Consider the following 68,242-nt stretch of genomic DNA (forward strand, 5'->3'; position numbering starts at 1 on the left):
CACACCCCCGCAGTGGAAGCGGAAGGTCGCCGAATGTTAAGATTGTCTCAAAAATCTCAAATAACACCAACGTAAGGCCTTTAGTGAAGATATCTGCAATCTGATAACGAGAGAAGACATGTAACACTCGAACCTGACCACGAGCCATCTTTTCCCGTACAAAATGTATATCCATCTCAATGTGCTTAGTGGGTTGATGCTGAACAGGATTACCAACCAGATATATGGCACTAACATTATCACAGTAAACCAAAGTAGCCCGTGGAATAGGACAATGAAGTTCCAAAAGCAAGTTTCGCAATCAATATGACTCAGAAACCACATTGGCAACCCCTTGGTATTCTGCCTCTACACTCGAATGGGAAAAAGTAGCTTGACGTTTGGCGGACCATGAGATCAAGTTATCACCCATAAAGACACAATAACCCGACGTCGAACTCCGTGTATCGGGACACCCACCCCAATCAACATCAGTATACGAGACAAAAGTGAAGACCATAATTCAAAGTATCCTGTAGGTAGCGCACAATGCATTTGAGAGCATGCATGTGCTCATCCCGTGGGTCATGCATGAATAAGCATACCTGTTGCACAAAATAACTAATATTCGATCTCGTGAATGTGAGGTATTGCAGTGCCCTTGCAAGACTCCAATAAAGAGATGGGTCCTCAAACGGTATGCTCATAGTAGCTCCGAGCTTCGATTTTAGAGCAACCAGGGTAGGAGATGGCTTACATGATGACATGCTAGCTCGATCAATGATCTCAGCCGCATACTTTTTTTGAAATAAAAATAAACCGCCTGTATGATGAGTGATAGCAATGCCCAAGAAATAGCTCAACTGACCCAAATCCTTTATAACAAATTTGGAGCTAAGAAGCAATATGATAGACCGATGGAGTGCATTTGTTAAAATAATATCATCGACATACAATAAAAGATAAGCCATAGAAGTATCTCGACGATAAAAAAACAAGGAATGATCGGTCTTACTATGAGAAAACCCAAGGGTATGGGCATAATCAGCAAATCGCTTATACCAAGCCTGCAGAGCTTGTTTCAGCCCATAAAGAGATTTCTTCAATAAACACACATGATTGGGTCTATCAGGATCCCGATAGCACAAAGGTTGATACATGTAAACAGTCTCCTTGAGTTCGCCATGTAAGAAAGTATTTTTGACGTCGAGTTGATAAATCGGCCAGGCCTTGGAGAGAGTCATACTAAGAACCGTACGAATAGTCGCTGGTTTGACAACTGGACTAAATGCCTCACTACAATCCACGCCTACTTGTTGGGTTTCACCATCACCTACAAGATGAGCTTTATGTCGCTCAAACGAACTATCCAAATTTTTTATGAGCAAAAATCCACATACATCGAATAACATTAACATTTGGAGGATGGGGCACCAACTCCCACGCCTTATTTTGAATAAGAATATTATGTTCATCATCTATAGCCATTTTTCAATTTGGGTCACGAAGAACAGACACAGGATTACGGAATAAATGAGACTTTAAGACAGATGTAAAAAGGTTGTTTGACCTCTTAGGCTTATAGATCCCATGCTAACTCCTTGTAAATGATTCGATGGGTAGACTAGAGGGAGAGACGGGAGTGGTGGAGGAGGAGAGCTAGGTGGGAGAGCGGAAGAAGACGCTGGGATCGGCCCAGCAGGTAGCAAAGAAGCGATCTGCCCAGGTGAGGGGGCATAATCCATTGGCTGGGCACGGTGGGATGGGCAGTGATGTGGGAGGAAGGTGGTGATCTGGTGGATTTGTAGAGGTAGTGAGATGACGAACCACATAGGGAAAGGGTCCATCGTCTAAAAATTAGTACGCGTGATTTTGAGGAGTATGTAACTTGGCAAAATAAAATTGCGTCTCATCGAATATTACGTAATGGCTAATGATAATTTTTTGAGATGATAAATTAAAACATTTATACCCATGATGATGTGACGGATATCCCAAAAAAACATACGGCATTGACCAGGGTTGAAGTTTGTTTATGAGTGTGGAGGGAATGAAAGGATAACATAAACACCCAAATACACGAAGATGGAAATAAAAGGGATCCTTCTGATAAAGAATGAGAAGAGGGGATTGATAGTTTACCAGTTTATGAGAAAGGATGTTGAGAAGGTAAGTTGCCATTTTCAAAGCATGATGCCAAAAGTAAGGAGGAAGGGAAGCATGGACCAATAAGGTACGAACAATGTTATTAATTGTACAGATTTGTCTTTCGACTTTTCCATTTTGAGGAGATGTATGAGGACATGACAATCGAAACGACAGACCATTGGCTTTACAAAATTCTCAAAATGGGCCATTATCAAATTTCGTGTCATTATCACATTAAATATTCTTGATGTCCCACTCAAAGTGAGTTCGATTAGATGTCTTGAAAGTTAAAAATATGGAAAAGGTTTGTGATTTTTGCGATAAAGAAAACATCCACAAGAATTTATAATAATCATCCATAAACAAGACATAATATAAATGACCTGAGGAACTCAAAATAGATAATGTCCAAAGATCACTATGTATAATATCAAATGTCATAAGAGTGCTAGAATTTGAAGCATAAAATGGCAAATTAACATGTTTTCCAAGAGGACAAGAATGACAAATACGAACATCTCTACTTTTATTACAATCAATCAATTTATTCTTTCTAAAGAAATTCAATACAGGTGCTCCCGGGTGACCCAAATGAACATGCCAAAGAGATGGTGCCAAAGCAGCAAAAGTAGATGGTGAAGTGACTGAATTGGTGATTGGATAAAGCTCTTTCCGACTGTTACACCTTATTACCAGCCTCCCCATCTGAAAATCCTTCATAGAAAACCCAAAGGGATCAAAATTAACAGAAACAGAGTTAGCAGTGGTAAATGTGCAGACGGACACCAAATTTTTAACTAGGTGAGGGGCATGAAGAACATTGTTTAAGTGCAATGGAGGACATGTGGAAGACAAAGTTATGTGACCATAGCCATGAATTGGAATTGATTGACCATTACTAACAATTATACCACATTTATTGCTCTTATTAAAATAATACGTGAAGTTACCTTATATGGATGTCATGTGAGAAGTTGCACTAGTGTCCATGTACCAATTTGCATCCGGAGGAGTGATCCCAAGAGTATGCATGGCGGCTTCAATGTCCGTAGGAGTAGGGGCAACCGTGTAGACCTGTTGAGGTCATGGGCCAAGAACACCCGTTGTTGCTGTCCATAATTGGGTCGGGACCAAGAAGTTGAAGGATATGGATGCGGTGGTATAGCCCAAGGACCCCATGATACCATCCACGACCATTTCTTCCCTCCAGCCCATGGAGAATAAGGCGGAGGGTTCTGCCCCGCTTACTGTTGCCCATTGTCGTGGCTGTTGTCGCCTCCCAACTGACCACCATGACCTGCATTACAGCCGATGCTGACAGTTCTTTTTTTTCCTCCACGACCACCAGTATTGCCGCGATACTTTCTGTCATATTTCTTCAGTTGTGGTTCCTCTTCCCAATATTGGTATTGAGGTTGGAAGAGAAATTATCAGGAACATCAGGAGGACCCTCAGATGAGCGAGCAACTAAGGCAACGGAGGAGCTTTGGGCCACTTTCTTAGCACGGCCAGTCTCCGCAAGAGTGATCATCGAACGGGCTTGATAAAATTGAGGCAAAGGTTCACGTTGGCGAATAAGAGTGGCCACATCTTGATAGGGCTCGGTAAGTCCAAAGACCAGATGAAGAACTAGTCGATCGCTAGCGACTAAGGAGCCGACATTCTTGAGTTAATACGCTAGAGATTTGAGATGTTGACAATAGGCAGAGACATTTGGAAAATATGTTATGTCTACATGAGTGAAGTCGTACTCAAGGGTGACAGCACGAGAGTGTTTGTTATCCTGAAATATGACACACAAGAGATTTCAAGCCTCCATCGTCGTGGTGTCGGGTCAAGAATTGTATGCAAAAGATTATGAGAGATAGTAGCGTAGAGCCATTGAAGAACGGTGGCATCAAGGGTGGACCACAGTCCTTTGTCCTCTTTTTATTGAGGCCGTTTCTCCATGCCCGCTGTCGGAGGAATAATATGATCAATTACTCGATGGGATCTTGCATAAATCTTAAAGAGTTTCGCCCATGTGAAATATTGTACGTTCTCCATCTCAAGGGTGATGTGAACATTGTTCTTGATGTTGGATACAACAAGAACAAGATGAAAGGAAGATTTGGAGTTAGACATGGTGATTGAGAAGAGAGGAAGAGGGAGAGGAGAGGGGTGGAGGTAGCGGAAATCCGAGAAGAATGAAAGTCAGATCGGGCCCTAGATAGCTTATACCATGAAAGAGATTAATCCCTTGATTTATTTTATTCACCTCATCAGTTTATATACATAAAATACAAGAGTATAATTAGGTTATAATTAAGGAAACTAAATATTTATGTATTAGGAACTAAATTTATACAATCTGTGAGAATATATTTTCATATATTCTAACAAAAACACATCTAATCTAATAATATGTTGTTTTAAAAAATATTTAAACTTTTAGATGAGATAATTTATGTGTTTTTAACATTTATTGCATGCTCTTTTAACCAAAGAACCTTCATTGCCATAACTAGTACCTCCTTCGTTTCAATTTATAAGTCGTACTTATTAAAAATAAATATTTTTTAATATTTTTCATTTCACAAAATAAATATATAAATAACACTTTTTTTCTTCTTATTTTGTCCTTGAGAGTTATTAGTCTTGAAAGTATGAATTTGATCAACATAGGAAAACTAAATGATTAATTCATGTTCATTGGCCAGTTTCATTAATTAAAATAAACCAATTTATCTTCATTTATTGAAAATTAACTTCAAGAAAACATTAAATAAGGACACAATGGTAAATTTATCTAGTTTCTTAAGGAACATAAAAACTAAAATGGTAACATATAAATAGGAACATAAAGAGTAGTAGAAAGGAACCAACGAAATAGCTTCACTTTTAAGGGGATGATTTTAATTCAGTTGTTGTTATGTATTTATTTTTTTCATTTGGTGTTCGATACTTACCACTCTATCACAATTTTTGTTGGTGTTGTTAGGTACTCTCTCTCTGTTCGCCATTATTTGTTTATTATTCTTAAAATGAAATTTTATTTTTAATTTTTGTTTTCCATGTATCAAGAAAAAATATTATTTTTTATATTTTATTTAAGTATTAATTACTTATGGATGGTTCGTCTTTTGCCTTCTTGAAACTAGTCAGTTGTAGTAAATATTTTTGTTCCATTTTCGGGACTTGTACTCGTCTTTTACTTTGTAGTAGTTCTGTACTTGTGACTTTCAGGTTCTGGGAGGGATTATGTTTTGATTTTGCTTCCGCTTATGTATTCTGTGTAGGTTAGAATTTTTCATTCATGGTTAGTTTTTGCCCTCAAACTCATTACTTATCATTTCGAATTTACGGATTGGCTTACCTACTAGCGGGTTATAATAGGTACCATCATGATCTGAGAAATCGGATTATGACAGTTACGTGGTGAGAAGCCCCAGAGTCTACTATCCAATCTTGTGTAAAAGTATGAGACATTAAACAAGTAGTGATACCTGACATATTGACTTGTTTGCTCTCCTTCACGTCCTTATTCAACATGCCTAGAATTTGCTTATATTCTTCTTCAATAAATGTCTTCCCCTTTGCGAAACTAGCATTATTTGCTTCATGACTAGTTGATGCCATCTGAGTGTGATCAGGTCCACCAGAGATATTATTTGCAGCAAGTTGTTCTCCATATCCACTTTGTCCTATATTAACATGATTTTCATATCCATGTCCTGCATTATGACCAGAGTTAGAAGGACCTGTTGTGCCTCTAGGATTACCATTCCCATTACCAGATTTCTTCCTCAGCTTCCAATCTGCTGGATAGCCAATTAGCCTGTAGTAGTTTTCTTTGGTATGACCAGTAAAATGGCAAAATTCACATCCCCTTCCTTTGTGATGCTCTCTTTCTTGATTTCTATTTACTTTCATTGCAATACGATCTGGTTTATCAACCACAGCAGCCATTTATGATGAGTGTTGTATCTCATCCTCTATGATCATAGCGTATGCTTGATTCAAGGATGGAGTTATTCCTTTCAGCAAAATTTGTCTTCGTGACTGATCATAAGACTCATTCAAGCCACTCAAAAATTGAATTAAACTCATTTGAGATAAATGATCTGCACACTCCTTTGATTTAGGGCAGGTACAGCAAGATACTGGTATAACAAGATTATACTCACTCCATAATATTTTCAGCTTTGTGAAGTATTGAGAGACAAAATCAATACCTTGTGTAAGTGTGGTGATTTCTCGATGTAATTGGTAGACATCCATTCGATTTACCTTATCGAACCTCTCCTTTAGATCTTCCCATACTGCAAAAGCACTCATAGTATATATAACTTCACTGAGAAGCTCTTTGCTGATTGTGTTCATCAACTATGACAACACAATTGCATTACATGTTTCTCATTATTTATGTAGATCATTATTTTACAGATCCTTGGTGCATGCTCCTGTAACAAAATCATATTTCCTTTTTCCTAATAGGGCAATCCTCATCAATCTACTCCATATCCCATAGTTCTCAGGCCCAGTTAACTTGATAGGAATCAAAACTGTTCCTGTTACATCGGAGGGACCAATGAATAGAGGATCATTTGGATCGATTTTGGGCGCCATTGTTGTATTTTTTGGAAGCAAAATTTAACCAGATAGAAGATGTAACATCCCCTACAAACGTTGTATACGATGTTTCAATTCTCTCCTAAAAATGATACAACCTCTGTATTTTGGGCATAACTTTGTATAGGATTGTCCAAATTGGGTGATTCAAATTTTTGAGTAACCACACGATCATTACCTACAACTTTTGTGAAGACCATAATTTAAGTTTTGGAGGTTAAGTAGGTCAAATAAATTAATTATTGTAAGACAGTGTGTTGTGATGAAATAGAGTATTTGTAGAAGAAAATTTATATCTCACTGTAGGATGCTCTAAATTGGTTGATTCTTGAACGACTAGACTTCTATATCTACAATTCTTATGACACCAAATCCTAATAAAGAATTTATCTTGTTCAAAAGCAGATCCGAAAAGGAGTATTCTGTCAAAGATAACTCATTTCACCTATCATGGAAAGATCTAGATGCATTTGACATCACTCATGAAATAAATTGTCCTCCAATTAACATCATCCATGGCATCATAATTTTCCACTAAATTTTCAGATTTTTTTTTATAATTATTTTATTTATTGTTAGGTCCCTCTTTCCCACCTATAAATACCAACATTATTTCCTCATTTTATTCATCAAGCTTTCTCAAGCAAATCTTCTCTCTATACACTTTTTTACACTTTATCAAATATAGTTTTAGTTCTTAGTAGTGAAGAAATACTATTCCGGTGATTCATATACTCCGGGTAGTACACAAAACGTTCCGGCGAGGAGAAAAACTAGGACTCAAGAGTGTTCATTAAGTCTTTTGGTTCCGACTAAAGCTTTGGATTCCAGGTATGTAAGGCTTCAATGAGAGTATTTCTTCCACTCTCATGTCTAAATTATTTTGATTATATGATAAATTATATTTATTTTCTTTAAGATCTACTCTAAGTTATGTGGGTATTTATTCATGGGTTCTTCCACCCATATAGTCCAAAAATTCTTTCAATTAAGTCTCTTGATTTCAAGTAATATTTTCTTATGGTAATTCTTAATTTTACTTAATAGTATGAATCATGGTTAAACTAATGATTATTGCTCTATTTTGATACAACATAATTTCATATGTATGAATTAATGGTTTACAAGTAATTCATCTATTTATCTATTTAAAGGTTCTTGAAATTCATGGTGGGTTGTTTAAAGCATGATTTTTAATTAATGGATTTCAAAGTATTTATGTATATTTATTTACATACATATTTGCAAGTTGAAGTGATTTGAACCCACCTAGTTTTACTATATTTTTAATAAAGTTTGACTTGAAAGCTTTGACTCCAAATAAATGTTTATGAAAGCAATATCTATGATAAAAAAGGGAGTCTTATGAAATGAAAGAATGATGAAATGATATGAATGATGAATTCTTTATGCAATAAAGACAATTCTTGCATATTTGAATTATCAAATGTTTTAATGAGCTATTCTACCGAATATGATGTTTGAATCCTCAAGTTATATGCTATGAATATTTTGAAGTATTAAACTATTCCGTGAGATTGACTTAGCACCGAATGAGGCATTGAGGTGGGATTCGGTAAGGGAATCCTAGTAGCAACCCCTTGTCTCATTAACTATGTGCCAACATAGGAACCCTTTTAGGCTTAGGCTAATGGATCCATGAAAGCCCTTAAAGTTAAAGCTAAAGAAATGAATGAAATTGACGGAGTTCTACCTGACAAGTAGTCTCCCCGGCCAACGTAGAGGGTTATGTTGGATTTCATGTAATAGCCCGCATGGTTTTAAATGTCGGTTATGGTTATTTTCCCACAAAATGAATGTTTTAAAGGATATCTATATGATTTATTATGCATGCATTACATTATGTTCCATATTATAAAATTGTTATAATGTTTCCTCAATGTTCATGCATCCTTACATACTTAGTACATTCAAAGTACTAACGCATACTCTTTTGCCTACATGATATCACCATGTATGGACCAGTGCTCCGCCTCGTTCTCCTCCACGTGGCTAGTTGAGATTTCATTGAAGACTACTTTTGGTGAGTTCCTATGTTCCGGGAACAATACTCCTTTATCTTTCTAGCTTATGATATGTTAAGATATTTTACGATGGCATTTCTTGTATTATGATTGAGGGTGAGCTAGGGACTTGTCTTAGCCCCGTTAAATGGGTGAGCTAGGGACTTGTCTTAGCCCCGTTAAATCTAATAGTTAGAGGTATTGTTGGACATATGTAAGTTGAAGATTTACTATTATGATTTCCGCTTGTTTATTTATCATCATTACCTATGAAAGGCTAAAAGAATGCTAAGAGGCTTGTTTGAGGTACTTTCGGGTTCCTCATTCGCCATGTCACGTCTAGGTCCTAGGCTTGGATCGTGACAGAAGAGATCTAAACTCCACTTTAATTTTCCTCTAAACAGCCAGCATCGACTTCTCTGATTCCATGATGACATTCTAGACTATGCATTTTAAGAACTCCATTGATGAACCTTGAAGAAAAGTGCAGAAGAAGAAGAAGAATATTATTGATAACTGTCTATTTGAATCTGTTACAATGAGGCCTGTACATTGGCTTTTATAGCCTGAGATGCAAAATATCTAACTAACTGATTCAAGAAGCTTCTTGACAGCTCACTTTAGTTACTAACTATCAACTAGTAGTTAACTAGCTTCATTAACTAACATATTGACAGTTAAGTAATGGAATAGTAACAAGGTAATTGAGAGCTAATTTTAACATATTGCTTTTTCCAAATTAAATTTTTTTTGCATGAACATCATGTTGAAGTGGATCACAATTATTAGGCCAAAATTAACCCCATTCTAGTCGAGAACTTTATGTTACATTTCTACTTGTGAACTCACCATGCAAAAAGTATTTAGTTTTTGAAAAATATTGTTTATTTCAAAAAATTGAGGTGTTTGATTGAATATTTAGAAGGAAAAAAAAGTATTTTTGAGTACTCTTCAAATTGACTAGTCGAGTATAAATTACTTCCTCTATTCCATATTAACTAAATTTGTGAGACAATGCACACTTATTAAGAAAAACACTCTTCAAGGACATAAATTAAATCAATATACTTTTCGCTATTGTTTTTTATGAAATCATAAATGTAACTTTGTAAGTAGTGCAATCTGCCTCCTAAAAAATATCAAACTTCGTTAAATGAAAGGGCAAATATAAAAAAAAAAATCAAACGTCCATCTTAAACTTTGAACAATTCAATTATTTTGAACAATGAAAAAAGCTTCAAAAAATCAGTTCATATGGAATAAAGAGGGGTATTATTCTTTAAAAGTAGATTTTAAAAATTTGGTCAAACATGCTAGATTGACTAATAGTCTGGTTTTATCATACTAACATCCATTATCATCCATTTCACATCTCCATCATTTTCGTGCTAACGAAATGGTTGACATTTGGCTGCTTGATCGAGATGTAATCCTTTCTTAACTGTAAGGGGCCTACAAAATGTATACCCCAGGTTAAAATTTCATAGCAACATACACAGTGAATAAATATCTGGGCAGGGAGCACTTTACTCTTAATAAGATTTTTAGGTGTGAAAACATATACACATCTAAAGTATACTAGAATCATACAGTTTACAAGAATAATAGATAACACATACGTTTATGCATAGAATACATACGCTCATGCTAGAGCACATAAACTTTCTGAAATTTAATTCAATAAATACCTCTTGAACCGTAAACAAATACCTTCAAGCGAATCCACACGTTAGACTACAGTTATGTGCAGTCTTCTTCAGTGATCCTGAGTTCACAGCCCAACTCTCTCTATACTTGGGTGGGAAAGCATCGTATAGAAAACTTCTTATTTTATCTAAGCTAGAAGAACCCCTACTTATAAAGATTTCTTTCAAGTTCAAAAGGGAGAAGGAAAACCCACGTCTCTTTTCTTGAACAAGAAACATATGTGTTTTCCTCCCTTAGAATTAGGATTTTGAGTTCTATTTAAATATGTGCACTGTAAGAACCACAAAATTAATTACTGAGGCTTTCTCTTATGGAAATAATTTCAAATGATTAATTTATATTATCCTCACCATAAAAAATTATAAATTATTCCACTAGAAATTCGTAATTGCACTTCTCCATTTATAAATTAAATTACTAATGAATTCATTTCAATGATTAATTTTCTTTAGAGCAACGTTTAACTTATTCCATGTATCGGATTCATAAATCCACTTACAAAATTTGACACAATGAAAACTTATAAGCTTCTCAAAAAGTTGTATCATCAATCTCTATATTGAGACATGGATTTCATCAACTAACTTTTTATTTCACCAATATATATATTATTATCATCCAATCTACTGGGCATATTGACTTATCTCAGAATCTCACCTTTTAATAAATCAAAAAACCAATTAATACATATAACTCATAATAGTTTTATTAAAATTGAAAATATAAATATATTTAACAATCTAGAAAATATATTTTTACCAGTCAGTCTAAAACATCTATCTTTGTTCAATCCTGTTCAATAATGTAATGTCTCAATTTTTGAAAAATTATTTTTCTGTGAGAAATGAACATTTTGCCCTTTCCCATAGCGTTTTCATACTCTTTTGTGCTATGGGGATGGTTGGCATGGTTTCCGATGCAATCAGATTTGATTTTAGCGATTTGAGGTCTTGACTGAGAAGTTTTATTAAGATAGTTAACTTTGGTCAACATATTGAAATTCGAGCGTCGGATGAGAATTCCGTCAGTTTCGTTGCGTCCGAAACATCGAATTTGGTCTAGTTGTGCATTGACTTAGGGTCTCGTAATCTTAGTTTTCATTTTGGAAAATTAGGCTAAAAGTTAAGTTGTAGGCCTAAAAGGGGTCCGGGGGGGGGGGGGGGGGTAATTTCATCATAACAATATTTTTTCATAAATTCAACGATTTCATTGAGTTCTAAATATCGAATTCAGCGTAATAGCATATCTGATTTATTTTTATCGAACCCCGAATGATTTTTAATGGTCCAATCAGAGGCAATTTTTAATTGGCAATTTGTTGTTTTCTGCTATTTGGTGCCGCAACCTTGTACTTCGCGATCGTGGATGCGACGTTGAGTTCCTTATACTCTTCGCGGTCGCGATGAGGTTTCTTCAGCACTTTTCGTGAACGCGACCTGAACCTCGCGCTCTTATTGAGTCAGTCCTGTATGCTTCGCGATTGCAGGGTTAGTGGCCCGCGATTGCGATGAATAAACTTGCTCGCATGAATAGTGATTTCAGGAATTTCTCTCATTTTCACACATTTCACCATATATACTCGGTTGGAAGCTTAAAAAAGTGATTTTGAAGGAAATTTTTGAGAAATTTCTCTTGGGTAAGTCCTTTTATCATTCTTCATTAATTTTTCTATCAATTTTATCTTCTTAAATCTTTCAAAAGTCTTGATTTCAAATTGGTTTTGGTGGTTTTGTTTCCAAACTTCAAAATTCGGTTTTCTTTGATTTCTAGCCGATTTCTTGGCCAATTTTAATGGGGTTTTCAATCATGAACTCCCCTTGTTATGTAGAACATGATTTTTAAATAAAATTTCAGATTTTTCTTTTTATTTTCGAGGTGGTTTATGGACGATTTTGATCCCGGTTCTAAAATCTTGCAATAAGGGTATCGTTAGACTCTTTTTGACGAATTCTTTCCATTCTTGATAGTGGGTAATTGTTTGTGAATCGGCAATTGAGTATAGAGCTTTGGTTCGGGTGTTCGTATAAAGTTTCGGCCTTTTATGTAGGTTTGACTATCCTTTTTTGAAATTGAGATTGGGTAATTAATCATTCGTATGTTATAGACTTTGGGATGGAGTCGCAATTTGATTTGGGACTATTAATTTTATTGTAATGCCCGTGTGGGGGCTTTAGTTGTGTTGTTTAGTCTGTGGGGGGGCCTTATTTGCTTTACTATTTGTTTTGAGAGCATGTGATGCATGATTTGCCTGTGACAAAGGCTTGTGATATATTTGACTTGTAATGCGGGGTTGAGTTAGGGGTTTTGATCACACTTGAGTACTAAAACATTTTCAGAAAAGGCGAACTTACATTTCAATGTATTTCCTTCCCCTTGCTATCTATTTGAGGGTGTATATCATGCTTAGATTGCGTTTTGAGAACTTTGAACCTTAATTTACATGTTGAGTCAAATATTGCCTCCATGCTATATGTGTAATGATGCATTCATCCTCATTTAGCATATCATTAATCTTGGGGAGTTGAGAAATGTGAAAATTATTTTTGAGAAATAAAATGTGACACCTTTTTATATCCTTGACCACGAGCTAAGTGGAAAATTGATGAGATATTGAGATTATGATTTGATATATGGACTGCGAGTCTCCGATGTTGGAATAAGACTTGTATATATGCAGGTGGAAGTGTTCTTTAATTTATAGCACAAACTTGATTAATTTCTCATACTCAGTCGATCAAATCTAATGAGTACATGTGAATTGTACTCACCCCTACTTCTGTATTTCTTTTGATGCAGATACTAGTCAGAATATCCCGCGCGACAGCTAATTTCTCTAGTGGATATCGCATTATTAGATTAGTGGTGAGATCTTGTGATTTGGATCGCCACTAGTTCTATATTTTGTTTTTCAGTTTTTATTATTACTCAAATACTTATGATGTAAATTGGATTCGACTATTGTAATATATGCTCTTTACACTTATGACACCAGGTTTTAGGATATTTTTTTCGTTGTCCTTTTAGTTTATTTTATGGCGTGATTTCACCTTTGAAAGTCTCGTATGAGTTATACTATCGGGCTTAAACATCAGGTTGGGTGTTGGGATGTGTGTAATCATGACTTTAATTTTTGGATCATAACAAATACATACAAAATGCACTAGCACAAGAAGTCGAAACTACACTATTTCCATAATCAAGATAAAAATTATATATAATTTTGTGCTATAATCATATCTATGACTTGTTCAATTTGCATCTTAGATTGTGAAGAAAAAAACTTAATTTATAAGAACAGATGATTTAATCCTATAGTATAAGCTAAGACTCTATACACTAAATTATCTATTATATAAGTAAATAGACACATAAATAAATATATAATATATTAAAACTTTTATTAAAATTAAAAAATAATTATCCTATACAACAACAATAATCTAGTGAAATCCCACAATATGAGGTCTGGAGAGAATAAAATATACGCAGACCTTACTCCTACTAAGATAGGATGACTGTTTCGCATAATCAAGATAAAAAATTATCCTATAATAACTAATATATCTAAACTTATGATTAATATATATACCAACTACTTTGTCCTGATCCCAAGTCCTCGGTATATGTGAAATTATTACTCAACAAATTTTTGGGTAGAGATAGAACTTCATTTTCCACTGTTAAAGCAATTAAATGAATGAGGTATTTGGAGTTAATTTTCTAAATGGTCATTCAAGAAAATTGCCTTCAAGTATCATTTTTATTTTATTTAGGATTAAAATATCATTTAACTATCATTATTTTCTTCAAAATATACTTAACATTTCAAAAATCTCATTTTATCCTAATTGTCATGCCATGTCATTAAAATCTCATTTTTTTTAATAATAGACTATTTAATTTATTTAACTAAAGTTTTAATTTTATTCTTCATTTTTAAAAAAAATAGATTAGTTTATTAAGAAGAAATTTGCAAGTTTAGGAATCTTTTTTGGTACTTAAAATTTATAGTATTTTCCTAAGTAGTTATTTATGTTTTGAAAATTGTCCAAGAGAATGAGGCTTTTGAAATGTTTTAGGTATTTTTGGAGAAAAATAGTAATAGTTGAGTGATATTTGATGAAAAATAGTAATAGTTAAATAATATTTTAATTCTAAATGAAATAAAAATAATATTTAAAAATAATTTTTAAAACTTAGATGACCATTTAAGGAATTAACTCCGACATTTGTGGACTCCAATTATCATCTATTGTTATAGTAGTACTGGACAAAAACAGTTTAGCCAGATTGTGACTTCTTTTTCCCAATAATTCTATGCACGTCACTTCAAATTTTTTATCTTTTGGAGCGTATCATCCATTCATCAGAGTAAGTTTCCTTTCCCTTATGGAAGTTTGTGTTTCTAAACGATCGATTCATAGTATGCTATATATAAAGGGTTAATATATGAATAAAGATATTGGGATGATGTTCGAATCATTTCGCTTCACTCATTTTTTTCATACTTTTCCATTTTTAATTTTTTTTTACATTCATTTAAGCATACTCATTTTCACTATCTCAATTTTTGGACGCGGTTTTTTTTTTGATTGATTATAAGTAGTTGTGATGTCGACCTTTCATCCACAAAATTTACACCAATACATATACTCATTTCTACATGTACATTTTATCTGGATTATATTCTTTCTCTCTTTTTAATATTATTATTTAATCTCCAATTCTTCTCACTTAGCTTATATCATCCATTAGTTGCACAAGAAAAAATCTAAAAGATTGACTTATTATTTCATGGGTTTGCATTTACTGATTGTTTTAAAGTTGAATTTGATAGCATCTTCAGTGAGTTTAAATACTCCATTAATTATAAGCTTATTATGCCCTTTTCTGATAAGGCTAGCTGCTTGTTCCTTTAAACCTTTTCACCAAATTCACTATAATTTGGTTCATTCTATGAGGCTTTTTCTATTCCAGATGAGCCAAATTACCTTCAATTCTCCACCCCCTGCTCCTCGTCGGTGGGAAAGAGCTCTTCGGCTTGTCTACGAGAAGTTGACACGTGCAAGGCATGCACAGTTTCGGGAGACGGACGAAGAAAGCTTGCGCGATCTTTCCATGATTGCTCTTTGAAGTAAAGATTTGATTTCCAACGGACGTTCTCGCCGTGAATAATCTGGATTTCCCGTCGGAAATAATTTTCTACGACCACATATTTGGACGAACCAGATTTTGAATTTAAATTCTAAAAATTTAAGTTCTTGTCGCTCAACTGATCGTACTTTGAAGTTATGATTTCGTAGTTTAGTATCTTTTGAAATTTAAGTTAAAAAAATATATTGCGTCAGTTGAATTTGTTGATTATGTATATATAAAATATAAACACTGGCGTTGTGGTACATTTTGAAGCTTCTTTTATTGATACATTCCATTATTTTTTAATCATATCCAATTTCTGCTTCAAAGCTCTTTAGGAACTAGTCCTATCTTTAAATTTGATAAAATTAAATATTCGTTGTTTGTCGTTGAACAATCATAGTTCTAAAATTATGAGTTCAAAATTCATATATATAGTTATGCACCGTGTTAAAAATGTTGCCGTTATGGTACATTTTCCGGCTTTACTTGGGTGATTTACACTTCTGATGGGTTCCGAGTTGCAACCGACTGTCAACCACCATTTATAATATGTGTTATTCAGTCATTTGCATAATTCCATTATCATAAAATTGCTGAATAGATTAGCTTTAAATATGGGGATTATTTTGTTTTAGTTGCTAATTAGAATGCGTTAAAAGTTGCTAACCATCTCTCTTTGGAAAGGAATTTATGGTAGGTAAAGTGCCATCAAATAGTTAGGGCCAATGAGCAACCTGGCCACAGTTTAAAGCAGTAGTCGTGTGAGCGATTGTGGGGAAAAAATAAAAATAAAAACTGAAAATTAAGAAAATCATATGTTATTTTTTTAAAAAAAAAACAAACTTTTAGACAAGATAATTTATTGTTAGTTAAGTTTTAACATTTTAACTAGTAACCTTGATTGCCATAATTACGTAATAGCTTTACTTTAAGGGGAGGATTACAAATAGGACTAGTTACGATTACTCATTCGCATTAAAGTTTAGATAAGACTAGGGATGACAAATCACCCAATAAACCTGTCCAACCTGTTTAATTTAATTCATTTAAACATTGAGTTAATATGCAGTTTAGATTAATTCATAGGAAATTTGATTTAAATATTTATGAAAAATCATATTTTTTATTTAATATGATATGTATAGTCATACATAGGGAAATAAAAATTAGGTACTCAAGCAAATTATAAGAAAACAAATAAAGAATTTTAAACTTATAAAGAATTGAAGCAGATTGAACTATGACTTAGACAAATAATCACTCATTTATTAATTTAATTTATTTTAATATACTTAATTTTAACTCAACCCATTCATTCGATACTGGCGATAAAGAAAACAAAAATTGCAAAAGCATATGGGGATGGCGAAGAAAGGTCCTACAAGTGAAACTAATTAGTTTGATGTGACATTGTCACGTAGCAAGCTGGAGAGCTTTAATTGAGGAGAGAACATCTGGGCAAGGTTTAATGCTCCTATTCCACGCAGGGCAGTATCCATGCGGTTTTATGGATTCACGTGATTTTTACTTTTCTTTCAAAATTATATATAATAATGTTATATTTTAAAAAATAAATCAAATATAGATATGTTAATTCAAAGTATCATACAGTGTGATAATGATTGAGTGTACCTAAGCCTATCAATGGAATCGGAACTAGTACAATCGGACCGGAATCATCCGAAATCGGATCGGGATCGGCCCTGAAAGTGGTGGTTCAGTCCAGAATTAGACCTATACCAGTACCAGACTTACCGATAAATTTTATAGAGGTCATCTCGGCCTGGTACATATCGGGACGGGCTGGACTGATCAGTGGCGGAACCAGAATTTTCATCGAGGGGGTTCAAAAAAATAAGTAAGCACGCTAATAGTATCTACAAATAAGCGGGTCGGATCGGGTCATATATGAATGGGTGGATCAAATATAAGCAACTAAATAAAATTCAACTTTAGCTCAACACTAACAATAAAATAGAGAAAGTATGCGTTTGACATAATATTAAAATCAATATGAGAAAATGTATTTTTAAAATTTTAATTATGGGTTCTATCGCCGTCATTGTTGTATATATATACATTATTCAATTTTTGAAACTAAATAGGGAACACAAAAGATTATACTATCCAAAAAAATATATTAAAATAAGATAAATAATTAAATGAAAGTTTAATAATGAAGATTTTCTTAATTCTTGACTTGTACGTTAAAGGCATATTTTTTCTTAAGTTGTGGTCACTAATCTGTAGTAGAAGGATAAGAGAATACTTCCAAAATCCAATCCTATTTATTTAATCTTACTTATAATCATATTATTCCTTAATCAAATAAAAATTAAATGTTTGACTTAAAATGAGTATGAGAGAATTTTTTTTAATTTTAAATATGAAAACTCAAAAAAGTTATAACTTTTACTTAATTTTATAAAAATAGAAAAAAATTAATGTAAAGTGTAATTCATTTTATGTTGTGCTCTAAAATATTTATGTAAATTAATTAAACACATATAATACAGTTTAATATTACAATATTGGGGTTGGACGTTTTATTTATTAAGCAAATAAAAATGAAAATTGGCTGAAACTAAAATATGAAAAAAAGTGTTGTTACCCAAGCTCGAACCCATGGAGTTAGCTCCAGAATTTGCAATTTCATGAACCCCTTTACCGCTGAACCAAATTTTTGGCTTGTGTTTAGGGGGTTCATTATTAACTATATACTCATACACCAACAAATTGATTCTATACATACGGTGTAATTTTTCGACGAAGGGGGTTCGGATGAACCCCCTAAGCTGTATGTAGGTCCGCCCCTGGGACTGATACCAGACCAAATTTTGGGTTTCAGTATTTTTTTAAGATTTTTTTTTTTAATTAAATTGACTTAATATTTATGATTGAAAAAATTTCAAAATATATAATTTATTTGATATTTCTTTCAAAAGTATAACTTAATAAGTTAGATTTTATTCAAATTTTAAATTTTTAAAGTTTAAAATTGAAACGCTTAAGTATTAAAAGTTCAAATATATAATCTACAAACTATTACTTCCTCTATTTCATATTAACTGAATTTTTAGAGTTTTTTTTATTGTTCAAAATAATTGATTGTTCAAAGTTCAAGAGAAATATTTAAAACTTTTTTCATGTTGTTTAGAGATTGGATCAATGTCGAGAGAAGGAATTATGAGCGTCCTAATTTACCTGCCCAATTTGAATATGATGTAGATAATATTTTTGGTAGATTCTAGTGAAAACAGCATTGATGCATTGGAGGAACAAGCACTACAACTACTTTCGGATCATGTTACCAAATAAATGTTAGAAGATTTATGACGAGAATATTTTCAAGATTACAAATATTACTATGATTATTAGAGGCATAATTAAACACAGAACCCTCCTAGAAGGTGGCTGTGTAAATTAGGTCATCTTCTAATATTTGTAAATTGTAATACAATTATGTATTTCAATTTTCAAATGTTTCAAACTATAAAAGTTTGAAAATTTTAAATTCAAACTCAAGTAACCAAGTTAGTAATAGTTTTTAAATTTTAAATTTGAAAATTTTAAATTCAAACTTAAGTCTTAAGTAAGTAAATTAGTATTCCCTCTATTCCATATTAGTTGAATTTCTAAGATAATGCACACGTATTAAGAAAAATATTCAAGGACAAAATTTGAACCTTGTTTTCCTCTATTACCCTTTTATTTAATCAGCATCATAAATATGATTAAATGTGAAATCATAAATACAAGTAGCCTTTTATTGGAGTATAATTTTATAAGTAGTCGAGTTTATCAATCGATGGAGAAATGCAAGCCTCAATTGTAAGGATAGGCTTAGTGAAACTTCCTAAATAGAAATGTGTATTCAAGGAATGCGTTGGGGACTTCGTTATATCCTACAGGATATTAAACCCAAATCATTTGAGGAACTAGCCACACGTGCTCATGATATGGAGTTGAGCATGTCTGCAAGCAGAAGTGAAGGACCACCTATTTATGAAACTCGCAAGGAAAAAGAAAAAATGGAGGTAAAGAACAGAGGAAAATCGACACCTAAGTTTGAAAATAAGGAGTCGATGAATGTTAATGACGTACCTTTGAAAGTAGCTACAAATCTAAGCAAGAATCAAAGGGTGAAGACCACGACTTTTCAGAATAACGCTGGTAGAAAGCTGACTTTGAAGAAAATGCAGGCAAAAGAGTATCTTTTTTTGGACTCATATGTCCCAACAATTTTTTGAAGAGCTTCTGGCTTTAAAACTCTTTGAGCTATCTGAAATGAAGCGTCTGGATGAGGCTTGGAGGACTAATGATCCAAATTACTATAAATATCACCGTTTGATGGGCCATTCTATTGAAAAATATTTTATCTTTAAGGAAAATATCATGGACTTGACCCATGAAGGAAATATATTGCTTGAAGACGAGAAGGAGAGTTCAAATCAAGTCTCTGTCACTTTTGGTTCACTCGACCCCATAGTTCCTTGCAATTTTATTGAAATACATGATGATGGTGATGTCCTAGCCACATCATCACCAAAAATAATTAAATTTGGTGACTTCAAACCGATAGATGTTAACACATCATCGCTCGTTCCTTTGATGAATGAAGTAATAGGGAAAGATAAACCTCTAGAGGAAAATCAATCTTGCGGTGCTTATATTGATGATGAAGGATGGATTTTAGTGACACAACGAAGAAGTTGTAAAACGAGCTTGCAAAGAGAGCCAAGTAAGTAAATAGGATCATGGTGGATGATGGATCTGGGGTCAATATTCTCCCTATTCGTACTGTGAAGAAACTTGGAATCCCGATAAATAAACTGTCTGAAAGTCGTCTGATGATTCAAGGATTTAACCAAGGGGGCAGAGAGCCATTAGTGCTGTCAAATTAGATATAACGATGGGAGATATGCGTTCGAGTGCATGGGTATATGTTATTGACTCAAAGCCCTCATATAATATCTTGTTAGGAAGGTCATGGATACATGAGAACAAAGTGATACCATCCACCTACCATCAATGTTTCAAATAATTTGAAGAAGGGGTTCAAAAGAAGGTAGTTGCTGATGATGAACCTTTTACTGAGACAAAAACGCACTTTGCTGATGCAAAATTCTACTTAAAAATCATATTTCAAAAGAAGTCAAAGTTGATAATGCGGAACCTGCTGATGTCACAAAAAAGGTTGATGTAGCACCTGATAATGTGAGGGTCATGATTGAAAAGAATAAAACGCTTTCAGATATGAGTAAAGTACCTAAGACAAGTGAGACATCTTCAAGTAAGAGAATGATTCCTATTTCTCAGACAAACAAGGTCAAGATCCACCCTCTGAGTTGCAGAGTAGCAAGTTGACATTTTCTATCAAGCAAATTGATGTAATCAAATCACCTTAAAAATGATAAAAGAATTTGTCAGACAATCGAAGAATGATTCATATGAATCACTTCCTAAAAAGCGTACAAAAAAAGGTTTTGACCCAAATGCATATAAGTTTTGGTGAAAGCAGGATACAATCCCAATTAAGCTTTTAAAGTAGGGAAGCTTCCAAATGAAGTTATTGAAAAGGCAAATCATGGCCTAAATCCAACTCAAAGGATGATGATAGAGAGAGGGTATGTTTTCAAGCAATCGCGTGAAGGCTTTGGTTATAAACAACAGTCGCCAGTTCGAATATTTATAAAAAGGATGAGCATCAACTACATTACCCCTGTGGAAGAACCTATGATGTTCAAAAAGAAGCCTTTTGTGTTTGATTGACTTAGTGGCATGACTCCTAACGTTTCTGCATTTGATTGACTAATCGAATCAACTCCAAAAACTTCAGTGTTTCATCGGTTGGGACCAATGAAGAAGAAATACAAGCACCAAAGAAATTATAAAATAGTGCAAGAACGGGTACATGCTCGAAAGCATAATTCACCCAAGAGTTGTCCCAGTTTGATTCCTTCCAGAATGAGGCGAGAAACAAAACTTGTAATTTCATATGGAGATGTCCTCAGAGCAAGAACTTATACAATAGTTCACACTAGAGAGCGAGATGAAGATGAATAAAGTGTGGGATCATCAAATCACATCATAATTTGTGACAAGGAAAGTACTCCACTATATGAAAAAATTGAGGATGGATTTGTTGATATTCATATATGCCGTCACATATCTTTTAAAGATGGTGATCCTCAAAAAAATGAGGATACTGAAGATGCGTCACCTGAACTCGAGGAAGGGATAAAGAATAGTGTTGATGCATTAAAAGAAGTAAATCTTGGGGTTGATGATGATATAAGGCCTACACATATAAGTGCTTCACTGGATGAAGATGAAGAGAAGAAATATATTACGATGCATATGAAATTTAGGGATGTATTTGCTTGGAGTTACAAAAAGATTCCAGGATTAGACTCTAAAGTTGCAGTTCATCGTCTTGCGGTGAAACGAGGCACTCGTCCTATTAAACAAGCTCAACGTCGCTTTAGACGTAAACTGGTTCCTTTAATCGAAACTGAAGTTAACAAGCTTGTTGAAGCATATTTCATTCGTGAAGTCAAATATCCTACATGGATTTCAAGCATTGTACGTGTAAGAAAAAAGAATGGCCAAATAATAGTTTATGTTGACTTTAGAGATCTTAATAATGCATGCCCTAAGGATGAATTTCCTCTTCCAATCCCTGAGCTTATGATTGATGCCACAACTGGATACGAGATAATTTCTTTCATGAATGGTTCATCTGGATACAATCAAATTCGCATGGCACCAAAGGATGAAGAACTTACTGCATTTCGCACTCCTAAAGGTATATATTGCTACAAAGTAATGCCTTTTCGTTTAAAAAATACTGGGCTATTTATCAATGAGCCATGCAGAATATCTTTGATGACATGCTTCATAAAATCATTGAGTGCTATGTTGATGACTTATTAGTGAAATCAAGGAAGAGTGACAACCACTTGCAAGATTTGAGAATGGTGTTCGAACGACTTCGAAGATACCAACTCAAAATGAACCCTTTAAAATATGCCTTTGGAGTTACTTCGGAAAAGTTTTTTGGTTTTATTGCTCGACATCGAGGAATCGAGATTGACCAAGATAAGATAGATGCTATTTTGAAGATGGGTGAGCCAAAAAATATTCATGAGTTAAAAAGCTCAAAGGGAAAATTAGCATATCTTATGAGGTTTATCTCAAATCTGGCCGGGAGATGTCAACTGTCCAGTCGCCTTATGAAGAAATATGTTCCTTTTGAATGAGACCAAGCTTGTACCAATGCTTTCGAGAACACTAAGTCTTATTTGATGAAGCCTCCAGTACTTGTAGCTACTATACCTGAAAAACCATTGATTTTATACATTGCACCACAAGAAAGGTCAGTAGGAGCACTTCTCGCACAAGAAAATAATGAAGGAAAAGAAAATGCCCAGTATTACTTGAGTAGGATGATGATACAAAACGAGATCAAATATTCACCTATAGACAAGTTATGTCTGGCACTCGTATTCTCGATTCAGAAGATGAAGCATTACTTCCAAACTCATATTGTACAACTTGTCTCTAAAACGAATCATATCAAGTTTGTCATGTCCAAGCCTGTCTTAAGTGATCGACTAGCAAGGTGGTACCTCTAATTTCAACAATTTGAAATTATATATATATCTCAGAAGGCAGTAAAAGGACAAGTGCTAGCAGATTTCTTGGTCAATCATCCAATTTCGAATGATTGTGATTTATCTGATAAATTACCTGATGAAGACGCAATGCTAGTGGAAATTCAGGCACAATGGAAACTAGAATTTGACGGTGTTGTACATCGTGAAGGAGCCGGTGCTGAAGTGGTATTTGTCACTTCCCATGGAAAAGTTTTGCCATACTCCTTCACTCTAACACAACACTGCTCCAATAATGTTGTTAAATATCAAGCACTCTTAATTGCCAGAAAATCTTCGAAGAAGGATAGAAATCCAACGATGAGCCCATCGTTTTCTTTATTATAAAAATATACTTTACAGGCGATCGTTCAATGGAGTTCTTTTACGATGTTTGGGGGCAGATAAATCTACTCAAACTATGCAAGAAACACATTCTGGAGTATGTGGAACGCATCAACCTGGGCCAAAACTTTATTTTTACATAAAAAGGATGAGATATTACTAGCAAACCATGGTGAAAGATTGTCTAGATTACGTCAGAAGATGTAAAGCTTGTCAATTCCATGCGAATTTTATATATCAACCCCCAAAAGTATTGCACCCAACTATTGCCTCATGGCCATTTGAAGCTTGGGGTTTGGATGTTGTTGGACCATTGCCTAAGTCCTCTAGTGGACATTTGTATATCCTGGTTGCGACTGACTACTTCTCAAAATGGGCAGAAGTTGTTTCTCTTAGAGAAGTGAAGAAAGAGAATATTGCTAACTTCATTTGAGTCAATATTATCGATCGTTTTGGTATTCCTCAATACATATTGATAGATAATGGCAATCTATGTGATAACAAGTTAATGACGAAGATATGTGATCTTTTTCGCTTCAAGCAACGCAATTCCTTCATGTATTATGCAGTTGCTAATGGTCTCGCTGAAGCATTTAATAAGACGCTCTACAACTTGTTGAAGAAAGTTATTTCCAAGTCTAAGAGAGATTGGCATGAAAGAATGAAAGAGGCTCTTTGGGCATATAGGACTACGTATCACACACCAACACAAGCGACTCCCTATTCTCTTATTTATAGAGTTGAAGCAGTCCTTCCACTTGAATGTCAAATCCCATCATTGCGTCTTGCCATTCAAGAAGGACTCACTAATGAAGAAAATGCTCGGTTACCCCTTGAAGAATTGAAGGCTCTTGATGAAAAAAGACTAGACGCCCAACAAAGTTTGGAATGTTATCAAGCTCGTCTAGCTCGATCTTTTAATAAGAAGGTTCGTCTTAGATGCTCCAAGTGGGTGATCAAGTTCTTGTTGTAAGAAGGCCTATTATTACTTCTCGTCGGTATGGAAGCAAGTTCTTCGCTAAATGGGATAGACCATATGTGGTACCAGAAGTATACTCAAGTGACGCTTACAAAATGGTTGACTTAGAAGGATTGCGCATTGGCCTCATTAATGGAAAGTTCATAAAGAGATACTATCCTTGAAGAAAAAAAACACGCTCCTTAAGGTACGAGCATTAACTACATGTTACTCCTAGCCCACAAGAGTATAAACTGTGTACGACATCAAAAAAAAATCTGCTAGATTGAAAATATCGAAAGAGGTTGCCTAGGCAAAAGTTAGGACATAAAAAAAATTACTCTTTCAGAACTAAGTTATGACTTGATCATCTTCACTAAGGTACGTAGGTGCTTGGAATTACATTCTGAGTTCAGTCGCATGAGTATCCAAAAAACACATAGCCTCTCTTAACCCTCTTCGCCAAGGTTCGTGGTGCTTAGAGTTACATCCTAAGTTTAGTCTCATAAGTTCAAAAGAAATGGGGCACACTATTATTTGAGCATCACAATGTTCTTGTAGATTGTCATATATAACGTGTGAATTAGAGAAGGTCAATCAAGACAGAATTGAATTGACTTCAAAGAAATATTCATACAAATCCGTAAAGCTATTGGCTATGATTATTGTACACAGTGTAGTTCTATGAATCTTCTTTTCATCTTCTCTACGTTGAGATATGAGTATTTTTAATAAGATCATGCGAATAAGAATCCGTCAACTTTTCTGCATATGAAGTTCATTTTTGAAGTTGTTTAGAACGATCTTGAGGGACTTGAGCTATAAATTTTGGATATGTTTTAGATTAAGAAGTTTGGTTTCTGATAAATTAAGTCTCTCTTGAATTTGGTGCTCTCATACAATGATATATCTCTTGTACTATCAAAACACACAAGGTATCGCAACTCTGAAGAAGAGGAAGTCAAATCTCTAAAGTAAACCATGATTCAATCTGTAAAAAAAGTATTTTATTAGCGCTTAAATTAGTAATTCAATAATCATGGTCATGAATCTCAATAATGAACGATTATATTCTTTGAGCATGAACTATGCCTAATCTAAATGGTGTAAAGTCTTTATCGATCATGGAAAGCCTTTGCTTTAGACAGTGTAAAGTCCTTGGCTCAGACGACGTGATACCTTCAACTCAAAGCATGTAGAGTATTTGTCTTAGACGGTGTAAAATCTTTGACTTGGACTATGGAATGCCTTTGACTCAGATGGTGTAAAGTCTTTGCCATAAATCATATAAAGTTTTTGCCTCAGATGGTGTAAAATATTTGGCTTGGACTAGGGAATGCCTTTGACTCAGATGGTGTAAAGTTTTTGCCACAAATCATATAAAATTTTTACCTCAGACGGTGTAAAATCTTTGACTTGAACTATGTGATGTCTTTAACTTAAACAGTGTAAATTCTTTGCCACAAATCATATAAAGTCTTTACCACAAATCATATAAAGTCTTTGCCTCAGATGGTGTAAAGTCTTTGGCTTGGACTATGTGATGCAATATACTCAGACGGTGTAAAGTCTTTGCCACAAATCATATAAAGTCTTTGCCACAACTCATATAAAGTCTTTGCCTCAGACGGTGTAAAGTCTTTGGCTTGGATTATGTGATGCATTTGATTCAGACGGTGTAAAGTTTTTGCCACAAATTATGTAAAGTCTTTTCTTCGGACAGTGTAAAATTTTTTGTCTAGGACTATGTGATGCCTTTGAGTCAGACGATTTGAAGTCTTTGCCATAAATCATGTAAAGTCTTTGCCTCATACGGTGTAAAGTCTTTGGCTTAGACTATGTGATGCATTTGATTCAACCGGTATAAAGTCTTCGTCAAAGATAATGTAAAATTATTGGCTCAAACAATGCAGCACATTTGAATCCAATAGAATAAAAGTTCACTGTATATGAAGTAATATTTTCACTTGCAAAAAAAATGGCCTAAACAAAAAAACATATCTCGTATCTTGATGAACTCAAAGTGTATGCAAAAAGAAGCATCAAAGTTGTCAATGTTAATGATAAAAATAAATAAAAAGAGAGAGTCTATTTATAGACAAATAGTGATGGTGAGGGAGTCCTTCACCCAAAGCAACTATAATTACTTTTTGGGTTAGGACTCTAGTGGAATGGTACAAATTTATTCTCCCCAAATCATAATTGGTTGTGAAATTGTAAAAATTTGGGCTATCTGTATTCTAAAAGGAGTGTATCCTTTCTGAATTCTAATTGGATTATTATTATTATTATTATTTATTTATTTAGGTTAGCAAATGCCTACCCTTTTTTTTGTTGATCTCTATCCTATTCTAATTGTTCAAATCTAATTAAAAATAATAATAAAATTTTAAAAAAATTGGCCACGTAATCAAATTCCAATTGGAGTCTCATTATTTACTCTAACTATGTCACTCTAATTGGAGGAACGTATTAATTTAATATGTTCATGGTGCATATTAAATTGCATGACATACTATTATCGTTTAGTTAATACTTCAAGCCTAGCCTTGTATAAAATACTCCGACAAGACTTGAAGTAGGGGGTATTTGTAAACATTAGAATTATATTAGATTTAAATTCGTAAATTAATTTAGACTATATTAAATTCAAGAAAATAGTCCAAATGATGTGGAAATCCAAGTCAAATAAATGATCCACTAAAAGCACACCATGTGCCAAAAATATGTGGCAATCCAAGTCAAATTAAATAAGCCACTAAAATCATGCCACGTGTTAAAGTTATGTGACAATCTAAGTCAAATTAAATGAGCCACTAGAATAATGTCACGTGTATATGTGACATGTTCTGACCAATCAAATTAAAGCTCTTCACCAAAGAAATCTGATTGGTCAGTTCAAACCAACCAATCAAATCACACCCTCATACCACTCCCTACAACTATAAATAGGGGTCCTCATTATTCTCAGAGTTTTTTTAAAAAAAAGAACAAGAAGCAAGAAGAGAGCTCGTGGATCAAAGACCACAAATTTTCTACAAAGCTGCAAAGTTCAAGTAATCAAATTCAAGCTCAAGTTCAAGATCAAAAACGAAGGAAAATATCAAGAAGTTCAAGATCAAGTTATTTGTTCATATTTATTATTCGTCATAACCATACAAGTGTTCGTGATGAATAATTCAAATCCAAATTTGAAGACGAAGATTCAAGATCAAGCTATTCAAGCCCTTGACTCTAAATCAAATTCAAGTTCAACATATTCCATATTATTTGAAGAATCAGAGGATTACCATAGAGATTGTAACACACGCTACATTTTGAAATTAAATATTACTCTTTGTTACTCCAATTTTTCGGTCTTGATTATTTATTTTTTTTCGACTCGAAAATTTGTTGTTTACGATTGCAACCTAATATGAAGATACCTCTAGACATTTAACTATTCTGAGCAAGAGTGAGGGCACGGAAACACTGTTCAATTCGACGTAATTCCCTTGCGACGTGAATCATGTAGGGTCTATCATCTCCCTTGTCAGCTGTGCATTTCCTAGTAAGATCCAATTAGTCTTTCAATTGTTGTTGAATCTCCATTCCATGCTCTTCGAAAATAGTAGGATTCACTATATCCATTACATTACCTTTTTTAGTAAACCTATCGACAAAGTTGGTTGGAAGATTTTCAAAATCTCTCATCTCTTCCACACTTGCATAATTCACTATATCCATAGTATTGCCCTCTTCAGTATTGAAGTTCAAATCCATAACAATATCGCCCACTTTCTTTCCGGTTAATAGCTGAAAGAGAAGAATACCATAGCTGTAGACATCAATTTTTTGAGTAATAATACCCTGGTGGATATATTCTGGAGCCAAATATCCGTTTCCGCCGGTAACAATATCTTTTACTACTTCCAATTCTCCTGGAGGAAAAGATATGGACAATGAGTAGTCCAATATTTTTGGCAACGCCGCTATTCTCATCTATTATCACATTGTAAGGCGTTATATCTCTGTTGATGATGGGCGTAGTAAATTCAGTATGGAGGAAAACGATTGCAGAAGCCACATCACGAGCAACTCGTAATCGATTTCCCCAAGATAATAATGATTTTCTATTAATATTACCCTTTTTGAGAGGCGAAATTCATCGGTGACCCCCTAAAATTGACACCAATTTTTACTTAAACATCTCAATTAGGCTTTGTTCATTTTAGACACCTCAAGTAAGACCTGAATGTGTCATTTTGATACTTTGTGCTGACTTGACACATTGCGTGTGTTGCATCCATTTTAAGCGCGTGGAGAACTTTTTAAATTTTTTTTTTTTTTGTTCTTCTTCTTCATTTCTGCCATGTTTGTCTACTTTCAAACATACCAGGAAATTAGAAAAAGGGAGAAAAACAAAAAAAAAGTGACTGAATTTTCTTTTTGTTTTCCTCTAATCTAAAAAAGTAAAACACAGTCCACAAGAACTCACTATTTATCTGCCCTAAAATTTAATTGCGCGTCTGCTACGCCATCCTCACATTAATTTTCACCATTAATGTGAAATACATAAGCTTTCACTTTAAATTATACTTTCGGAACTGAATTATTCACTTTTTTTTTTACTGATTCAAAAACAAAAATGGGCGGCTACAGTGGTGATTCTTCAAAATCTTCAGCTGAATCTGCTACGCCCTCTTTTGTTTCTTTTTGAAATTCGTGATTAATTTTATTGTTTTTACAGACTCAAACAAGAATATGGCTTGAAAAAATTCTGAAAATGAGATTGGATGAACACTTAAATATTTCTGATTTGCTTGCTGACGGGGATCTTCTGTAAGTTTTTCTCTCTTTAGATCATATGGATAGCGTTAGGTGGGTGTTGGAGAAGAAGAAGATTTGTTGGGGTGGAGGAGGGGTAGGGGTTGGGGTGGGTGGGGTTGGAGAAGACGACGGCGGGGTGGGTGGTGTTGGAAGATAGGGTGTGGGGTAGGGGTTAATAGTCGTTAATTTTTATTTTTTTAAAAAATTATTATTTGGATTTTTAAAATGCCACGTGTCATCAAATTATTGGTCATTTTTTTCTATTCAAAAATCATTATTTGATAATTATTTTATATATGCCACGTGTCTTTATTTAATTCGTTGTTTTTGATACCTCAGGCGAGTTCATTACACACACTTAATATATTTTGGTGATTATCAAAAAAGTGTCAAAATGACACATCGGAGCCTTAATTGAGGTGTCAAAAATAAACAAAGTCTAGTTGAGATATCTAAATGAAAGTTGGTGCCAACTTTAGGGCACCGATGGATTTAGCCTTTTTGAAAAGTAGATGGCTAAGAGGTATTCATTCGACATATGCATACACCATCACTGGCTCTTCAAATTCTAGACAACAACCGACGAGTCTCACCTCATTCTTCAGATGACTCATCTGAGCAGTTATCGCTATATCCCGGTGGATATTGTTGAATTCACATCTGTTGAACCTAACTAAAACGGGGCGGTTGTCCAGTGATCCCGTAACTATGGACACATCGAGGAGCTCCATTTTGCTTTTAGAGTGTTTTATTGCATTCTCAATCTCTATGGCAGTGAAGTAGCGGATGGGAATTCTGCAATTTCCATCGCATAAAGCAAGAAACTCCTCTAGCACGGAACTTCCATTCTTTAAATAGCAATCATGCTCTTTCTTCCGCCTTTCTACAGAGGCAGAGGAAAACAGTTTTTTCCTTGTGAGTAGTAGTCCCCTGAAGAAAGGCATCTAATTTTGAATCAGTCTCGATGAATTGGGATTAAATCCAATAACGCATCGATCACTAGTAGTGTAATAATCTATGAAGAATTTGGAAGCTGCTGCCTCTTGCTGGTCTTAATTTGTGCATTCAATTCTACACAAAATAATGACGATTGATTGGGCTCTCTTATGAATTTCCAAGCACTTCCATTGCCATTGTTTACCAAGTTCCATTATGACACCCTAATGTCGTCGCTCCTATCAATTAATTGAAATTTTGGTTTATGTTAAGGAGTTGACTTTTTTTATTACTTTCTCCCTTTCAAAAAAAATATTTTAGTTTGACTTGTGAGGGTAACAAAATAAAAAAAAATAATTAATTTTCTGATGCTAAATTAAAGTTATGTTAAATGTATCAAAATGACTTTTAATCTCGTGACTTTCAACATATCAAAATGAAAACTGAAATTAAAGTTGACCGAAAAGTAGTTATTCTTTTTTAAATAAAATAGGCAACTCTTTTTCAAACAATGGGGATATTATTTATTTATGCTAGGGAGTTGACTCAGTGCCTGGTTTTGGTTAAAGTCAATGAACACAAACCTTTAGGCCTCCAATTTTGGTACTAAGAGCCCGTTAGGATAGACTTAAAAAAAGTAACTTTTATGTATGAAGTGCTTTTAGAACTTTAAAGTGCTGAAAGTTATTTTTATAAATAAGCAGTTGAGTGTTTGGATAAAAGTGATTAAATGAGAAAAAATTGTGTGAATTTTAGGGTTAAAAGAATAAAAAGGGTAGTTTGGAATTTAGTTAAAATATAAAGGATATAAAAGTAATTTCCATGGTCAAAGAAAATGACTTTAAGCACTTAGAAAAAAAAAGTTAGGAATCCTAACTTTTCATTTTTGACTGACTTTAAGAACTTTCTGACTTAAAGTTAGCATTAGACAAACACGTTCAAAAGCTGAAAAGGGGCTTTAAGTTGGTTTTGACCAACTTAAATCCAATCCAAACGGGCTCTAAATATAAATATACTAAGCTAATTTGTCTGTGCTCCGCGCGTCACAAATGATTTCATTGAACTTAAAAAGGTACTCCCTCCGTTCCTATTTACTTTGACAAAAATTTCTAATTTATTTTTCTTTTTTATTTATCAATTTTAATAAATCTAGAAAAAAATAAAATAAAATTTTATTATATCCTCAATTTATTAATATTGAATTAATATCTTTGAAAAATATAGTGACTAAATATATTTAAAACTCTATTAATTAATAGGGGTAAAATTGTAAAGTCACTATACCAATTATTTTTTTAATAGATGTGTCAAGTCAAAATTTGACAAGTAAAAAAAAACGAAGGGAGTAGATTCTTGTAAAAACTAATGATATAAAGGAGCCCGATACCAAAACGGATACTTTTTGAATTCTAAACATCAAAAGGGAACCTCTTTAAAAACATGGGCGAACTATGACTAACATCCTTAAAATCGTCATCCCCTCGGTTAACTCCAAATCCATCCGAAACAATATTACAAAAACTTTAAAGGACAATTGTTTTTTATTAACTCCTCACAATATTACACGACAACATGATATAGTTGTTGGATTTTAAAGGTGTGAATAGGAAATGAAAAGTTGTGACTTTTCAAAAGGTTGTGACTTTTCCAAAAAGTTGTGACTTTTTTAAAAGAGTTGCGACTTTTCTGAAAGATTGTGTCTTTTGGGAAGAGTTGTGTCTATTTCAATAAGTCACAATAAACACATGTTCACATTACCCTTTGTTGTCTATAAATACATGATTTTTCTCTCATTTTTAAAAATAAAATTTCTCCTTCTTCTACATATATATTTTCTTTCAAACAAAGTTGAGTCTTTGTGTGATTTTGTTGTTGGCTTTTGAGTTCGCTGAAATTATTGAAGTTTGAGGTACCGCTACTTCTTTAATAGTTTATCCATTTTATCTTGGGAGGAAATAATCCATAACCTCGGGTACAGTGAGGGGATTAAAAATCCTTAAGGACACACAGTGAATTCTGTGGACTCGGATATTATTTTTTATTTTTATCTTTATTGTTTCTGTTTTGCTAACCTTAATACAGGAGGAGTAACAATAGTTTCACGTGAGGAACTACAATTCTTTTTATCTCCTCTTCTTCTTCTTTTTCAATATTAGATACATATACTTATGCACAAATATACGAAATATATCACGTATATATGTGCATATTCGATACGGAATATACAAATTCATTGTGAAACACAAATATTGAGAGGGAGATAAACAATAGAGGGAGAGAGGTAAACGAAAAAGGCATGTTATATCTCAGATACATATGAATCGCAAATTGAATACAATGTATCTCGATGTAAACCCAAATACATTTTATAATTAACCAACGTGTGGCTCCCGTAAACAATTGCACTCTATAATAGCGGTGTTTTCTGAAATTTTCTTTAAAAAACATTGTAGCCAGTGTAGGATGATAGTGTATATGTGTAGGTTCAATTTTTTACTTTTGAAAAGACATTATGCTCTCTCGGCATACAACATAATTTAATGTTTTTTATGACATAACTTATGAATATTATACAATGAACATATAAACTTATGCAACAAAAATTTTATTTGATTATTTCAATATGATTAGACACATTACTTATTATGTATTTTACAACATAACTTTACAATTAGGTGTACGAGGCTCAAAAATAAATTTGTGACTCAAAAAGAGTAAGATGTGGCTCATAATAAAAATTTCCGTAGTTACATTGGTGGGTACGTAGGTTATAGAGATATTGTAATAAGTTACAACTTGTGAAGCAAATGGATTCATTTGGATTTGGTCATCTCAAAGTTAAACGCGGCGTGTAGATTAATGAATACCTTTGACTTGAAATGTTCCTTTTTGGGTTTTCTTCGTTTCTTTGGGTTGTTGAAATTAAACTTGAAAGGGTCTATTTTTAAATTATAAATAAATTAATAAGTGAAACCGTGTGTGTTTCTAACTAATTACGATCAAAACAACTTACAATTAATTAATCATTTACACTAGTTTTTATTGCACTAACTGATAATAATGATTGTGATTTGCATAAATGTTTTAGGGTGAGCAAATCATACTTTCAAGAGTCAACGAGTATAGAATCTATTGAATTACTCGATCACAATTTAACTTTATCAATTATTTATTAGGATAATAAGGTAGAGTTTGATTATTGTAAGATTTTATTTTAATTATATTTGACAATCTAACTTTTACTTCTTGTGAAATCTAACCTAATCTATGTTCACATGCTATTTCCAAAATCAGAACTCAATCAAGGAAATGAAAAGGAAAATAAAATAAAATTGCCAAGTAGTAATATTTAAACGTTGAAAACTCCAGGCACAAAATTAATATAACATGTTCAACCAACCACTATTTATTTAAACAAACCATTAAATCGTAACTGACCATCAATTACATTTATTATTGTATGATATTTTTCAGGCAAAACTAAATTATATGTATTCCAGTAATGAAATCGCTTGATCAAAAAATTAATATTGAAGACAAACAAAATTAAATACAAAAGATTATACTTATATTTTTCCGTCAATACACACGAAAAGTCAAATATGTAACTCTATAATTAAACCATGATAGATATTCCTACAAACCTTAATTTCTTCAGAATAATCAATTAACATCTTCAAGAAATTATGAATAATTAATTAATCATATTTGTCATGTAACGAGCAGCTTAGCATCGTCTTAATTATTACACACCACCAAGGATAAACTCATAACCATACATGAGTTTTGAGATCCACTTGGAATCATTATACCTTTCTGGTATAACAAAGATATTGTCGTTAAAGATATTTCACTTGATATAAATGTATCTCTTATAATTCACAAAGCCTTCGGATATAAAATTAGGTGCCTGGAATCTAATAAAAATTATTTTAATAGAAAATCTAACAGTAAAAATAAGAGTATTTTGTCTATTGTGTCTCATGCACAAAAGAAAGGACATGAAAATATGTATAGGAGAAGTTTTGACTCTTGTATTTTTTTTCTCTAAATTGAAGTAAAAAGAACTTGAGAATTCATAGTCTAAGACATTGCTAAATGCGAATATGAACCTTAGAAAAACATCTGTCACATTAATATGCTAGGTTGAGTATAGTAAAAATAAATGGAAAATGAAGGGAATATAAATGGAGGGAATATGAAGCGTTCTCCTATGTGTTAGTAAAATGCATTTCTCCCTCATTGGTGATGGAAAGAGAAGTTCAAGTGTTTAAATAAGGAAACACTCCTACTTGTTGTTAAAAGGGTTGCAAAGAATGACCCCTCGCGCTGTCATCATCGTTGCTTGCTTGGATTCGGGTTCGACTTCGAAAAATGATCGATCGAGAAGGTTGCAAACTTTCATAAACAGTACTTCTGTGGGTATAAATACTTTTGTTTCCTCAGACTTTCAACTATGAATTTTTCAAACTTCTTCTTCTTCTACACAAATAAATTATTGTGTACTTTGCTCCTGTTGAATATTTCGCTAACACTATTGTTTTAAATGACAATACAATGGTGAGCAAAATTATTCCATCCAGGAGACATATATTTCATTAACCTCGCGCTGTCATCATCGTTGCTTGCTTGGATTCGGGTTCGACTTCGAAAAATGATCGATCGAGAAGGTTGCAAACTTTCATAAACAGTACTTTTGTGGCTATAGATACTTTTGTTTCCTCAGACTTTCAACTATGAATTTTTCAAACTTCTTCTTCTTCTACACAAATAAATTATTGTGTACTTTGCTCCTGTTGAATATTTCGCTAACACTATTGTTTTAAGTGGCAATACACTGGTGAGCAAAATTATTCCATCCAGGAGACATATATTTCATTAACCTCGAATACTTGAGGGGAATAATTTCCTTGAGATAGACTGTGCATTTCGTGGCTTGATTTTCTTCTTTTCGATATTATTTCTGTTTTGTTACGGAATCTATATTTTCTTACTAGTTTTTAACTTTTCAATTTTGAAAATATACTTTGTTGTTTCTACAAAGTTTTGCAAAGTTGTTATTCTAAGTATCTTGATAATACAAATTTGCAATCATAATCATATAAAGCCATTAGAACTAATTAAAGGTAATAGAAATTTCATGTAATAATGACAATAAAGAGGATAATTATAAACTTCTCTAACATTAAAATGCAACAAAACAAACATTAAATAGAATTAGAAGATAATTATCTTTAAAAATATTTTACAATTTTTTCAACACAATTACTGCGGTGCTTCCTACTCCACTTGCGTCTCCGCAATTTTGTCTTTTCAGAAATATTCAACAGTCCACCATCTATAAATAGTCATTTCTTCATTGAAGAAATGATCCACTTGCATTATTGCTAATATTTTTTCCGTTTCAAATTATCTATCATTATTTTAAAATTATTTTTTCAAATTATTTAGAATATTAAAAGTTTAAAATAAAATTAATTATTCTTTATTCATTTTAATATTACAAACCATTATTAATGAAGATTAATGAAGATTATAAACGTTTCAATAATGAATAAAATTAAATAGGATAAATATTTAATGGAAAAAAGATTATATTTTAAAATATAAATTAGGGGATCAATAATTAAAAGTTCTTTCTGATTAATGAATTGTTTTTTAAAAGGCATTTAAATGAGAAATATGAGATAATTGATAATTTGAGACAAATGGAATAAGAAATTTCAATTCAAGATTATAAGAATCCTTATTAATTTATACGTTCCGTATTAAAGAATTGCCACTTGGCCCTGAAGGTGATGTATTCCATTTTTTAGAGCAAATAACGTCTTCTTCTTTTTTATAACAAAAATAAATCTATTCATTATGGCTCTACTATTATATAAATGCTCATAGCAGGTCTGAATCAAAGTATTCAACACAAAATCATAAACAATGAATTGAATGTTTCAAAATCAAATGAATAGTACTTTCTCCGTTTATATTTATTTATCCAATATAACAAATTGAATGCTTTAAAAAATATATTGACAAATAATAATAACTAATAATAAAGATAAAATAGAAATTAAGTGATAAATTATTTCTTAATTTTAAAAATTAAACAAGTAAAAATAAATATTTATTTTTAGTAAAATGGATAATTAAAAGGGGTTGGGGAAGTGTTATTTTTCAAAAGTATTGTTTCCTCTGTTTTAATTTATTTATTCTATATTTTTAGTTAATCTCAAAAAGAATATTACTTTATCTATTTGATAACTTTTCATTTTTAATTTTCTATGTGATATGCCAAAGTGATAAAATTAAATAATATTTTAATATATTTATATTAAAATTATAAAATTTAAATTTATTTTACTTTTTTAAATTTTGTATCAAATAATAAATCAATGTGTCCTGAAAATGTTTACTTCCGTGCAGGACAATGCAAGTTTGAATTTTCAACACGTTTCTCTGTTTTAGAAAGTAGCTTGTCCATCCCCGTTGTAGTGTAGGAAAAATAAATATTGAACTTAAACCTATCACGTTGAAAATAAATTAAAAAATATCAAATAGAGAGATATTTTTTAAAAAATAAATTAAAAAAAGGAAAGTATTTCTAAGAAAAAATATCCTTGCCACGTAATAATAAATTAGCCATTACATTGATGCCATCTAGTCAACATGGAGAAACGAAGCAACAACTCTCGCCGCTTTCAACGTGCAGATGAGTCGCACACGTATTTCAAAAACAACAAATAAAAAGAATCTAAAAAATATTTTTCTCACTCTATTCTATATTAATTGATCATTACATGTTATAAAAAATAATTTTATTACTTTCACCTTTTAAAATTTTTTTAGGAGTTTTACAAACGTGAACACTTTTAAACAAAAATTAATTACAAAGATAATGATGAAAAATTTAATTAATGTTTTATCTAAATTAATAAAATATATAATTAATATGAAATAACTATTTTTAGTTAAATGAACGTAGACTAAATGGTGGTACATATTACAAATTCTATAAAAAGCTGGTTCATTTCCTTAAACTCCTTCAACTTTATTCCATACTCTCCTATCAGCTCCTAGATCTTGTTCTTTTTTGTTGTTAATATTCTTTTGAAAATTGTTCATTGAGGAGTTTGATCAAAGCTAACGGAAAGGTCCTCCGGCCATTTTTAAACCGGAATCTTATCTTTTTCCGGTGAAAGTTTGAACGCGTACCGTTAATTCTAGCTAGAAGTACTAGACAATGTCATGTGAAAAACATCACAAATTTTTGTTAATGTGTTGAGTTTGTTGAGATTTTTACAGAGATTTAATTTGGAGGAAAGAGTAAAACAGAGAAGATGATAGGGCGGATGAGGTGGTTGTTAGTATTGATGGTGATAGCAACGTCGGCGAGTATTGGGGCTGAAACGACGTCGTTAAAACGGGTACAGAGAAACGCGTATGCGACTATGATGTATATGGGAACTCCGAGGGACTACGAGTTCTATGTAGCGACTCGAGTAATGCTCCGATCACTTTCCCGGCTAGGAGTGGAAGCCGATCTCGTTGTCATTGCTTCACTTGACGTTCCGATTCAATGGGTTCGAACTCTGTAAGTTCTCAATTTCCCCTTTATTCTCTTGTTGCTAAAATGCGCTGTCACCTTGGCGTCTTTTAGTATTGCTTCTCTCCTGAAAAATTTGGCCAATTTATTTTTTCCGGTGCTAACCTTTAGTAGCTGTCAGCGTCAGGTTAGTAGATACTATACATACATTATTACCCCAAAAATATACTCCCCATTAATTTTTGGTTGTTCCGTTGCAATTGAATCTGGTAATTTCATTCATTTATTGAAACTCTTATAGATTCGTAGTTTATAAAAATACATTATTCTTATTTACAATTAACTTTCTTGTTGTGAACAATGTCGTAAGGTTCTAGTATTTATTTTTGTCATTTTCTTAAAGTTGGTATCGAGTCAAATAAACTAGAACTTGTCACCTTTGATATTTTCTCAATACTTCTTTCCGTTATTGGGTTTTGAATAAAGTTGGCAGCATTCTCATCTGCCTTTCGGGGTTTGAGCTTGTGCTTGTTGGGCCCACACCAAGATGATAAAAAGTCAGAGACTTCTGTTTGTTTCTTCTGTTTGTTTTTTTTCAAATGTTTGATATTTATATCAAAAAATGTGTCATACTCAAGAGTTCAAATTTGAAACCCTTAGTTAAAAGAGAACAACCCCATCTACTCCAGAAATGTGCACAAAACTTAAAATCTCAAATTAATTGGAACGTGGAAGCCATCTTATTTGTAATTTCCTAATTAAATAAGAAAATTGCATAATGCCTTCGGTACCCGTAAAAGGAAGGGCAAATTAGGAAACTACTTGGCAATATGGCCAAATCTTATCTTTTGCCAGCTTAAACATACGCTGGCACGGCCAAGATATTTTATGTGCTTCATGCTGTGTGACGATAATCAAAGACATACATGATATAATTAGGAAATTTGTTTTAGCTTTTTTAGGAATACATAATTGAAGTGACAAGACGAAAAACATAAATGTTTTTTATTTGATTTCTCATCCATGTTCCGTACTCATTTTAGGGTCTTCACTAATCTAAATTTACACCAAAAAGTCTGCACAGGAGGTAGAGCGCTTCCTACAAAGCCGACTTCATATTATTCAGGGTTTGAACCCAAATTATCTTATTAAAAATGAAGAATAACTACCATTATTCCACGACCTTTGATGGTACTTGAGAAAATAATTGCGAACCTTTCGTTCTTTTCCTGGAAGATGGTGAATATTTTATTATACAGTCTGTATATTCTACACGGGCCACGTCTTTAGTTACCAAAATAGATTTGTCACAGAAAGGGCTTGGTGAGAGTGATTACTTTCATTTGTTTTAAAAAAGAATTGCAAAATTTTACTTAATTAATTAGTGTAAATTTGGATACTAATTATATTAAAATGTTGCGGCAGCATTATTTTTTATGATTTAAGAATAGCAAATATATGATAATAGTGCACCAAGGCTTTGGTCTAGTCATAAGTGTGCAGGCATGATGTCTGAATTAGCTGCATAGTGAATTTGAACCTTATCAAAAACAAAAGCTAAATATTGAGGAACTTAATATTTAAATGAAAAAGAATAATGGACAAACATATTACCATTGGGTTGATAATCGTGCATCTTTGGTTGTAAAAGAAAAAAGGTGATAACTTTGTCGTTAAAAAAAATTGGCTTATTTCAAAATTATAATAGTGCTATCTGACATGAGTAGAATAAAGATAAGCTTTTCTGGCACAGAGCCAAATTTTGGTTGGATGGGTTGCTTCTATGAAGTGCACCTTGCCCTTTGTTCTTTCCACAACTAATTTAATATATGGCCACTTCTTCAATGCTTTTGGGAAGTCGCGCTAGGCATTGCTGGACTCATGTGACTTTGGTTAGACTTGGGAGTCGTTTTAATTTATTTGTCTGGTTTTGATTTGATACGGAATTTAACATTTTTAAATTTTGTGATATTAAATTAAAGAGACGTAAAATATACTAAAATGTCTTTTAATCTTAAAGACATTCTTTCTAAAATGAACTAAAAAGAGAAAAACAAATAAATTGAAATGGAAGAAGCGTATTCTTCAAAGGAAAAAAGAACATTTGATACTCCACATAAATGTTTTTATTTCTTGTGACATGATAAGATTTTCCTAAATATGAACTAATCTACAAGTTCTAATGGTCTATATGTCATGTGTTTATTCTGTCTAGTATATTAAAATCTATTTTAGTTTATTTGTATGATAGGGGTAAAGTTGCGTACATACGAACTTTTCAGACTCCATTTATGAGACTACTCCTTTTAGGATTTGTTATTGTTGTATACTGGTGAAATTACTAGTTTATTCTTCTTCTTTTAGGTACATTATTAGAACGCAGAGTAGGAAGGTAGTGTTACTTAACTGTGATCAAAAGTGTTTACTTCATTAGAATATTTGTTTGCACTTTGTGTTTTATACAATGTTGCCTTTCCGTAATATTTTAGGTAAGCTTATTTCAGGTTCACTATCATAGTGGGTTGTAAAGTGATGTATACTCACATGAATTTTTCCTTCTTTGCATGCTCCAATCTTCAAATGAGAATTATTTACTTTTTCAAAAGACTCTTCGATATATCTGCAAAGAGCAAATTTATAGTGATAGAAACAAAGAATATGATCAGCTTATCAGCTCAGTACTCCAGTTTTTGTCACCCATTTTTTTTTTTTATAATTTGCTAAAATAGTTTCTCAGGTTATGTTTAAAAATCTAGCAATTGAACTGTAGCTTTATCGTGATTCGTGATTCGTGATTCATGAATATTATATTGTGAAAGAATTGTTTGCTAAATTTTTTGTTCACCTTAAGCCAAAGTTGTCTAATGGTTGAAAAAACATTAGCATAAGCCAATGGACAAGTTTTTGTCACCCATTTTACAATTTTGATAATTTGCTAAAATAGTTTCTCAGGTTATGTTTAAAAATCTAGCAATTGAACTGTAGCTTTATCGTGATTCGTGATTCATGAATATTATATTGTGAAAGAATTGTTTGCTAAATTTTTTGTTCACCTTAAGCCAAAGTTGTCTAATGGTTGAAAAAACATTAGCATAAACCAATGGACAATTCCATCTGATAGGTGGTAGCTTATTTGATATCTTTGTAAGGACTAGCAGTCATTTTGCGCTGCAACGTAGATAAATTCGTTTGTTATGTTTCATTTTAGCTAAGATGGTTTACCAAAGTTATTATTGGACTGAGACGGATTTAAATGTTGTGATAAGAACAATGAGGATTCATATAACAACTCAAACTACATGTGGGAGAAATGTGTGACAAAGATATCCATATCATGTAAAAACTATATGAACCTTGAAAATGAAGTAACCCTTACGTTCTTGATATGCAGAGAACAGGAAGATGGTGCAAAGGTGGTTAGAGTTAAAAATCTGAACAATCCATACTGTATCAACCCTAATTGGAGATTCAAGCTAACACTGAACAAACTTTATGCGTGGAGCCTAGTAGATTATGACAGGGTTGTCATGCTTGATGCTGACAACCTTTTCCTCCAGAAAACTGATGAACTGTTCCAATGTGGCCAGTTTTGTGCTGTCTTCATTAATCCCTGCATCTTCCACACTGGTCTCTTTGTCTTGCAGGTAACAGAATTTGACTTTCAATAGTATGCTTTTCCAGACAGATTAATTTGCTAATGTAAGCAACTAATCTTGTCTAACTAGAGATATGGGCTTACATTTTATTATTTGGCCAATTACCAAATTGGCTAGTAAATCGGAATCTACATTTTACTTACAAAAGCTAAATTGCAGCCATCAAAAAAGGTGTTCAATGACATGGTTCATGAGATAGAGATTGGGAGGGAAAACCAAGACGGTGCAGATCAAGGTTTTATTGGAGGCCACTTCCCAGATTTACTTGATCAGCCAATGTTCCACCCTCCTCTTAATGGTACCCAGCTCCAGGGAAATTACAGGCTTCCTCTAGGATACCAAATGGACGCGTCTTATTATTGTAAGTTTGCGATTCCGAGCATGTTAACTAAACAAAATTCATCATATTTCACATGTTATAATGATTGTCTACTTTTAATTCTTTAGATCTCAAACTCCATTGGTCGGTACCTTGTGGACCTAATAGTGTCATTACATTCCCCGGAGCTCCATGGTTAAAACCATGGTATTGGTGGTCATGGCCTGTCTTACCTTTGGGCATCCAATGGCATGAACAGCGACGTTTAACTGTTGGGTAAGATTAGGACTTTAATTGCTTTTTGTAATATTTAGAACCCTCTTTGCTTTGTGTGACATGTACCTGAAAGGTTTTCCTAGATTGATCATCTTACTCCTCCAGAGATTGTTATTGTCAATCAGTTAACAAAATGAACTGAAAGAAAAACTCCTGTTTCTTGTTTTCGCCTTGCTGAACATTTCTGTCTTTTACATGACGTGCATATCTAACTGCAAGGTTTTATGCAACCCCAACGTTTCTAGAAACTACCATGATACTGATTACTTATTTCATCCCTGTTACTGAACACTTTAATTTCTTCCTGAAGTGCACCCAGAATCTGCAATACTTGTTGAACTTTTAAGTTATAACCCGAGATTTTTTATGCTGACAATAGCAATTTACCTGTTTGGTATTTGGCAGGTATGGTGCTGAGATGATAGCAGTGCTTATCCAAGCTATATTTTACCTAGGAATAATAGCAGTGACACGCCTAGCACGCCCAAATTTATCCAAGTTGTGCTATCGCCATGATGATAGCAAGAGTGTCTTCTTACTACGAACTGGCCTAAAATTGATTGCTATATGGTCCATTCTTGCTGCCTACACAGTTCCTTTCTTCGTGATTCCTTGCACAGTTCATCCACTAGTTGGTTGGAGTCTCTACTTACTCGGCTCTCTTTCACTATCCTGTATAACAGTGAATGCATTTCTTTTGCCAATGCTACCGGTTTTAGTGCCATGGGTTGGAATCCTTGGGGTCCTTTTGGTGATGGCTTACCCTTGGTACAACGACGGTGTTATAAGAGCAATGGCTGTATTTGCATATGCTTTCTGTGCCTCCCCAGCATTATGGATGGCATTGGTTAAAATCAAGTGTTCTCTTCATGTTTCACTTGAGAGGGAAGGATTCTTGCCTAAGTTGAGTGAATCTACAGCACCTGCTGGTTCTAACAAACTGTATTGAAATTCGAAAAGTTGAAGGAATCAACAGGAGAACTAATACTTCAGAAACATCTCCAAACTCTTTGCTTAGTAGACTTGGAGTCTGCTTGTGCTATCCTAGCTAGCTGATTCCGTCTGAGTGGGTACTGATGTGAATTACACAATTTAGAATGGGGATGATGTTTTGTGTTGTACAAGACTATCTCTGGTCTCTTGAATGTTACTCCACGAAAAAGATTGTTTCTCACTTGATTATTTTTGTTGCTAATATGTATGTTGGATAGGTTTTTAAAAGTTTATTCTTAAAATAATGATACGTACGCTAACAGTGTAAATAATTACTTATATCATTGTTTGAATTAATCTACTTGGATTTTGCTTGAGAACTGGTCAAGTCGTAAAATGTTCCAAATTAAATTGACACGTATTTCTTCTCTTGCCTTTTTACCCCCCAACGGGAGATGGAGTAGTTCTTCCGTCAAATGTGGCACACTGTGACTTGACACAGTGTTCAAGAAAAAAAGGACGCTTGTGCTGTAAAATGATTCTTAAATATTCGTGTGGATAATGTAACGATCTTATTTTGTGACTTTTGTTAATTTTTTTATTTAACCTTTAATTTTTATAAATAATTTATGACTTGTGGAATGAGTGACATGATTTTCATATTAATGAAAAAAAAATTATTATTTTATTGTTAAAAATATTTTTTTATAAAAAAGGAAATAAAAATAAATAAATATATATATATAAAAAAAATCTAATTGCATTAAGCCATCAGATGTAAACGAGAAGAAATTAGAAAAAAAATACGGAGAAAAAAAAAAAAGAAAGGGGAAAAGAAAAATAAAGAAAAAAAGAAAAATAAGAATTTTCATTCCAAAACGTCAAGATAATTATTCTCATCATTTCCATTAAATTTTTATATGATTATGAAGATATTTTTAGGATATATTGGTGAAGAAATAACGCTGAAATAAAAAAATATGACCTAGGATTCTTCACATAAAATTTTGATTTGGGAGTCGAATAACGATTCGTTTTAGTTAAAATTTGGCATGTGAGTTTATTTTATCATGAGTGAACATAATCGGAAAGAAAATTTCAGATTTGACTTCGATGACTCGGGATGACCATTTGACCCAATTTTTTATCCGAAAATAAATATAGCAATATGGGTGTCATTGAATTCGTATTCTTATGAAGATTATGTATTTGAACAGATTTTGATCGTTAGAAAGCGTTACGAAAGGCTCAAGTTTTAAAGTGATTATTCAATTTAATTGAAGCAAGTGAATTTCTAAACCTCAGTTTAAGCTTGTAGATGCTTGTATTTTCGTGTTATGTGTACTGGGGAGTAATGAGAATTGGACTGCGTTATTGACTGTATGATTGGCCTTAAAAATGGAGATGAGGGGTATAAAATGGTGATCTAATGACATGTATTGGTGGAATTGATATGTTGTGATTATGGGTTTATTTTAGACATGTGAAATGACTATGCTGATGTGAGATAGGAAAAATCATTGTTGTTGTCATGTTATTATCATGAATCATATGAACATGAATTGATTGCATTGGTTCTGACATATTGTGTCGAGACTGAAAATGATATGAAATAAAGGGGTCGGGTCACACACTCCGTGGCAGGTATATGAAACAAAGGGATCGAGCCACACGCTTCGTGGCAGAATATGTACATTGAGGGAATGGGCCACAAGCTCTGTGGCAGGTGACATGGACAGAAATGTCCCCCATGGGTTCCGGACTGTAATTCAGCGGATATGTACCGATAGGACAGACATGCATCATCTCATTGCATTGCATCGCATTTTGTTGATATTTGTGAATTCGTGTTTACCACTTATTGCTCTGTATATGTTGAATTTGACTTAATATGATTCACTTGATAAGACTATCGATGAATATCCGTGGACTGTATTATTATTATGGTGTAGAGTGTAGAGTTGGGCTGGTTTTATGCAGGTTGTAGTTGAGGAGGTTCGGTTGGGATGACAGGAGTACTTGTATCTATTGAGATTTGCTTTGTTTTAGTTATCCACTTGCTGAGTACCGTGTTGTTTGGTACTCACCCCTTGCTTCTACACTTGTGTAGGTTATGAGCCCGGACCTGCTTGATCTCCTACGGTTTACTACCATTTCCGAGGTTAATATCTCGAGTGTTGAGGTAGCTGTTACATCCATCTAGCGGACATCTCTTACTCTTTTAATATGTTTTAGTTCTATTCTAGAGACAAAGACATTGTGACTGTATTTTCTTTCATATTTCGGTAATGTATTAGTGGCTTGTACACATGAAAACTAATCTTGGGGAGTTTGAGTTTGTTTTACTTGTTTTCAGTTAAGTTAAATTTGGATTTGTTTCTTTTCTTCTGCATCTATTTTCCGTTGGGTATTAGGCTGACTTGTCTCGGTGGGTTGAGATGAGTGTCATCACACCGTATTTGGGTCGTGACAGATTATAAATATTTTCATTAATGATCAAGGAAAATTAAAGTTAAATTATTTTTAATTATAGTAAGATAACATTTTTTTTTAAACAAACTAAAAAGAAAATAGTATCACATAAAATGGGACAGAGGAAGCATTTACCAATCTACTATTATGAGTTGACTCATCTTCTTCATACCTTAAAATGATTAAAATCCATTGATTTAGTTACTATTCATTTTCTTTTTGTCATACATCTGAAGTATTGTCCATACTTGTCCACTATTCATTTTCTTTTTGTCATACATCTGAAGATAGTCCATACTTGTCCACCATCTCAAGAACTTTGAAGCATTTCATGTATAGAAAGGTACGCAACATACGAACACCAAAAAGAAAGAAAAGAATGCATGTCAACGCTTATTGGTAAGATGAGATGAGCAATAACCTCATAATCAATTCCATACAAAAAATAACTTGTGTTCTATGTATATTGTTTACAATGGTAAGATAACAACTTAAGGAGAAAAATGGCCAGCAGGATAGTCCAGTCCAGTGTGTCTTCACATAATACAGCAGTTCTGTTGGGACTCGAGCATTTCCGGTGATCTGCAAAACCAAAAGAAGAAAACTGCTCAATCACAATTAAAGATAATGCTAAACATCAAAACAGTTATGGGGTTTCATTTTCATGCAGATGCAGTGATATACATGAAAACAAAAAGGTCTTCAAATGAAGAAGAGCGCTTATTTCCAAGAAACATGTGTGTGTTTGCACCAAAGATTCAGATATCATCAGAACGATGGTGTACAGACTGAGGAATTCTTTCTCTCTAACATATGTCATCAATTTTGTTCTTCCTTCATAATGCAGCACAAGGTTCATTCACCAGCTGTTTTCGCTTTTGAAGCTGGGATAGTTGTACAAGGGATACAGTCCAGAGGAAATTTTAAACATCATTACGTAGCTCTCTGTAGGAGAGGGAAGAGAAAGGGTCGCGCGGAGATGAGTACATGCTTGCTGTCCATAAGGTTAAAGCAAAGCAACAAAAACATCCTTACAAATCTGCACGCTTTCATATTTCACATGACTTTTTACTGTTGAAGCTGAAGGTATGAACTAGCACATCCATTAACATCTTAGTTGTAACTTGCAACCGTTGTCCCAACCATCAAAATACTGTTTCTCTCGTCTGTATTGTGTCATTAACTTGCCTCAGTAGGATCCCCTGTAAATAGTACCCCCTCTGTCCTAATTTATGCGACACCCTTTAACTAAGCACAAAGTTCAAGAAAGAATATAGAACACACCTTAAGACGTGTGTGACTATAAATTATTCCATTAAGGGTAACCGGGGAATTTTAAAGTTGAGTTGTTTCTAATTATAGAAAAATGACATTCGTTTTAGGACAGACTAAAAAAGAATGTGCCACATAATTTGGGACAGAGGGAGTAAGACTTAATATTTCCACAACGAGCATCAAGATTAACAGAAATCTTATGGTGGTTTAATCTGAGAGTTGGCTCACATAAAGCGGTATTAACAGTATCACAAGAAAACAGGATATCTTGATCAGACTGCAGTTGAGTCTTGCAGGAGTGGTTTGTTTAGTCAAAAAGTTTGAGCCAAGAGATGGAACTTCCAGGCCTTGATAGGATCCTATCATAAGGTAACACAGTCAACACACATAATCTGCATTATATCCTAATATAGATTACAAAAGATACTTGCATGTTTGAGTCCATAATCCAAATTTTAGGCAAATATGTATAGGCCAAAAACCTTAAAAGTCCTACAATCTCCAGGCAAAACAAGGAAAAAGGGCATGATTCCTGCATTTAACTACTACCTATAAATCAACACCCAGACAACTTAATTTGAACGAAATTCTGAAGATACTGGGGCGCTTACAGTTGTCCAAGAGTTGATATATCAAAGTCTGGAGCAAGTTCTTGCACTATATCATTTGGTGGTTGGCCACATTCTTGCATTTTCTGCATAAGCTCAACAATTTTGTTGAAGTTGCTTGGCTCAGTTTCATAGACTTTGTTTAGATCTCTTATAAGTTCATACTGGTTCCTGTAACGTTCATATTCTTCACTGCTTAACTTGGCTTTATTGTCTTCCAACCATTTTGGATATCTTTCTCCAATTTCTCTCATAGGTTCATGAAGAACTTCCTCTGAAAGAAGCTGCTGCATCATGGTCTCTACAATAGACTCCATGTCCTAGCAATTAGTCATCAAAATAGTTATAAATCCATCAACAAGTGAGAAGAAGCAACATATAAGAAAAAGATATGCACTAGAGAGTATGCTTAGTGCCTTCATGGACATACTGGATGACTGCAGAAAATGAACAGGAAACAAATGGATAGAAAATTTTAGGAGCTATTCACTACTAGAGTTCTTTTGTACTTTTTGGTGCACAGAAGATATCTCTCTATGTATTAGATAGTACAATGGACGTTTTTAGAGGCTTAGTAAAATAGTCGTGTCGTGTATCTGAGGTACAATCGTGGTGCAGTTAAAAGAGCGATTTTGACTTATAGGGAGTAAAGAAAAAGAGAATCAGGCAACGCTTTTAAACTATAGGTAACCAAAACTTCAAATGCAAATCCAAGCTGTGAACACCTTTCAGGGCCGATAGACATAGAAACCTATCTCGAGCCAATAGTGCAGATTCCAAACCATATAACACCTTAATTCACAAGTGCACATATAGCAACAAGTTTAACTCTTTCTCGCCTCCCAGTCAATTAGTAAGTAACTATTGAGTCTTTCTAATTTCTCATTCAATACATTCAAATGTTTCATTATGTTCAATATTGACTACCTCTATTTTTAAAAGACTAATTTAATTAACATTCCAATATTGTCCCCCACCCCAGCCAATGAGAAAGCTATCCCAGCACTTTGCTCTTTACAGTCCAACATTGTTCTTATCTGATCCATAACTGTACTTCAGTTGCATTATTAAATAGGAGGAATCAAGAAGATGAAACAGAGCATCTACCTAAAACTGAATGTTAATAATCAAAACAGTTTCCTTATCAGGGAAAAAAAATAATAGTCAAAACAGCTAGAAATTGAAAAGTAAAGTACACTATAGATCAATGGTGAAATCCAAAATCCTAAGCAGAGAAATTCCAAAGTAGAGGAAACAGGATCAATTAATGTAACAGGCTTTGAAAGGGACAAGTTCTGGATAGATTCCTCCAATGGGTCTTTAGAAGGGTGGCAGTTCGTTACTTTTGGAGGATTTGGTCAAGACCAAACAATTTAATGAAATCCAGTCGTTGGAACAAGAAGTTTCATTCAGCTTCCTTAGTCCACTGATCTTCATATGCAATTTTATTTTATTTTTGATAAGGATGGATCAACATATGCAATTCGCACTAATTTTTATATGTCGGTCCAAACATACTAAGCAGGCCAACTGAACACAAGACTACAACAAGTCAACAACTTTCACAATCCAGAATTTTTTAAAATCATTGCAAAGCGTTGACATCTTATATCAATTCATTACCAAAAGTTTCCCATGAATAGAAACGTATCATTTAGTCAGCTGAAAATATTAATTATGTCTACAATGAAGCAAAATGCTTTCTCTTAACTATGTCAATATATTGACATTCTCTTTCCTCATCACCCCCTTCCCTTTCCCAAACATCCAGTATGTAGGAGAACTAAACGTCTAGATCATTTTGCAAATTTCCTGAATAGGACTTCCCACTCAACTAAGAGATGTATATTTTGCAGTTTCAATATTCACTGTTTGATACAACCTACCCAGTATAATCCCATAAAGTGAGGCACTGTTCGCTAAAAAGAACTAAAGCCAGAAAAGCCACATACGTAAAGCCAGAAAAGCAACATGCGTTAACATTCAAAAAACATACTAAGAAATATACCTGAGAACCAGCCAGCTCCTCAAACTGCTTGAACCAATCGTCCATCATTGGATCACTTCCAAAGTTCTCTGCACCGGGTCTCGTCCCTGCCACTGATTCCAATCCTTTAACAGTCTCTCTAGTCTGCTCTCTAAGCTTATCAAGAGCTTCAGTGACGTGCGAGTCCTTTGCCTCCTTGGCAGCCTTTTGCTTCCCCCCCTTCTTGGCTTTCAAACCGGGCAATGTCATCCCAAGCCCTTGAACCTCACTAGGCATACAAGAACTCCCTTTCTTTCCCTCTCCATCCCCGTTTCTACAATCAAAATCAACCCTTTTTAATCACAGCTCAAAATTCAAACCCCATAAACTTATATTTACATGGCACAAGAGAAAACAGAAGAGACCTGTGAGAAGCAGAAGTGAGATTGAGGCTCTGAAAATCATCCAAAGCACCTAAAATTAAGTCAAGGGTGAATTTCCAATCAAATTCAATTCACGTAGATCCTCTCCTTAAAATCTAACAGTTCCCCCAAAACTGCTGCTTTCGGACAATTTTTTTTAAAAAAAAAAGTAACAATAATAATATTAAACACTGTATTCACTCCAACCCAAGTGACTCAACATGCAAGAAACAGGTTCATACAAAGAAATTGGTCGAAATGGGGAAAAGGGTGGCTACTTACTGTCAAGAAGTTGGTCTAAATCATCAGTAGCCATGGATTCCTCTATGCTCTGTGTCTCCTCTATTCCCAATAAAAATCCAATCTTTATGAATCCAACATAGAAAACAAATGAGATTTATAGCGTAAGGTACACGTATTTTTTGGCAGAAAAACCGACAAATGGGAATAGGGCTTTGCTCAGCAAAAATGCGATGGCCATTTGCTTCACAGTTTTAAATTTTTTTCTCAACCCTAAAAATGTCCTTCAATTATTAAAAATGATATTAAAATGTATCTCATCTATCTATTTATTGGGATCTAAAATGTCTTTAAAATCCATCTTTAAATTCAAAAATGATCTTTTTTTAACGGAAGAGGCATGAGGGCATTTTTGTATTATTTTCAATAGTTTCAGGGCATTTTAGGCCTTTTTCTATAATTAAAATTCTGTTAAATATATTTTGATTTATAATTAATTTTAAATAATTAAATTGTAACCAATAGATGGATTTAAAAAAATTATTCAAATTATTTAATTAAAATTATGTTAAAGAAATTCTAATTTATAATTAATTTTAAATAACTAAATTATAAGCAATAAATGGCCGACACGTGTTTAAAAAAATTATTCAAACTATTTAATTAAAATTATGTTAAAGAAATTTTGATTTACAATTAATTTTAAATAACTAAATTATAACCAATAAATGGCCGCCACGTGTTTAAAAAATTATGCAAATTATTTAATTAAAATTATGTTAAAGAAAAGGTCATTTTTGGAACTAAAATGGATGATTATCATATAAAATTATGAACATTAATTTCTTTATCATCCACCTTTAGATCCAAAAATGATATTTTCTTTAACAGAATTTTAATTAAATAATTTGAATATTTTTTTAAAACACGTAGCGACCATCTATTGGTTACAATTTAATTATTTAAAATTAATTATAAATCAAAATTTATTTAACAGAATTTTATTTATGGAAAAAGGTTAAAATACCCTCGAACTATTAGAAATACTACAAAAATGTCCCTCATGCCCTTTTTCATTAAAGAAAAGGTTATTTTTGAACTTAAAGATGGATGTCAATAGCATTTTTGGCCAATAGATGAATGAGGGACATTTTTGTACCATTTTCAATAGTTCGAGGTCATTTTAAACCCTTTTCCGAACACAAAAAGGTTGGACAGTTTTCTGAGAAAGATTTTCAAAAAGTAATTTATTTATTTTTTGGTCGAATTAAAAAAACAATTAGTGAAAACTCCTCTATTCTTTTGTCTTAATTTACGTGACATACTTTTTAATTTATCCCTAAAATAATTTTCAAATTTTCTTAATTAAAAATAATTTAACTTTAAAATTCTTCTTTTAGCTTTAATAAAATGATGTATAGCTATACAATTAGGAGTGTGCAAACACCGATAATCAATAAATCAAACCAAAAAATACTATTAATTTATCGGTATTGTGTTAACAGTTTTTAAATGATTTTGTAAAAAAATTATTAGGTTATCGGTTCATTTTTTGATTTTATAATTTTTTTTAATGGTTAAATTGGTAACCCAATAAAACTATATTAAAACTACTTATTTTACTCCTTATTATATAATAGTGACTTTAACATTTTATCAATCTTGTTTTCTAAATTTTAGTATTACTTTCGACCGTAGGCAACACAAAACTAGCCTTTCTTTCTCTCTTTCTCGCGCGCGACACCTTTTCTCTTCTTGACATAAACTAGTGGAGTATTATCTTGGGAAAAGACATAAACTCACTCTTTAACTTGTTTCAAAAAGTTAATTACATGCTTAAATTATTATGCTGATCTATTTCACACTTGTACTACTAAATTAAACATGTAATTGACTTTTCGAGACAAGCTCAAGGGTGAATTTATGCCTTTTCCCTATTATCTTCTTTCTTCTCAATTTTAGTTTGATTGTGACAAAGACAAATAATCAATATTATTTCCTCATTTTATTAGATAAATCTCAGAAGAAATTCAAACAACTATATCTTAAACAAAAATAATCAATGTAAAAATTTATGCTGGACTTCCATTCTTGGTACTATTTCTAATTTTATGAGCATCGTGTGTATATGATTATATGAGCATTTTTTTATCTGGTAAATCGAAAATCAAAGCGTTAGGAACCAAAAATCAGTTAATCGAAAATAGATAATAAATATCTTATTGATTTGATTATCGATATATCGTGTTCACAAACTAAAATTCGATAAATTGAACCTTTAATACATAAAATTGACATATGTGCATCTCTATATATAATTGGAGAAAATAGTCAAATGTCCCCCAACATATTACCGGATTTCCAACTACACACTTATACTTTAAAGGGGTCCTATTACCCATCTGAACTATTTAAAATCGAAATTATTACTTCCCTAAATATTTACGTGGTAAAGTGAGTGTATTTCACTCTCTCAAAGAGAGTGAAGATCAAAAATAAATATTAAAACTTGATTTTATTTTTTTCATAAATATATGTTTTTTTTCCTTATTTGTTTTATCTCATTTCTAATTTCTTTTCTTCTTCTTAACAACTTAGTAGAGCATCCATGGCAGCCATCAAAATTTACCACTGCTCTTGATCTTGAAACCACCACCATCAAGATGTCAATCGACACACCACAAATTCAAGATAAAAACTCCACTTTCACTCTCCACAATCAGAAACTATCAAGTAAATTACTTTACACCCATTTTTAAAATCAACTTTTAGCCATTAAAACACCGTTGAAATACTACTTTGAAGCTATTGTAACAAGTTTTTTTAGTTAATAAAATTTATTCAAATAATTTAATAATTATGAGGATCTCTAAAAAAGATTTAAAATATTCTCACCGAAAATAAATTTGACCGACAAAATTTATTTTTCAATTGACGGTAAATCTTTATCAGTTATTCTCCTATTCTCCATGCATAACCATAAACTCAATAATAATTTTAGATTTGGTGAACAAAAATTAAAAGAAAAAAAATTGGCATACGGGTGTGTTCAGGGATTTAAAGAAAAAAGAGGAAGAGAAAGGAAAGAAAAAGAGAGAATATCATGGTATGTTGATATATTCTTAAATTGAAGGATAGAAGAGGAAGAAAAAAAAAAAGCTCTGATAATTTTAGTTCTACGTCTGAAAGGAAGAAGAGGAAGAGAAATAAAATAAAAGAAAAAAGAAAAAGAAAGTAAAATAGAATAAAGTAATAAATCAAAAAGGAAAAAGAATTTTAAAAAAAAATTACACATGGATTTCACTGATCAACATAAATGTGGTTGTGACTTTTTAGGAAGGTAATAATTTCGAATTTAAATAGTTCAGGGATAATAAAATTTCATAAAGTATAAATATGTAGTTAAAAATCCGACAATAAATTGGAGAGTCATTTGACTATTTTCTCTAAATAAATAAAGAAAATAAATAATAAAACATAAGTATGTCCTTTTAACTTAATTGCTCATTATTTATTATTCAAACTTGATAGGAAAAAACTTTTGACACACTTTTGGAGTTGATCCGTTTGACAGAAAATAATAAGTTAAAGTTAACGGATGTGGAATTTATATATTACATAAAATAATACTAAGAATTAGAGTTAACAGATGTGATTTGGATAGAGGAAGAAAATAATAATGATATCAAATTCGGGAAACTTAGTCAAGTGAGATGATTTGCTCGTTTTAGAAATTGAGAGGTATAAATCATATTTTAAGAAATTATAATTAAATTGTAAATATTTTTTGTAAAATATATGGTCAAATACAACTCAAATTCCAACTCCAATTTAGAAATTTAAAATAAAATGAATAACGTATTATTTTTATGACCAAACGCCTACTTATCATTTTAGAAGTTCAAGACAAAAGTAATTTATTTTTTTCATTTTACCCTAAGTAATTGTTCTTGAATATTATAACACCTTTATTATGACACATAAATAGAGTAAATATTCAATGAAGATAAATTATATCTTAAGATATAAATAGAAAAAAAATAGTTAATAAAGAGCGAATTACGATATCCGAACCAATTTATCCACACCTCAATTAATTTCACTATATACTTACTACATCGATCCAATATAAATATCAAATAACTTTATCTACCGCAACTTAAGCATTTAGAAAACAACAACTTGATTGTGCTTGAAGCCTTGAGCAGAGAACTAAATGACTGAATAAACTTATTTCTTGATATTTTCACTTTTATATTTTACCATTTCCTTCTTCTTTTTTCCGTTACGAAGGGATAATTTTAAATATATACAATAAACTAATTAGTTTACAATAAATATAATCATATTTTATTTACATAAAAAATACCCCAAATCATAGAAAATATACAGTGACTATACAATATAGCTTGCCAAAAGTCATAGAAAGTATACATTGACTATACAATATAGATTACTTATACATGAGTTATACACTGAATATACATTATGATACACTCAAAAACTAAATATAGCTTGTCTATACATAGAATATACACTGACTATATATGCCTATACAGCAAATGGCCATTTTTTTGATAATTACTTTTGCCGAATGGCCATGTTTCGTAATTATCCCTTTTTATTCTTTTCTCTTCTTTCTTTTCTTTTCACTTTAGACACCAGATCTTAGGGAGATTCAATAGCTTGAAGTGAAGTATCACCTTATCATTCAAATATCTGTTATCTCACTGAATTTCCCAAACTTTTACTCTAACTTGTTTTTCTCAGTGATATATTTACTCATTAACACAAAAGAATTAATGACAAGTCTAATACAATCAAACCCCATCATAACATCATGTTACTACAATGGCTTATTTTCTTTAAAATCGATTTTTCATCTTGTATTTTACTTTCTCTGTTACTACAATGGCTTATTTCCTTTAAAATCAATTTTTCATCTTGTATTTTACTTTCCCCATAACGACATTGTACATATAACAACAATAACATTCATTGTGGCCATACAACCTTTGTAAATATTCCTCACTATAACAGTGGTACTCAAATATTGTGTAATAATATTTTATAAAAAAATATATTATGTCTAAAAATAAATATTCAAATATTTATGATTATTATCATTAATGTCATGCACATAGTAAATTTCAAATACGACTATCTAAAAGAGAAGAAAAATATATTTAAGTAGTATCTATCAATTATGGTCGTAACTTCGTGCGAAGTTATTGTCATAACTTCACGGAGAAAGACGGCCGGTGTTCGACATTTTACATTCACACTCTTTCTAAAAGAAATTTGTTAAAATGTTTAACAATTATATTCCTTCTTCTTAGTACACAAAAATGTTTAACTATTTTTTTGTGTACTTCTATTAATAACAGCCAAATGAAATCTAAACGTCAAACTGCACCTTAATTCTTCTCTTAGCATTTTCACTACCAAGGAGCTAGACAATAACAGTAAGTATTATGTTTTCAGACTTGAGACTGGGGAAAATTACTTTTGAACTTGTTCGCATAAAATTACCAGCAGGCTTAACAAAGTAACTTTCTGAACCATCCCTGTGGGTGAAAGGGGGAGAAGAAAATAAGCTAAAGCTCGCGCCTAACACTGAGCCATAGATGTACTTTTCACCACCTCGTCAGAGGTGGATTTTAATGTAGGAAGCCAACAACGTCAACTGCCAATAGACCGTCTTCACCTGCTGCTAACCTGCATTTACATGATCAAATGTAATACTCACGCAGAATATTCACAGATGGAGCATCATTTCTCAGAGCACTGCAGGTATAGTTGTTACCTTTCTTCCCTATCAATTCAAACCACTGACTCCTGCAGAGATTCAATAAATGCATTCTAGTGGTCAAGATTCAGGAACGAAATTTCCTACTTTAGGGCTGGAATTTTGCTAAGAATCAGAAACCACACCTGTTCCAGAAGGCACAGCAGCATTTTCATTCTGAGGAAGAAGAGATGCACCAGCAATGGGATCTGAAGCTTGTGCACCATTCAAAACTTGTTGAGCACCCAGTGAATATAGGGAATTTGTGACGGGATTAGGAGGATAAATCGCTTGAAGTCCTGCTTGTCCATATATAGGGTGGTGACCTTCAACACACTTGAGGGCTGAAATGTGCTGTCTACCCAAAAGATGTTGTCTCAGAATCTCCCGTGTATCACATTGCACATTGCACAGGTCACACATCAAAGGAATTACAACCTTAGAATTGGAAGGTTCAATCGCCAGCCTCTTCGCTTTAGAAACTTTCTTTTTCTTCCTTCCACCAACTAACGCCTTGCGTTTCACACCGGACCTCTGATATCCAGATTGATTCATCATGGGCTTCTTTTCCAGCAAATCGAGACTTGCATCTTTAGGTGGATCAGCTTGTTGTGCATTATTGATTTTCTGTTCAGTTTCTAATTTATTTTCGGAAGATACAGTGTCTAAAGGAATATTTTGTGGTGGATTCTGCTTAGTCTCTTCTTTCACAAGCAAGTCATCAGGCTTCATGGCTGTTGAAGGAATATTTTGTGGTGGATTCTGCTTAGTCTCTTCTTCCACAAGTAAGCTATCAGGCTTCATGGCTGTTAAAGGAATATTTTGTGGTGGATTCTGCTTAGTCTCTTCTTCCACAAGCAAGTTATCAGGTTTCATGGCTGTTAACGGAATATTTTGTGGTGGATTCTGCTTAGTCTCTTCTTCCACAAGCAAGTCATCAGGCTTCATGACTGTTAAAGGAATATTTTCTGGTGGATTCTGCTTAGTCTCTTCTTCCACAAGCAAGTTATCAGGCTTCATGGCTGTTAAAGGAATATTTTGTGGTGGATTCTGCTTAGTCTCTTCTTCCACAAGCAAGTTATCAGGCTTCATGGCTGTTCCTGGTTTTAAGTCACCAGAAGGTTTCTGCACATTCTCGAAATCGCCAACAGTTCTGTTTTCATTTGCTTCCAATTTTTCCAAGTTCCTTTTGTGCCGCTTTCCATTCAAGTGCATCTTAAGGATGCCCAAACAACCGCAATCAACATTGCACAGATCACACCTACCAACTCGAGCAGAATTGCTAACTTTACCCCTACCACCACCTTTGCTCTGACCACCACCCCTCCTTCTATCACCACCTTTGCTCTGACCATCACCCCTCCTTCTATCACCACCTTTGCTCTGACCATCACCCCTCCTCCTATCACCACCTTTGCTCTGACCACCACCCCTCCTTCTATCACCACCCTTGCTCGGACCACCACCCCTCCTTCTATCACCACCCCTGCTTCTACCACCACCCTTATCTAATGATTTACCAGCCTGCAGAAGTAGCTTCATGTGAACATTCAAGACTTCAACAGCCAGTTCCAACAAAATGGATTATTAAAAGTGGAGGAGAAAATGGAAATGTAGCTAGATCTGCAAAATTCTAATGGCCGTGTGATTATATATCATATCACACAACCCAGATAACTTTACAGCTTCACCCCTGGCCTTGTCTACATCGCTAAATAGTTACTCCATATTTGCACATTTAATCAAAATTTTGACAAGACGAAATTAATTGTTAGCATTATGGTCATGATAAGAAGAATAAAGCGAACTCAAAATGGAAAAAAGATTGACCAATTGGTAGAATAGGTAGTGGCTCAATGTATATGCCTATATGGACGGGTTCTGGTAAATGGAAAGCATTGTTCTCATAATACTAAGTTTTAGCAGAATAGTATGACGGCAATAAGTAGGATTTAAATGTGTATCACAATGATATATTTCATTTCTGTCTGAGCTAAGCCTGCCAAACATTTTTTTACTTCCAGGAAGAAACTCTCTCCATGTTCTAGGCCCTTCTTCTCCTTGCTCAAGGTTACATCTGAATTAGCCTTTAACCATTCAAGCAACAGCAAGAGTAGGCTACTAGAATAACAACTGCCACTTTTTTATCTTCTTCTTGTTTTTTTTTTTTGATGACACGGGAAACCCGCAACCGCTAACTTTGGGTGCGCACAGGGAAAACCCCCCGCTCCTATGCAATAGCTCGCAAACCACACAGGAGATGTTGACAATGTCTCAAAATCTTCTTCTACCTCACCGACACTTAAATTTCACCATTTTGACTGGCATAATAAGCTCAAAACAGCTGAATTAAGAACATTGTTCAATAAGTTTATTTTCGAATTATAAAGTTTCCACGACACTCTCACCTCCAACAGCACAGCCAACCATTATAGAAGATGTTAATACATTGTCACATCTAAAGAAATGATTAGGTGTTGCCACATCTACATGAATAGGGAATGTTTTTTCCGTTCTCAGACAAGGGATACCAGATATCAGACGCATGAATCACAGGATATTCTATCACGAACTAAAGACAAAGTCCAATCTCGTAGAAGGAAGAAAATCCAATAACACAACCAATAGGGTGGACGACTGGTCTACTTGAACCTTTAGTAAAACAGATTTTAGGTTAAACTAATCTCTAAAAGCAAATGGATGTCTACAAGTAGCTTCTTCTACCATAATCCCCTCTAATGAACTCTTTTAGCACCCTATTCTTTTGGAACAACAAGAATTCGACATGAACTACTATATAAGAGATAGCCAACTAATAGAACGCTTCGCACAACTTTTGAGGAAAAAAAGGTCACAAGTTCATGATTGCAGATATGCCCACGGGGTCTAGTTCAAGTGGCAAAGGTTGAGGGACTAGTGACTTAGGTCACAGGTTCGAGCACAGCGCCATGCAAACTGTCTGACATTTACATGGAAAGGGTTAAGGGGCGGGCTCATTCTCCCGAGCTTAGTAAGTTGCAATTGTTCCTAAAGGTCGGACCCAGACAGATTTCTTGGTCAATCAAAAAAAGGTTTATCATTGCAGACATAACAACAGTTGTGTTAGAAAGTTCAATACATCAGAAAGCCAAAACAACCCACATGATTACTCCAACAGCTATAGGCATGCTCATCAACACTTGACAGATACAAATCTTCCTAGAAAGATGGTCTGGCACATTTTCTCGCTCCTTCACCCCTAACTCCATCCCTCATGGTGTCCAACACTCACCATGCTTTCTAGGCCATTGTCCTCAATCTATTAGTAATCGAAGTTAACCACTTACAGAAGTCCAGAATTTCAGTTGCTTGGCCCTATAAAGACACTTAAGAAAGATTTGATAAGAACTCCAACAATGCAAAAAGGAACGTCAATTTCTCTATAATTCATGCAGGAAAAGAACTCGTGAATAATTTTTTTTGATGACCGAACTCATGAATAATTCAAGTACGCATTCTGCAAAATCCTCTACACATGGTGGATAATAAGTTCTGTAAAACCTGAAAACCACTCTAAAATCAAGATACATTCGTCATGAATTCAGAAAAATGAAATTCATATTTAAGTCATTGTTGTCAAAGACTCTCTTGAGGCGTGCTTAATCCAAAAAGCAGGTGCAAAAATAGGTTTTGTGCTTCACCTTACCTAAGCTGCACTTTACTGCAGACACTAAGCAACACACCTCATTGTTCATGAGCTCTGTCTAGAAGACAGGGACACCAAATAAAATCATTTCACCTAACTGTAACTTTTTCTATTTGGTTGTCAACATAATTGTGGTTTGGTTTTGTAGTTATTTTTCTTGAACTACATATATTCTTGCGCTTTTATTCACTAAGGTTCACTCTTTACAATTGCATTTCCCACATAAAGCCTTTAGCTTTGCGGCTTTGATAACACTGATATAAGTTGTAACATAGTTCAGGAAAAGAAAAAAAAAACGATTACTCAAAAGAAGACGAAATACTACTTCTTACTTGACAGAGACGACTTACATGAGAACGCAATCCAGATGGGCCCGCCCCATTTCCAGGAAATGCACCAGATCCCAGACCCGGACCCGTATAGGTACCCGGCCCTCCAATCACGGGTCCGAACCCTTGTGTCTGAGGGTACCAACTCTGACCGTGCAATCCAGCCGTCGGCCTTTCCGCTGAACCCACAGAACCAGCTAACTGGTTCAACTGTGCCAACGCTGCCACAGGGTTCATCCCTAGCCCAACCCCGTCTGTCCTTTGGGGCAAGTGATAACCATTCTGCTGATTCGGTAACTGAAAGTGAGGTTGCCCATGTGAGGGTTGAATTGAAACCCCCGGTGGATGAATTGGGGGTTCTTGAGGATTCCATTGTTGATGGGTTTGTGGGTGTTGTGGTGGATATGAACTTGAATAATTAGGAGGGTAATACGATGAAAATTGTTGTTGGGGCTGTTGATGATGATACTGCTGCTGCTGTTGTTGATGATTATACATCTGCTGCTGCTGTTGTCGTTGATTTGGGTCTTGATTGTATTGATAATAGGATTGACGATCATAGGCTTGAAAACGAGATGGATTATAGGGTTGCTGTGATGCAGGATAATAAGGATATTGGTTTTGCTGAGATGAATCCATGGAGCTTTAGGGTTTATTTGCGGCGGTTATGATTCTTATCTATCAACCCAGAAACACGTGAAAATTATTTCGGATTCAGAAAATCTGTTCAAATTCCGGAATCCTAATCAAGAAAACAGACGACCCCTGAGAGAAAAAATGCCTAAATCGTCCCCTAAGTTTGGGCTCTGTATGAAAGTCGTCCCTATTCTTATCATATGAAGCACAAATAGTCCTTAGGATATTATTTTTTTTGTTTCCCGCCCGCTGTTCAGTACCCACATTTAAGCCCGATTAAATTCAGATTCTTATCAATAAATCCCACACTGGGAGTTAAAGCGCTCCCTAACAAAGGAATTTTCATATCCAAGGAAACTTAAATCCACAACCGCGGTTGGTCCTTAAAATATACATAATTAATACATTTTTAATATAAATCTAACAGAGCCGTTAAAACAAATGGAACAAACCACTATTGGTCTCATGCTTCATTCAAACATATATGTTATATGAATCTTCTTTTTGACATAATACTTTGCCCCAACTGATATATATTCCCTTCAATTTTAGGTGTGCATAAGTAGACATTTGTTAACCTGGCAAGCTAACATGGTTAAAAAAAAATTAGAATATTTTTGAGAGTTGTTAAAAGTAGTTAGTAGGTTGTTGTAGTTAGTTGAAATGTAGTTAAATGTATAAATATATAAAGGTTGTACATGTACAAGTGGAAAAGTATATGTATATACACTGATGAAGTAATAATACACACATTATTCATTTGCTAGATACTTTTCTCTCTCTACCTCCCTGCTCCTCCTTCTCTCTACAACTCTTCTTCTTCTGTACATTCTTCTTCATCCTTCTGCTACTTGCCTTCCTTTTCTCAGGTCTAACTCCCCTGATGGAGTTATCATGGTATCAGAGCCTACAAGGATCGTAGGGTAGAAGAAAAAGGTTCATAATCGGTGATCTAGACTCCAGTAGAAGAAGTCAACAGGCGATCTAGGGGTTTAAGTTGTCAATAGAGATGTATACAGCTGAAGCTACGTCGGGATCTGTGGAAACTGGTGGCCCAAACTTGAATGGAGCGCATGCAACTGCTGGTCCAACCAGCTATGAAGCTCCGATTGTAGGTCACAATCATCCTCTGTACCTCCATCCTAACGACACTCCAGGTAGCTCTCTAATCTCTCATCAGCTCACAAGTTCCGAGAACTATGTTGTTTGGAGTAGTTCTATGCACATTGGGCTCTTAGGTAAGGGAAAATTAGGCTTTGTGGATGGACGGTTTCCTCAGTCTCAGTTTGCACCTGAACTGTTTGACATCTGGGAAAAGTGTAATATAGTAGTTTTGTCTTGGATAATGAATGCTGTTAAACCTAGTCTGTTGAGTAGTATTATTTATGCTGGTGATGCACACAAGATATGGAGTGATCTGAAAGAGAGATTTGACAAAATTAATGATGCACATGTATTTCAACTGCACAAGAAAATTCATAGTTTCACTCAAGGAACTATGACTATTACAGAATACTACACACACCTAAGAGGGCCGTGGGATGAATTTGATTCCATCATACCATGCCCAGGGTACTCTTGTGCTGAATCAAAAAGGTTCCAAGAACACTTTGAATACCAGAGGTTGCTTGAGTTTCTGATAGGACTAAATAAGTCATATTCAGCTGCTAGAGGTCAGATACTGATGTAGGATCCAATTCCTAACCTTAACAAAGCTTACTCTCTGATAGTTGATCATAAAAAAAAGGGCAGCCCGGTGCACTAAGGCTCCCGCTATGCGTAGGGTCTGGGGAAGGGCCTGACCACAAGGGTCTATTGTACGCAGACTTACCTTGCATTTCTGCCAGAGGCTGTTTGCAAGAGATAGTTGATCAAAAAAAAAAAACTGGCAAGTGTATGTCATGAAGGTGTTGCCTCTAAAATGGTGGAATGTACTGCTCTGTTTAGTAATAAAGGGGGGAAATGGCCCTAATCGGGGTGGCAGTTTTGGCCATTAACTAGAAGGTTATGGCAACCCACGAAGAGGGCACTATGACAATCAATACAAGCCATAAAAATTCCAGAAGTCAAGTATTGTGTGTGAGGTCTCTGGTTACAGGGGACACTCTAAGGAACAATGTTTCAAAGTGAAAGGTTATCCAGTTGGGTGGAAGTCAAAGAAGAAGAGGGAACACTTCAATTCTAATTCATTTGCCAATCAGGCTGAGGCTACTCAGTGTGGAGGTCCACAATCTACTGGTGACATACCTACACCTACAACTTTTTTCATACATGATCAGTACCATCAGATACTGCAGATGCTGGCCAAAGAAGGTGAAAATAAAGGAGAACACTCAGCTAAAGCAGTTATAGTAGGTAGTGCTCTATCTGTTTTAGTGTCTAAATATGTAGATAAAAACTAGATAGTTGATACTTGAGCAACAAATCATATGACTTCTAAGACTAAACTTCTAAATAACTTTCACACTGTATCACCATCTGAGAGGAGACAAGTAATGTTATCCACTAGAAATGTTGTATCAGTCTGACATGTTGGTAACACAAACATCCTTGGGAATCAATCTATTGGCAATGTTCTATTTGTTCCTGACTTCAAGTGTACTCTCAATTCTGTATCACAGCTCACCAAAGAGCTCAAATGTATGGCAGCCTTCTTCCCTAACTTCTGTGTTTTCCAGGATCTCTTCAGTGGTCAGGTCAAGGGGATTGGTAAAGAGAATCAAGGGCTCTACATTCTGAAGGAAGGGCGTCCAAAGGCAGCAGTCAATGGTTGTTCAACTCAGTTCCCAGATGTAGCTCCTCTACTCTCCATAAGTAGCAATGTCCATCCAGTTGGCAAACCTGTCTCAGCTACTCTATGACATCTAAGACTAGGTCATGTACCTATAGCTATAATAAAGAAATCCTCTAGTATTAAGGTTCTAGACAATGAACATTCTACTTGTACAGTTTGCCCACTTGCTAAGCAAACTAAACTTTCTTTTCCTGTAAGTTCTCATGTGTCAAATATTGTGTTTGAACTTGTTCACTGTGACATTTGGGGTCCCTACAAGGTACCCACCCACTCATGATGGAAAGAAATACTTTATAACTGTGGTTGATGATTACTCTAGGTTTATTTGGATTTTTCTTATAGCCTCTAAGTCTGACACAATTGTGGTGTTAAGAAATTTTTTCACATAGGTTCACAACTTATTCTCTATAACAATCAAGATTCTGAGAACTGATAATAGTAGTGAGTTCCTCAGTGTTGCATTTCAGACCATGCTGTCTATACTTGGTATTCTCCATCAGAGTATCTGTATTTATACTCCTCAACAAAATGGAGTTGCTGAGAGGAAGCATAGAACTATCCTAGAGATAGCCAGGGCACTCAGGTTCCAATCCTCTGTACCCTTAAAATTCTGGGGGGAGTATGTCACCACTGCAGTCTACCTCTTTAACATAATTCCATCAAAACTACTTCAGTTCAGAACCCCATTTGAGATGCTTCATCTACATCCTCCTTCTTTAGCCCACATCAAAGTCTTTGGCTACCTCTGCTATGCCACATATCCATATATTCTTGACAAATTCTCTCCTAGATCCATCCCAGTTGTCTTTATGGGGTACTTCTCATCAAAAAAAGGGTATCTCCTGTATGATCTCCACTCTAAGTCCTTCTTTGTTAACAAACATGTAGTTTTCAAAGAGGATATTTTCCCTTTCAAAGATGTCCAGACCTCCTCTAATCCCATGTTTCCAATTCCTACACTTCTAGTCTCCTCTCCACATCTACACTCAGAGTTCATCCAACCACCTTCTATTCCTGCAATATCTCATGATAACCTCCAGCCTCAACCTCCTTCCCCTTCTATCCCTCCTAGAAAATCTTCCAGACCTAGTAAGCCCCCATCTTGGCTTCAAGACTTTATCACAACCTCTACAGGCAACTCTTGTTCATATCCTATTGCAGTACATATATCATATTCTCATGTCTCTCCTTCCTATAGTACCTGTCTGGCTGCATACTCAGTCATCACTGAACCCACCTCCTATAAAGCTGCCTCTCTTGATCCTCAATAGGTTTAGGCAATGTAGTTGGAAATTGATGCCTTGGAGGCTAATCATACCTGGTCTCTGGTAGATTTACCACCTGGCAAGAGACCTATTGGCTATAACTAGGTGTACAAAGTCAAATATAAATTCACAGGTGAAGTTGAAAGTCTGAAAGCAAGATTGGTGGCCAAAGGGTTCAATCAACAAGAGGGCCTAGACTATAGTGAAACCTTCAATCCAATGGACAAAATGGTCACTATTAGAGCTATTGTGGCACATGCTGCATCTAGGAGGTGGTTTATTCATCAAATGGATGTCCACAATGCCTTTCTCAATGAGGAACTGCTGGAGGAGGTGTACATGACTATCCTAGATGGATTTTCTAGACAGGGGGAATCCAATACCAAGGTCTGCAAACTCCATAAGTCCTTGTATGACCTCAAACAAGCCCTAGATAGTAGAACTTGAAGCTAACTGAGTCCTTGCTGAAGTTGGGATTTCATCAAAGTCATTATGACTCTCCTTGTTCACCAAACAAGTTCATAGTGACATACTTATAGTACTAGTCTATGTGGATGACTTACTGGTTACGAGTAGTAACACTGGTCTAGTAGAGGATACAAAAAGAGACCTACAAAAGCAATTCAAAATGAAAGACTTAGGTGAGCTGAAGTTCTTCCTAGGCATTGAGTGTGCTAGATCCAGCCAAGGAATCCACATGTCTTAGAGAAAATATGCACTGGAACTGATTGTTGAATGTGGGCTAGGAGGAGCTAAGCCTGTTGGAACACCACTAGAACAGAATAAGAAACTTACATTAGTGAGATATGATGAATACATCTCACATGAAGGCAGAGTTGATGATCAACCACTGCAGTATCCTGAAAGGTACCAGAGACTGGTGGGGAGACTCTTGTATCTCACCATGACCAGACCTGATATAGATTTCCAAGTCTAGGTGTTGAGCCAATACATGCATAATCCTAAGAAGTCACATATGGAATCAGCACTGAGGGTTGTCAGATACCTCAAGGAAGCTCCAGGCCTTGGGCTGTTAATGTCATCTTAAGGTACAAATACACTGACTGCCTACTGTGATTCTGATTGGGGTATTTGTCTAGAAACAAGAAGATCTGTCACTGGATACTTAGTAAAGTTTGGTGGATCACTAATCTCTTGGGAATCAAAGAAACAAGAGACAATGTCCAGGAGCTCAACAGAGGCTGAGTTTAAAAGTATGGCCAACTGTGCAGCTGAAATCACCTGGCTGGTAAGTCTGTTTAAAGAGCTAGGAGTTCAGATTGAATTGCATGTTAACATGTTCTGTGATAGCAAAGCTGCTATTCAAATTGTTGCAAATCCCATCTTTCATGAAAGAATCAAACACATTGATATAGATTGTCATTTTGTAAGGGAAAGATTATGTCAAGGTATGCTGAAAACTAACTTCATACATACCAAAGACTAGCTAGTTGATATACTCACCAAAAGTCTAGGAAAATCTCAACATCAACAATTGCTAAATCAGCTTGGAGTTATGAACCTCTTCAAACTATGAGCTTGAGGAGGGTGTTAACTTAGCAAGCTAACATGGTTAAAGAAAGGTTAGAATATTGTTGAGAGTTGTTAAATGTAGTTAGTTGAAATGTAGTTAAATGTAAAAAAGTATAAAGGGTGTACATGTACAAGTGGAAAAGTATATGTATATGCACTGATGAAGTAATAATACACACATTATTCATTTGCTAGATATTGTTCTCTCTCTACCTCCCTGCTCCTCCTTCTCTCTACAACTCTTCTTCTTCTGTACATTCTTCTTCTTTCTTCTGCTACTTGCCTTCCTTTTCTCAGGTCTAACTCCCCTGATGGAGTTATCAACATTTAAATTATTATAAAGTTAAGCAAATAGACATACACGTTTAAATGGTAAATCACGTGTCCTACGTGGCAATCTCATACAATTTGACATGTAGGACACGTGTGCCTACTTAATATATTCAACTTTATGATAATTTAAGTATCAGCTTGTGCACACCAAAACTGAAAGATATAAATATCAGTTAAAATCAAATCAAGAAAAACATTTGTGTATTATATATGTATCTATTTTCCTTTCCTCGTTTCTTCCCCTCATCCTTAATTCTTCTTCTATGATCGATCTCTCAATATATATAATTCATGTTTGTGCTTGCTGTTAGTAATCGTGAAATTACAAAAGCTTGTCTTCCTCAAGTACTGGATATTATCATGAAAAGAGTAGCCAAGTAAAATTACAGATCTAGATTCCTTAACTATATATACTTGTAGTCAATCGTGTTTAGAAAATTGCTTTTGAATTTGTTCCTAATGCATTAGTAATATTTTCACATTTCATTTTCTTGTATTACATAACTCGAAGTGTTCATAATTGCGAGATATAGAAAATGAATGTATTAGTGTATTTATTATTCTTCTTAATCAGAAGCGGATTGATATGTGACGAGTAATGAGGTGCACGTACATCGGCTAAATTTGAAAAACATTATATAAAAATATGTGTATATATCTTCAATAACTATTAGTCTATTAGTATATATTAAATTGTGCACCCTATAAAATGAAAGTGGGATGGGAGCATACTGATCGCAGGCATTACTTCCTTGTTGATGACTGGGGTTCGAAATTTTAATCAGCTTTTTTTTTGTATAAAACAACCTGTTTTAGCTCTAATGTTTAGGAAAATATTCAAGTGCAAATGAGTGAGCTAAGAATCAAATTTGTGTCGATCATACATTGCACAATCTTAACAACTAACCATCTCTCTCAATTGTTTTATTTGTGTTAAAGTTTTATCATTAGCGTAGAAACCATGTTTGACTTATATACTTGTGTTTTTATAACTGCTCAATGCGATTAGTGATCAGTGTGACACAATATTGTCCCTCAATCATCATTAAATAATTTATTGGATAAGATAATGATGCTCAACTCTCTTCAAATTTTGAGTACGCCATTGTTCTTAAAATGGTATACGTATTTTACCTCAATTTGTATTTTTTTTCTTTTTATTTTTTCCTTAGGTGTAATGAATATTTATTCCAACTGTATATATTTTTTCCTTGTGGGCCAAATATATGTACCAAAAATAATTTAGGAGTCATAATAATAATATATATATTCCCCAAATATAAAATATTTAAATTCTTTTAAAACTAGAGGTTTTCTAATTTTTAGTCTTCTTCTTTTGACCCCAGTCACACATATTGAAAACCCAAAAAACTCTTTACTTGACACTGCAGTGTCTAACTCAAGCTTTAGATCATGCTACCAATAATAAATCTCTCAAATTGTCATGAGTGCGCACTACATTTTAGTTTTCTTTTGGCAATAGATTTGGAAGTTGAAACATGAAAAGTTGAATTTTAATAATTGTGATTTTTGGCACTTGAAAGTATGTTTATTTGTTTGGAAAATAATTGAATTTTTGTGAGCAAATTTCTCTAAAATGAAACTCAATAATATCAATTTTATTATCAAACAAATATTTAAAGATAAAATTTCAAAATTTAATTTAAAATTTATGAGAGTTTAACCCAAAAGAGGAAAACGCACATTCCACTTTGCAATTAATGAGAGACTAATCGTACTCATTTGAGGATTAACCAACTCGTCGATCACAGTTGGACCATCTCTTCAATATAATTCTAAAGAGACTAATCTGATAGATCATTCAATCTACGGAAAATGTTCAAAAATGTATTTAACGTAT

General features: G+C 33.9%; 3 protein-coding genes and 1 pseudogene across 6 annotated transcripts; 1 reads left to right on the top strand and 3 right to left on the bottom strand.

Annotated features, from left to right (window-relative positions):
- Positions 1–28,001: 28,001 nt before the first annotated feature.
- LOC129900062 (serine/threonine-protein kinase ZRK4-like) lies at positions 28,002–30,591 on the bottom strand (annotated as a pseudogene).
- Positions 30,592–37,343: 6,752 nt separating this feature from the next.
- LOC129900745 (putative glucuronosyltransferase PGSIP8) lies at positions 37,344–43,415 on the top strand. Its single transcript, XM_055975768.1, has 5 exons — positions 37,344–37,899; positions 41,243–41,495; positions 41,667–41,868; positions 41,955–42,102; positions 42,508–43,415. Exons 1-5 carry the CDS (start codon positions 37,646–37,648, stop codon positions 43,049–43,051), a joined length of 1,401 nt encoding a protein of 466 aa, XP_055831743.1. The 5' UTR covers positions 37,344–37,645; the 3' UTR covers positions 43,052–43,415.
- Positions 43,416–45,876: 2,461 nt separating this feature from the next.
- LOC129900941 (peroxisome biogenesis protein 19-2-like) lies at positions 45,877–50,256 on the bottom strand. The gene is made up of 5 exons (XM_055976031.1): positions 50,061–50,256; positions 49,782–49,830; positions 49,399–49,690; positions 47,394–47,710; positions 45,877–46,089 (listed from the first exon to the last, which is right to left on the bottom strand). The coding sequence occupies exons 1-5, from the start codon at positions 50,092–50,094 to the stop codon at positions 46,044–46,046; spliced, it is 738 nt and encodes a 245-aa protein (XP_055832006.1). The 5' UTR covers positions 50,095–50,256; the 3' UTR covers positions 45,877–46,043.
- Positions 50,257–55,183: 4,927 nt separating this feature from the next.
- LOC129899066 (uncharacterized) lies at positions 55,184–60,624 on the bottom strand. 4 transcript variants are annotated; one of them, XM_055973854.1, is made up of 4 exons: positions 59,842–60,624; positions 55,953–57,330; positions 55,825–55,856; positions 55,184–55,736 (listed from the first exon to the last, which is right to left on the bottom strand). In XM_055973854.1, the coding sequence occupies exons 1-3, from the start codon at positions 60,457–60,459 to the stop codon at positions 55,837–55,839; spliced, it is 2,016 nt and encodes a 671-aa protein (XP_055829829.1). In that variant the 5' UTR covers positions 60,460–60,624; the 3' UTR covers positions 55,184–55,736; positions 55,825–55,836. The 4 variants fall into 4 exon arrangements, with proteins under 4 accessions (XP_055829829.1, XP_055829826.1, XP_055829828.1 ...); XM_055973851.1 differs by having other exon boundaries at positions 59,824–60,612; XM_055973853.1 differs by having other exon boundaries at positions 55,953–57,342; positions 59,842–60,611.
- Between the last annotated feature and the right edge of the window lie 7,618 nt (positions 60,625–68,242).

The sequence above is a fragment of the Solanum dulcamara genome, chromosome 8 (genome assembly GCF_947179165.1).
Source record: "Solanum dulcamara chromosome 8, daSolDulc1.2, whole genome shotgun sequence".
Taxonomy (NCBI): domain Eukaryota; kingdom Viridiplantae; phylum Streptophyta; class Magnoliopsida; order Solanales; family Solanaceae; genus Solanum; species Solanum dulcamara.

What these genes read in the sequence shown, in the direction of transcription:
- LOC129900745 (XM_055975768.1), top strand. Translation starts at nt 37,646, where the DNA reads ATGATAGGGCGGATGAGGTGGTTGTTAGTATTGATGGTGATAGCAACG. An exon ending in CTGGTCTCTTTGTCTTGCAG is followed by an intron (nt 41,496 to 41,666) that starts GTAACAGAATTT and finishes GCTAAATTGCAG; the next exon opens with CCATCAAAAAAGGTGTTCAA. An exon ending in CAGCGACGTTTAACTGTTGG is followed by an intron (nt 42,103 to 42,507) that starts GTAAGATTAGGA and finishes GGTATTTGGCAG; the next exon opens with GTATGGTGCTGAGATGATAG.
- LOC129900941 (XM_055976031.1), bottom strand. Translation starts at nt 50,094, where the DNA reads ATGGCTACTGATGATTTAGACCAACTTCTTGACA. An exon ending in CTCACTTCTGCTTCTCACAG is followed by an intron (nt 49,691 to 49,781) that starts GTCTCTTCTGTT and finishes TTTTGATTGTAG; the next exon opens with AAACGGGGATGGAGAGGGAA. An exon ending in AGGAGCTGGCTGGTTCTCAG is followed by an intron (nt 47,711 to 49,398) that starts GTATATTTCTTA and finishes ACTAATTGCTAG; the next exon opens with GACATGGAGTCTATTGTAGA.
- LOC129899066 (XM_055973851.1), bottom strand. Translation starts at nt 60,459, where the DNA reads ATGGATTCATCTCAGCAAAACCAATATCCTTATTATCCTGCATCACAG. An exon ending in ATGTAAGTCGTCTCTGTCAA is followed by an intron (nt 57,331 to 59,823) that starts GTAAGAAGTAGT and finishes CTACTTCTGCAG; the next exon opens with GCTGGTAAATCATTAGATAA. An exon ending in TGCTGTGCCTTCTGGAACAG is followed by an intron (nt 55,857 to 55,952) that starts GTGTGGTTTCTG and finishes GAATCTCTGCAG; the next exon opens with GAGTCAGTGGTTTGAATTGA.